This window comes from Zosterops lateralis (assembly GCF_965231275.1).
Source record: "Zosterops lateralis genome assembly, chromosome: 16".
NCBI classification, from domain to species: Eukaryota; Metazoa; Chordata; class Aves; order Passeriformes; family Zosteropidae; genus Zosterops; species Zosterops lateralis.
The window spans coordinates 7,415,459-7,478,288 of record NC_139776.1 but is presented as its reverse complement, the minus strand read 5'-3'; the positions used below and the strand labels follow the sequence as shown (position 1 = coordinate 7,478,288).

General features: G+C 56.3%; 6 protein-coding genes across 9 annotated transcripts in view; 3 read left to right on the top strand and 3 right to left on the bottom strand.

Annotated features, from left to right (window-relative positions):
• Window positions 1–6,576: 6,576 nt before the first annotated feature.
• Window positions 6,577–14,467, bottom strand: NSFL1C (NSFL1 cofactor). The gene is made up of 9 exons (XM_083873520.1): window positions 14,344–14,467; window positions 13,520–13,617; window positions 12,867–12,941; window positions 11,583–11,748; window positions 11,176–11,268; window positions 10,420–10,529; window positions 9,855–9,992; window positions 9,213–9,377; window positions 6,577–8,274 (listed from the first exon to the last, which is right to left on the bottom strand). The coding sequence occupies exons 1-9, from the start codon at window positions 14,443–14,445 to the stop codon at window positions 8,112–8,114; spliced, it is 1,110 nt and encodes a 369-aa protein (XP_083729646.1). The 5' UTR covers window positions 14,446–14,467; the 3' UTR covers window positions 6,577–8,111.
• Window positions 14,468–15,196: 729 nt separating this feature from the next.
• LOC310916171 (signal-regulatory protein beta-1-like) lies at window positions 15,197–17,352 on the bottom strand (the record flags this gene model as incomplete). Of its 3 annotated transcripts, none has more annotated exons than XM_083873512.1 (4): window positions 15,197–15,900; window positions 16,029–16,340; window positions 16,551–16,907; window positions 17,240–17,352. In XM_083873512.1, the coding sequence occupies 4 exons, from the start codon at window positions 17,304–17,306 to the stop codon at window positions 15,197–15,199; spliced, it is 1,440 nt and encodes a 479-aa protein (XP_083729638.1). The 3 variants fall into 3 exon arrangements, with proteins under 3 accessions (XP_083729638.1, XP_083729639.1, XP_083729637.1); XM_083873513.1 differs by lacking the exon at window positions 17,240–17,352 and having other exon boundaries at window positions 15,197–15,399; window positions 15,553–15,900; window positions 16,551–17,100; XM_083873511.1 differs by lacking the exon at window positions 17,240–17,352 and having other exon boundaries at window positions 16,551–17,100.
• A 729-nt stretch (window positions 17,353–18,081) lies between these two features.
• Window positions 18,082–21,058, top strand: LOC310916177 (uncharacterized protein; the record flags this gene model as incomplete). Of its 2 annotated transcripts, none has more annotated exons than XM_083873523.1 (5): window positions 18,082–18,307; window positions 19,119–19,475; window positions 19,601–19,796; window positions 20,179–20,218; window positions 20,553–21,058. In XM_083873523.1, the coding sequence occupies 5 exons, from the start codon at window positions 18,082–18,084 to the stop codon at window positions 20,676–20,678; spliced, it is 945 nt and encodes a 314-aa protein (XP_083729649.1). In that variant the 3' UTR covers window positions 20,679–21,058. The 2 variants fall into 2 exon arrangements, with proteins under 2 accessions (XP_083729649.1, XP_083729648.1); XM_083873522.1 differs by having other exon boundaries at window positions 20,550–21,058.
• A 13,461-nt stretch (window positions 21,059–34,519) lies between these two features.
• On the top strand, window positions 34,520–45,787 carry LOC310916176 (tyrosine-protein phosphatase non-receptor type substrate 1-like). Its single transcript, XM_083873521.1, has 8 exons — window positions 34,520–34,712; window positions 41,026–41,382; window positions 41,593–41,907; window positions 42,036–42,383; window positions 42,642–42,740; window positions 43,139–43,160; window positions 43,548–43,587; window positions 44,255–45,787. The coding sequence occupies exons 1-8, from the start codon at window positions 34,640–34,642 to the stop codon at window positions 44,507–44,509; spliced, it is 1,509 nt and encodes a 502-aa protein (XP_083729647.1). The 5' UTR covers window positions 34,520–34,639; the 3' UTR covers window positions 44,510–45,787.
• A 1,469-nt stretch (window positions 45,788–47,256) lies between these two features.
• PDYN (prodynorphin) lies at window positions 47,257–49,269 on the bottom strand (the record flags this gene model as incomplete). The annotated part of the gene is made up of 3 exons (XM_083873529.1): window positions 48,904–49,269; window positions 48,083–48,230; window positions 47,257–47,814 (listed from the first exon to the last, which is right to left on the bottom strand). The coding sequence occupies exons 1-3, from the start codon at window positions 48,921–48,923 to the stop codon at window positions 47,257–47,259; spliced, it is 726 nt and encodes a 241-aa protein (XP_083729655.1). The 5' UTR covers window positions 48,924–49,269.
• Window positions 49,270–54,903: 5,634 nt separating this feature from the next.
• STK35 (serine/threonine kinase 35) overlaps window positions 54,904–62,830 on the top strand; it is a gene marked incomplete at its 5' end in the record, with an annotated part of 14,967 nt that continues 7,040 nt past the window's right edge. Inside the window, 3 exons of the mRNA XM_083873181.1 lie at window positions 54,904–54,922; window positions 55,774–56,385; window positions 61,761–62,508. Coding sequence (XP_083729307.1) covers window positions 54,904–54,922; window positions 55,774–56,385; window positions 61,761–62,473 — 1,344 coding nt within the window. The 3' untranslated portion in view covers window positions 62,474–62,508. The remainder of the gene's footprint in view (window positions 54,923–55,773; window positions 56,386–61,760; window positions 62,509–62,830) is intronic.

The following is a 62,830-nucleotide window of genomic DNA, read 5'->3' as shown; positions in this document are numbered from 1 at the left end:
CTGGAACACAGCTTGGATTCCTTATTCACAGAATAAGGAATTTGGGTTGAGACCTCATTTTTCCAATCCCCTGCCACAGGCAGGGATACCTTCCACTAGACCAAGTTGCTCCAAGCCCCATCCAGCCTGGCCTTGGACATTTCCAGGGATGGGGCAGCCACAGCTCCTCTGGGCAACCTCTGCCAGAGCCTCAGCACCCTCACAAGGAAGAATTTTTTCCTAATATCCCATCTGACTCTGCCCTCTGTCAGTGTGAAGCCGTTACCCCTTGTCCTGTCACTCCAGGCACTTGTGCAAAGTCCCAGGACAAGGCCAGTGAACATGGGAAGTTTAGATACATCCATGTGGATACATGGATACGTTTTTCCTTTATATTGGAAGATCTGCAATTTGCAGCCTCCTTCAGCCCGTGAGCTCCCAAGAGATCTCCCATAACACTGCAGACATCACAGAGTGTTTTAACCTGGTGACAAGAAAGGTGCATTTCAGTTCTCTTTCACTGTCCTTTTGTAGCCCAGAGCATCCACCAGTCTCAGCATCGCAAACCAAAAATGATTCCTGCATGAAGAGTGGTGGGAGCCCAGTTCCTTGGCGCTGGCTGTGTGGGAGCAGCGGCGTTCCCAAGGCAGCCGTGCTCACAGCTCACAGCCAGCACTGCTGCAAGTGCTGGGCAAAGCAAAGCGGAGGGAGAAATTGGCTTCAGAGGACAGAAGGCACTGGAAAAGGCTGGCAGGGAGGGATGGCACCACCACTCTGCCCGCTAATCGTCTGTTTGGCACATCTAATCCCATCAGGCGGCTCTTTAAAAGCAGATCCTGCCTCAGTCCCTGACACTGGACCTATCTGCAGCAGCCAAGGCAGAAAAACAGAGGCAAAACCCTCTCCCTGTTCCCAGTGGAAGCATTAAATTTGTGTTAATGTCTCTGTACCACATCCTGTATCCAAGGGGAACTGAGCACCCTTTCTGCAAGGTTCATTACAATGTGTCATCTTCAGCTCAGCCTTGCCTTGTCCAGTGGGGGTTAATCTAAACCACCTGAATTTCACAGGCTGAGTCAGAACTTGGTTAATAAGGCACAGTACAAGTGAGTCAGTGGCATCTCTCCTCACTGCTGTTTTACCGACATCCCCAATAACAAATATCACTCAGACTGGACCACAGCCAGTGCAGTGGGATCCAAATCCCCAACTCCCACCAGCATATCTTGGCATACATCTCTGTAAGAAAGCAAAATACATCTCTCCCCATTCAAGAGGAAGGGGGAATCTCAGAAGGAAATATCAAATCCTGATTTATGTTTTTTTTTTTTCCTAGGCCATTTTCTACCCACTCACCACACAATTACATTTGGACAGACACAAGGTACTTTGGAAATTGTACTCAGCACTTAATCCTCTGGCTCTTTGGCACTCATTTACTCCCCAGGTGCACAGAGCTGCATTTGCTGCTCACAGACCAGAAAGCAAAGAGCTGACCAGGAGTTACCTCTCCAAGTAGATGAGTAGCTCTTGCTTCCTGGCTAAGTCAGTGCACAATTATCCCCAAACACAGGGAGGCTTTATTCCTGCCCTGCTCAGCTCCTCCCAAAGCCTCTGTCGTGCCCTCGGTGCCTCACAGGAGGCAGCGGCACCCACTGGAGCTCGACAGGATGTCACGATTGCCAGAGCAGCATGGGGAACTCCCAGCCCGCCTCTGTGTGACAGCAGGGCTCAGCTTGGTGCTGGAAAGGCAGATTTTGGTGAAAAGCACCAGCCCCAGTGTTAATCACTGCTGTACACTAGGTGACTTGCTGCAAGCAGTGAGCTCTCCAGTAATACTCTGTGCCAAGGCCTGAAACCTCACCAAGGGGCTGGAATGAAAGGATGTTGCCTCTTCCATCACTAACTGATCTTTTTCTATCAGTTGCTTAAAAATATGTTTTGAAAGAAAAGGGAAATACTCATCAACATAGCAGCTACACTGCGTGTTCTGTTGCAGATACTCAGCAAAAGGTTCAGAGAAACCAAAGCTCTGCAGCTTGAGAAACAAGGTCCTATTGGAATTACTTACTGCAAAAGAACTTCCCCAGAACCCTCTCCTTCACTGCAGAACCATAAGATGCCTGTCCAGTCAGCCCAGGGCCCAGGAATGTGTGATACCAACAGCTTCCACCCAAGCCACGCTGGCTGAACAGGGCTTTCTCAGGGCACTGTGACCTAGAGATGGGTTGCTCAGGCAAGGAAGCCCCACAAATAAAGTAAAACATAGTCTAAAACCAGCAAATTGAGATATATATATATATATATATATATATATTATTATTATTCTTTTTTTTTTTTTGGCACAGCAGCAAGTTGGCAGCATTTGGATGTATTCCATCAACAAGTCGTCTAAAGGCTTACCTCTCCTTCACTGCTCTAGGCATGGCCAAAGGCTCTTGGGCTCCTCTTAGCACAGCTGCCTTCTCTTGGTGGAACAGGACCCAGGACTCAACAGACACCAAGATGGATGAGGCAGGTGAGAACCTGTTGCCACCGTAGGCCCCATAAGCCGTTAAAGAGTTAATTTAAGGAGGAGTCATGAAATGTACCTAAGTAAATAAGAACATCTGGAATCTATTCAGGAACTCCCAGGACTGGGACCGACAGGCTCAGTACAGACAAGACAGAACAGTAAATAAGATAAGCATTTAGGAATGTTGTAAATAAGTCACAAAATGATAAATTAGTAAATTGAGAGGTGCTTGACACTGGAGCTGTTCAACTGCCAAAGATGAACAGCTTGATGGCCTGTGGCCTCATTAGTATTGTACTACTCTCTGTAGACCTGTGTAATTGGGAAACACGGGACTCATTTGGAAAAACTGCTCACAGGTAACTAGAAAGGATTTCACCTCCCATTTATGTGGAATCCTGCAGGATTCTGGCAGCCCCATCACCTGGCCTGCACCTGCAGTGAGCTGCTCCCTTGGTAGGATGGTGTGTGTTTGTTTGGCTGTCCATCAGTGCTGCCCTAGGAGTGCACTCAGCACTCTGGAACCCATGGAAGTTCCCCAGTGATCCACAGTGACTCCACCAGCTCCCAGGGCCATTGTGGTGGCCATGTGTGGTCACACCATGTGGCACAGCACGTGCACCACTTACCTGAGCGAGGAGACTTGCAGGTGAACTCTCAGAAGACATCAAATAACTTTAGTCTTTTTTCCTTCCTGAGGTAAAACGACACTGCCCAAAGCACACCATAAAGCTGGCAGGGCAGTGGTACCTCATTCACAGGTAGGTGAGGAGACCCTGCTGTGCAGGATTCAGTGACTGTGTGCCACGGCTGATTCTCCTCACACCAGGCAGAGCAGTGATGTGAGCGTTTGTGTACCCTGCCTGCAGGACAGGTACAGAAACACACAGCTCGGAGAAGTCTGGTCTGAGTCTCACAGCATGAGAGGAGCTGTCAGGCTTTTCTTTCGTGGGGATGCAGCTGGGATGCCAGGAAAACATTCCTGGCAGCAGGCACAGCTGAGAAATGTGGGCTCCATCTCTCAGCCCTGACTGGAGTGGCTGTCAGACACCCTGCCTTGGAGGATGCCACATTTACCACGCAAGCACCAATGGAAACTCACAACTTGGTAAGAAAAGCAACTTCATTGCTTAATTAAATCTCTAATTTAAGAGTACCAGACTCCATCTGGTTCACCAACAAGGCCATTCAGAAGCAGTAAGGGGCTGGCTCTCTCTTGCTTTCACAACCCAGCAATCCTTCATGCAGGTACCTTGAACAGCAAACTCCTGCACAGACAGCAGCTTCTGCCCAAGGATTGGCACAGGTATCACAGCTCCTCTCCTCATGGTGCTGGGCTTTGAAGAACACCACAGTATTTTGTTTTACATGACTGTGACATCAATCCCCTGAACACATTTTCTAATCTAACTACAGAATCAGAAAAAACATCAATTCAAGGTTCTTTTCCTTGGTAACAAAGGATCAGTAAAGCAGAGCTGCTTTCAAAAGAAAATTTCCTGACTGAACTTCCAGGTACCATCCCAGGAGCAGACTGACATCCTTTTAATCCTCCTCTAAGTGAGGAGAGAGCTGAAGACCTACCCTTCAGCAGAAAGGTACTTTTTCCTTCTGGAAGGATGTAGGGTTGTTCAGCAACGAGGAGAAAAGCCTAAATTTATTATCACCAATCGTAATTTAAAAAAAAAAAAAAAAAAAAAAAAAAAAAGCGCCTACATTTCCAGTCATCCTCTAGTAGTGCTGCTGTGCTCACTGGGATTTCTTCTCTATATCTTTTATGCTGCTTCCATTTATCTGCCAGCTGAGCTAGTTGAGTCTGGGACCAAAACAAGCCAATCAAAACTTGCTGCTTCATGCTGTTAATTTTGTTTTACCTGAACAGGCAGCTGAAGGTACAGCTACACCTAGAAATGGGTGTTCCTACACCAGGATCACTGAAAAACGACATGACCCTGGGATAGCAGAACCTCCTGAGGTAAGCAGAGCACTGAGCATGTAAGAAACAGAGACCAGGAAACATCCCACAGCAAAAGCAGCATTACAGAGGGGGAGGCAAAGTTCCCAGGAAGTGGTGTGAAATGCTATCAGAAAACACAGGAACTAAACCTTAGCAACAAGGACATGTGAAAGGAAAGAAGAGAAAACAAAGAATTGCATATGAAGGAAAAAATCCCAGGAAGTCCTACAATTACCCAACTGAGGAAAATTTAAAATGCAGCATTTGGAGAAAACAGTTGGATACAGTGAAAGACATCAGTCCCAGACAGAACAGCACGATCCTGAAACTGAGCTGTATCTAACCCAGAAATTGAAAAGAAGTTGAGATTTTATGTGAGATGTGGAGCACTGCCTTAACACTGGGGTGTGAAAGGCCAGGGACACTGGCACAACCTCCTTCTGGGAGAATGATCAATGAAAAAAAAAGGAAAATTTTGCAGGGAAAAGCTTCTCAGGCAAAGAAGAGGAAAAAAAAAATCGTTTTGTGACCATAAATATCAGTTTTAGAAAAGCCCAGTTTGGCCTATGATTTTGTTAGAACGCAGAAATGGAATAACAAAGGCAAGAGATTTTACTAGAGAGGAAGTCAAACTCACTAATAATTAAAAACTACACAAGTGTCAGAAATAAGGATTTGTGTATGGCAGTGGCACACCATCAAATAGAATCATGGAATCAAGGAGTGGTTTGGGTTGGAAGGGATATTAAAGCTCATCTTGTTCCAACCCCTTGCCACAAGCAGGGACACTTTCCACTAGATCAGGTTGCTCCAAGTCCTGTCCTCCCTGACCTTGAACTCTTACAGGGATGTGACTGTGCAAGTAACAAGGTAATTTTCTTGACAAAATCGCAGTGTCTCTTTCCTTCTCTCTTTTTTCCCCTGTTCTAGTGTATCACCCCTTCTTGTTAATTAGCTCATAATTTTTGCTTTATAGCTTATTTTATTTGAGAGCGAAATACTTCACCAGCTCACCCGAGACAGTTTAATATAGAAGATTGCATGTCTGTGACTTCCAGTTTCCACAGGCTCTTTTGTCAGGTTTGGAAGAAGACAGGTCTACCTTGGTCACTGGTCCCACCTCAGCACTCCCTCGGGCAGTGGGGCAGAGCTGACCTGCTCACCAGGAGATAAGCACCGCTCATTATTTACGAAAACCAAGGAGAGAATCAGGGGCAGGAGGAGCTGGCAGCGGTGCCCCAGAGGTGCTCACGGACACACCGGAGCACAAAGTAGCTCCCAGCAGGAGTCGGCAGAGCTCCTCAAAGAAGCCTTCGAGGGAGAGCGGCTTTTCTGCAGCACTGCCACCCTCCGGCTCCAGGGAAAATTCCCTCTTCCTGGCAGAGAAAAATCTCTGAGCCCCTGGGTTTTTCTCCTTTCCCTCCCACCGGCAAGGGGAGAACTGGCAGCAAAGCTGGATGTGAAAGTTCCCATCGGTGAGCAGAGTTTGCACAGCAAAACCTTGGAGGAGTTGCTGTCTGGCTGCCAACACTCACTGAATTTGGGAGTATCATTGTGGCCAGTTCATCTAAAGACCATAGATACCAGCTGGGCACAACCTCAGTGCTCTGTTCCCCCTGGCTAACAAATGCAGAAGCAGGAGACAAGTAACTTGCCCCCTTTGCTGTTGGATAAACTTTCTTTCTGGGTCTAGGGGTGCATCCTGTCCAGCACTCTGGAAGATGCTGTCCCAAGTCCCCAAAATGGCACAAGGGAAGATCAGGATTCAGAACTCCACAAGGCAGTTGAGACTCTGGCTCCAAGGGAAATTCCCTTTCTCAGTTCTCTCTGCACTGGCTCACACAGGTTACGCACTGGTTATAAATACACCAGCAACTTATGCACAGGCAGGGGAACCCCAAGCTTTCCTGTCACAAAATTAATCTTTAAAAACGCTGCTGAGAGGTTGAATTTCATTTAGTAGAAGACAGCTCAGCACAGGAAGTCTGCTGGCAGAGCAACCCAAAAAGGAGACACCCTCAGTGAACATGATCCAAAATCTGAGACCAGATGGCAGCTGTTATTAGAAAGGGTCAAACACTGTTTTCCTGTTTGTGGGCTTTTAATGGCAATTTTCACAATAATTTACAAATTGGTTGTTACGCATACTCTATGTCCATTTAGTAATGAAAAATACGAGTTAATTCAGCTCTCAGTTGAGAAACTGCTGTAAAAATGCCCTTGCTGAGGGCTGCTCTCTGCTCCTGCTGGTTTGTGTTCTACCGGCAGCCAAGCGAGCTCCTCACGCTGAACCTGCCCAACCTGCCGGCCCTCCCCAGGCTGCTCCCGAGCTCCCTCTGCTCGCACCAACGGGAGGACCTGGAAGTTTCCAAGCGCTGAGGGGGGCGGAGTGACGGCGCAGCGGCCGCGGGGCTCAGATGTACCTAAGGCAGGATGGGGAGGGAGCATTCCAGCCTCTCCCAAAGACCCCGCTCCCAGGGAGCCGGTGGCTGCAGCCCAAGACTCAGCACAGCTCTGGGCTCTGCTCGGAAGCCCTGAGCAGGGACAGAAGCAGCTGAGATGCAATGCAGAGTGCCATGGCACAATACTCTGTGGCAGCTGTGCCAGCGCTATCAGTGCCTCGTCTCTGGGCATAAGGAATTAACCCACAGGATTCTGTTCAAAGGAGGGAAAGAGATGGGAGACCTGAGCCCAAAACACACTCAGAACAGATGAACACTGGAGAATTCCAGGAGTTCAGCTATGTTAGTCCTCAGCAGAGGAGAAGAAATACATCAGAGGGTACTACAGCCTTGAGTTTTTCCACCCAAGCTGTTGCAATCATTTCAATAATTCACCTCTCAGGACAGAACTTGCTTTCCAGTAAGACAGACTCTGTTTGCCCTTTACTTCCAATCCCTTCAAGCTGATTCAGCTTTGTGCCTTCTTGGAAAGAAGATGTCATCCAGCAGGATTTCCCAGAGAAATGCAATACAGCAATTTAAACCTGCAGCCAGTCTGGCCTGTTGGAAAAAGCAAAAGCAGAGCAGGTGGGGACTTCAATGAATGCCCCAAGAGTTCTGCTGTGAGAAGGAAAGTCAGGGATTTCTCTCCAGAAAAGCATGGGAAGTGTAAAACTTTGCACCTCACAAGTCAGAGTTTTCCCCACACTGAGCTCTTTCACAAAGACTTCCCCCACAATGCTTTTACAGGAGTGTAACCATTATCCTGACAATAAGATCACCCATTCTCAGATAGTTTATATTTAATGTGTGGAAAAAAAAAGGCAGTACTTTACAGCAGTTCCTGGAGGGAATCGAAAGGACTGTGGTGAGTAGTCCACTAACAGAAACTGCTCCCTGGAGTTCCCTTTCCCCCTTGTCTTCCTCCCCTCTCCCAGTGCAGTAACTCAATCCACAAGGTAACTGAACTCTCCTGGGGGAATCTGTGGCACCAGAGGCTGCAGCTCCTTTCCAAACGAATTGCTTTCGTTTATTTATTTTAAAGTCCACCGATCATCATCATCATCACAAAAAAACCCCATGGGAAATGCAACTAAAGAGAAAAAGTCCAACCAAGACCTAAGAACCCAGAGCTACGAGCAGATGTGGGCCTGCGTGGCACGGCGCCGGCGCACGCGCGGGAGGAGACGACCCCGTGTGCGGCCAGAGCTGGGGTCCTTTATGTCAACCGCTGAACGATGACAGCGTTGAGCAGGTTGGCTTCTTTCAGGGTCTGGTCCTCATCAGTCAGCTCTTTATTGGGGAAGGTGGTCATGAGGACGAAACTGGTGGCAGCCATCGCTGGCCGAGCATCTACTATGAAGAGCCGGATGTCGCGGATCCTGTCCAAAGGGATCAAACACACAGGGTGACGCTGTTACTGCACAGCCTGGACAAGGGACTGCTCTGCCCAGAGTGTGCAGCCCTGCGTTTGTATTCCAGCTCCCACCACGGGCCACACCAGGCTGTTCTCATTCACCCTGCTCCTGTTTAGTGAAACAGCAGCAGCTGCTTTCTGGGCTAGAGACTCAGTCTTCTCTGTCTGTGTTGTCAGGGGGTTATCTGAAACTAAAAGCCTCCAAACTCTTCATGATGAACAATTAACAAACTGACACTTTCTGAGCTCATCACACACAGCAGAACCCAGAGGATTTCAGCTCCTGTGAGCAGCCACACAGTGACACAGGATCCATTTCCTGAACTCAGTCACAGGCAGAGGTTTTTGTAACTTTTTGCCCTGAGCTTGACCCTTACAGAAGCTGGAGGAATCAGTATAAATTATGAGATCAGGAAGGTGAGAAGGATTTCAAGAGATTTTGAAAGAAGCAGTGGTGCATCTACGTCAACTTTGCTTGCTGAAAGGAACAGAACTGTGGTAAGAGCATCCCTTGGTGCTCCATTCAGCACAGGGAACAGACCTATAGAAAAGACTAAATTGAGTCAGAATAACTGAACCAGGTTCCTAATTATCTGCCACTTTCCAAAGCCTTTAGAAGAGATTCAGTTTTTTAGAGGCAACATCAAGTAAAGTTCTGCTAATAACACTTACATTCCCAAGTGTTGGGTCACTGGCTATAATATACCCTAATTTGGAAAGCAAATCCTACCCAACATTTAGCAACTGTCTTAAAACCACAACAATTTTATTCCCTTTCACTTGTATAGAAGGATACCCAGAGTTCCCTTTGGCAGGCTATCCATGATTTTAACACTTGCCCCACCAGTGCCCTGTCCTGCAGGGCCATTTATGCCTTGCCTGTGTCCCCTGCTGTGCTCATACCTGTGACTGTGGTTGAACTTCTGTACCAGGCGGCCGCCGTCAGCGAGCCGGATCTGGATGTTGGTGACGGGCTCCGACTCATCGATCACGATGGCAGAGCTGGCTTTGGCTTCGTTCTCTGCCTGCTGGGCTGGAGAGCTGGTGCCCATCACCTGGGGCGCGTTGCTGCCAACAGGGAGATGCAAGGTGAGCTGTTAGAAACCAAACTCACCTGCCTGCAGGGTACCAGATCAGGCAGGAGCTCACCGCCTGCCAGGCCCAACTACCAGGGCTCCTCCACAAGCAAGCTGGAAGTCAGAATTTTTGAGTCAGCCAGTCAGCAGGAACTGGTCTAGAAGTTAACTCTACCATCCCCTTTAGTGCCATGGGTCCTCACACCCACAAGTTTACAGGGGAAAGTGTGACTTGGAAACACTGCTCCCATACAACACACCTATGGAGTATCTAAACCAAGGATCTGGCTCCTGCCTGGGCCACCTCATAGTATACGTCAGTGAGCCTTGTTTCCATAGAGGAACACCTCCCATCCCACAGGCACCCAGTGTCCTTCTTTCAGAAGGATGAATCAGAAGGCTCCAGCTCACAAGGCTCAAGTGACTCGCTCCCATTACATGCAGTAAACCAGTGTCACCATCTTCTCACCTGCCCAGCTTCTGTCCTTCTCCAGTAAAAGCTTTGAAGACACTTTTAGGTTTCACATACTCCTCATCACGGTGATCTTCCATGTCCAGGTTCACCTGTCCACCCCGTGCTAACCTGCGCAGCTCAGCTGGGACTTCCCTGCAAAGAGAGTGTTCTAAGGCAGCTGCCTGAAGCAGCAAGGCAGGAATGTGTGGACAAAAAGCTCAGGATCTTTGGAATTTCAGGAATCATAGACAGCCTTTGCTTAACTGACACGGCAGATGCACACCTCCCCACTGACAGACACTAATTTAAGGTTACTTCTCCCTGGCCATCACCTCCAGTGACACAATGCATCAGAAATTCTCAACACAAATATCAACGTGTTTGTTTACTTCAAACTCTCAAGGCCCCAAATAAACCAAACCTACTCCCTGTTTACCTGAACCAAATGTTCCGTATTAAGAGCAAATAATTTCTTGCAAGAAAGCTCAGGTGAAACATGCCATGGATTCAGAAGCCTGGATTCCACAAACACTCGTGTTTCAGAAAACAGCTGTCCCTTTTGTCCCCTCTCACTACGTACCCTCTGCGGATATCATCGAGGAACTGGGCATTGGACGGGTCCTGGTAGCTCCTCAGCTCTCCACTATCCAGGCTAAATCCACTCTTCCAGAGCTTCAGTACAACGTGCACCTGCAGCAGCCCCAAAAGAACAATCAGCCTCACTGAGCACCTTGGTGACAACAGAAACTGAAGCAAAGTGAAAAGTTCCAGATTGGCAGAGGCGCTTCAAGGTGCAGAAACACTCCAGCAGGTTTCTCTGAGCTAAGGGAAAAACCCAAAGCTGGCTTTCATGTAGTGGTCAGCTGTCAATTCCTGGAAGGTGGTACCATGGTTCCCTTTTGGGTAAATATGGCTGAAGATCCAGGAATGTGCTGGGCGAGGAGCCTAAACCAGACTCCCACCACAGCCACGACCTTGTATGGTCACAAAGCAGCCACAAGGGAATCTTGAACTGATGCTGTCAGCTCTCATCTATGGATATATATAATAATGGATAAAGAGTTGATTTCCCAATGGTCTTTGCACACTACTTTTCCCAATCTGCACTTCTAAGAAAGGCTCAGAATTTTAATTAAAAGATCACTAGAAAACTGCTTACCCAAGACCTAATCATCTATTATTTTCTACTTGGAAATCCCACAGGAAGTAGGATTTACCATATTTCTGTCCTTGTGAATTTCTATTAAGCTTTGTAACTCTCAAGGCTGGCAAGCTCAGTAGCTGGAACAGAGAAATCCCTGGAGGGACAACTACAAACCCAAGCAGAGATACTCACATCCTGAGAAGAGTTGGGTCTCCTCTCTCCTGCCACATAAGCCGACTCCTCCTCTGGAGTAGCCCCAAGGCGATACCCTCCCCCTGCAAAAGGCTGTGAGAGAGAGGCAGGCACAGGGTTACAGAACCACACAGACTCAAAGAGCTGCTTCCCTGTCCCCACCACCCCTGTGGGTGAAAGGGGCTTCATGGCATCAGCAGCATCTCCTGCCCTGCAGGCAGTGACAGCTTCAGCAAGTTAATAAGCCTGGGACAACACTGCGGCTTTTCTTCCCACTGTGACACACAAAATGGAGCTGCACTAAGAAAGGAGTCCACACTTCATCCAGGATTCCTTAGAACCAAACAGCTGGCACAGTGGAACCTTAACTGAAATGAAGAACAGAAGGAAGAGCTCCTCCTCCTCACCTTTGGCTTGCTGGTCTCTCCACCGCTCTTGGCCGTCCGATCGACCGCCACCGCGCCGTGTTCCTTGGCTCCCTTGAACAGATCCTCCACCAGCTCATTGGGACTCTTCTTCCTCGGAGGACCCACGATCTGCTGCCCACTTCTCTCTGAGCCTCCGGCATAAAACCTGACAGAAAACACCCAACTCCTGGTCAGCCCTGCCCAACGGCTCTGCAGGAGCCAGCGGGTTGGATCAGGGCTCACTTGTTTCTGCTGCTGCAGCTCAGTGAAACCCTCAGATCCACAAACACTGGCTACCACCCCTGTGCCTCCCATTGCAGCCAAGTGCATGTGCTGCAAAGACTTTCTTTTTATATCAATTGCTGTAAATTACCCGTGGATCAATAGCAATCAAGTGGTAACAATGCTCAGACCTGGGAAGAGGAACAGCCCAGAGGGACAAGCCCAGTTTTAAACACCGGTACCAGCTCGATTACCCAGCTGAGCTTCCAGCAAATCCCTGACCCCTCAGAGCAACATCCAGCTGGAATTCTGAGGGAAGGCACACGTCCATGCCACACAAAGGATGGATCTCAACTGGAAGCAATGGATGCACAGTCAGTGAAGTGCAATTAAGCACTTCTGGAAGATTGGGTTTATTAGCTTCCAGATGGTTTGTAATACACAGAGTGAGCTCCCAGCTGCCTGCAGACCACGGCCCATCCAGGCTGAGACACCCCCTCAGATACATCAGTTCCATTCCATTTACCTTGCCTGTCAACCTTAAGGGTATTTAACTACTTAGAGCTGGCATTGCAGGACTGTCCTACTAATACACCACATTCCCCCTGGAAAGGGGCCCTATGTTTTTTATTTCTGACTCCACATTCCATCACTTTACCCTTAAACAACACTTAAAGGGGAAAAAAAAAAAGAACCCAAAACCCCAACCAAAATAAACCCTCAGAACCCCAAGCAGTAAAAAAACCAATCCCTGCATAATTCCCATATTTCCATTCCCTGCAGACCCAAAGGAGGATCTGGGCTGTTTTCTATTCTTAACCCAGGGCTTCCACATCCCACTTTAGGCTTTCTCTCAGTGCTGACAGCTGGTGCTTACACAGCTGAGCTTGTGCACAGGCTTCGCACTGACAAACCTGCCCTGTCAAACCTCAAATGTTTCATTACAGGAACTCAATATCCATGTAAACCTGGTTTTTTGAAAGAAGCTGTACACAAGCAGCAAGTCCTCCCAGAAGGAAAGGGATAAACACCCAGAGTTGGAGCCTTCAGCTGCAAACTCACCGCTGTCCCTCCTCCTCCTCATCCTCCTCCTCCTGTGCATGCACAAGGTCTCGGAACGAGGTCACCCGATGGTCACTGCAAAAATCCAGCAAGAAGGATGTCAGCCTCGGGACACATTTCCAGCTGGAACATTCCACACTGCAACAGGCTCCTCCTGCAAGGTGGGCTCTGTCCAACAGCACCTGACCCCACAGCACTCTTCCTTCATGGCAAAGGCAGCAGCTCCTCTTTGGAACTGGACAGCATTCCCTTACTTCAAAGGGATCTGGTAAGGTACAATTCACTTTTTTGTTTTGTAAAACGCTCGGCTTGATCAGCTCAGGTGTCACATAAAATGAGAAAATATGCTGCCTGCAGAGATATGATCTGCTTAAATGAAAGGTCACCACCAGACTGTTTTTAATATCAAAAGATAAATCAAGCTTTTCCTGAGCAATGAGGTGAGTTGTCCCAACTGATCTCTGGCTTAGTTGTGCAGTAACACCAGTGCTGGTGATGTACAAACATTCAGTTTTTCACCATTTCTAGAGAGCCACCCAAGGTGAAGCAAACCTGAACACAGAGCTACTTCTCCTGAAAATTAACACAATCAGTGCTTTAGAGAGTGTGTGTTTTGTCAGCTCTCCAGTGTGGAGGTGAAGCTCCCTCCTCACCTGGCTCCAGTGCCTCTGGATATGGAGCTGGGTGTGGGCTGGGGAAGGGTCAGGATGTCCTCATCACCCCCGTCCTCATAGAAACTGGCAAGTGCAATCTGGAAAGGAAAACCACCAAAGCTACTCAGGAAAAATATGCACAAACAACCCAGCTGAAGCATCTGTTACGTTGGACCTCCTAAAGACACCTCACACTGAAGACACTTTGTGTCATTTCCCCTGCTGCAGGTCCTGGCACAGACGAGGCCTCACTCAGCACGTTGTGCCATTTGGCTGTGTCATGGCAGGACACTCACTGCTGCAGGGATGTCACCCTCCCTGTCAGGGAACGTCAGGGCCCTTCTTCTGCAGAACTTATACAGGAATTGTGCCAAAATTACTGCTCTGAAGGAGCAGCTTTTGTGCCATCCATGAGCAGACATGAAATTTAACACTAGCTGTGTTTGAGGAGAAGCAGGGACAGGAGCAGGTCAGAATGGTGGCTGACTTCTCCTCGGTTTGTTTGCTGACAGCGCCAACAGCACAGCACTGACAAGCTCACCAGCATTCCAGGAAAACCTACACAACCCCAGCAAACCCCAGACCCACCGCCCTCACCTCGCGCTAGAAAATGAACGACAGAACCAAGAGGAGCCTCAGCCTCAACCAGCCCGCGGCCCCGCCGCAAGGGCTGAACCCGGCGACGGACGGGGGCGAGGCCTGAGCCCGCGGGACACCGACCTCCGGCCCAGCGCTGCCCCCCGCCAGCGCCACGGCCTCCTGAGCCGCGGCCCCGCCGATCCCCGCACCGGGCCGGGGACAGCGGAGGGCAGCGGCAAAAGTACCTGGAGGTCCCAGCCAGCGGACTCGAGGAAGAACCGCGCTCGCTCCTCCTCGGCGCCGGTCACGGCCACGAACTCCCTCAGCGCCTCCTCCCTGTCCGCCATCTTGCCGCGGTGCAGCGCCCAAACCCCGCCGGGCCGCTCCGCACCGCCCCCGCGTGCGCCGCCAAACCCGCCCGGCCGGAAACACCCGGGGAGACGAGCGGCGCCCGGCCCGCGCACAGCGGCCCCTGCCGGCCAGGAGGTGGCACTGCACCGCGCCAGGTCCGGAGTGAGCGCCGGCTACCAGGCACGGGGTACCGAGCACCGAGCGCCGGGCACGGGGTACCGAGCACCGGGCACGGGGTACCGAGCACCGGGCACCGGGCACGGGGTACCGGGCACCGGGCACGGGGTACCGAGCACCGGGCACCGGGCACAGGGTACCGAGCACGGCGTTACGAGCATGGGGTACCGGGCACCGGGCACTGAGCATGGGGTACCGGGCACGGGGCACCGGGCACCGAGCACCGAGCATCGGGCACCGGGTACCAGGCACCAGATACCGGGCACCGAGTACCGAGCTCCGGGCACCGGCTATCAGGCACTGGGCAACGACCACGAGGCACCGAGCACCGGGCACCAAGCACTGGGCACCAAGATGGGCAGCACCGAGTACTGGCCATCGAGCACCGAGAAACAGGCACCAGGATGGGCGGAACCGAGCACCAGGCACCGTGTGTAGCACTGGGTACTGAGCACTGGGACCGGGGATGGGCAGTGAGAAGCCCCAGAGCAGAGCTCACAGGCAGGGCTGGGACTGGTAGTGCGAACAGCCCACGACAGTCTCTGCATCCTGGTTCTTTTATTTCCAGATTCACACATCACTGCTGGCAGTGGCCAAGCCCTGAGACCCGGCTCGAGGAGCCAGGGACTGAGAGGGAGCAGGATTGGGCAACATCTCTGGTGCTTTTATCTTCATGCGATTGAAGAGGAAGAAGAGGAGCCCACCGAGGAGCCCCTTCTCCAGCAGCATACCAACCCACAGGAGGAGGAGGAGGCTGGACCTGGAGGTGGCACCTGCAATGGGGACAGAGGATGTGAGTGAGCAGGGCTCGGGGAGAGACATCCCAATTCCCCACAGGGAGCCTATCCTGGGACTGCAAGCTTCCTCAGGGGGTGACACCACACAGCCACCCTGGCAGGCACCCCAACCCAGCAGCTCTGACGCACCCTTATCCATCTGGAACCCCTTGCTCAATCCTCCCTGGCCCGGGTTGGAGATCCACAGGAAGGCTGAGTAGTTGGCAGGGGGCTGGGCATCGTGCACCACCATGCAGGTGATCTTGGACCCATTTTTCTCCTCTGTCACTTGCACCTCCACTTGGCTTCTCAGCTCAAACAAGCCCCGGGACAGCTCCAATGGCTGGGAGATGTTCTCCACCTTTATCCCAATCCCATTCTCCAGCCAGGAAACAGATACATTTGCTGGGTAAAACTCGGTCAGGAGGCAAGTGAAGGTCACAGTCTTGTTCACCACAACAGGGCCCGGCTCAGTGCGCATTTCAACACTGGGGGGAACTGGAAACAGAGGCAGAGTTTGGTGTTTGGTGTCCCCGGCTCTGCTGCCCACAGGGTGCCCTGTTCCTGCCCCAGGGACCCCAGCCCCACAGGAGCAGGACACCCCAGTAGGAGTCCCCAGCCCTCACCTCGCAGGACTCTGCTGAGCTGGTACATCTCACGCAGCGGGACCTGCAGTGTGGAGTGCCGCACCTCACAGGTGAGCTGGGAGCGGACGTCATCCTTCTGCAGGGTCACCATCACTGTGCTGGACATGTTGTAGGTTTTCGTCTCCCATTCGGTGAACCGGGGCAGCTGAGCTGCCATGGGGTCCTTGTTTTTGAACCATTTCACCTCAATCATTTCGGGAAAGAACCCTCCAGTCGTGCAGGTGAAAGGCACCGACTGCCCCGGCTCCGCTCTCTGCTCAGGCCCAGACACGAGCGGGGGGCTGGGTTTGGCTGTGGGGAGAAGCATGGGGCCATCAGACCAGGCTCTGCCCCCTGCCCAGCCCTGGGCCTGCCAGGAGCAGAGTCTCCTACAAGGGCACAGGGATGGCCCATGGGATCCTCTCCTGGACCAGCCCTGAGCCCCTTCCCCATCCCTGCTCTGCCTGAGCAGAGCCCACTGAGCTGGTTCCCATCAGGAGCTGCTCTGGGAGCCCCACTCACCTAGCACAGACACCTCTGTGCCACGGCCATGCTGAGACACCTCATCCACACCACTGTCTGACTTGGCAAACTTCATGCAGTAGTAGGTGCCCATGTCCTCAGGCTGAGCATTCCTGATGTGGATGGTGAAGTCTGTGTTGGACGGAGGCACTGCTCTCGTCACACGGGGTAAGGAGTTCCCTCTCTGGTCATAGATGGTCTTGTTCCCACTGCCCCAGCCCTTCAGCCACTTCATAGGACCTGGTCCAGGTATTCCTGATGTGGTGCAGTTCAGGGTGATCGTCTCTCCTGCTGCCACCAACACCTTGTTCTGGGGCTGCTGCAGACTGAAGCCTTGACCCATCTGGGCACCCACACCTGGGCAGAGCAGCAGGAAGGTTTGGAATTGACAAGGGGCCCAGGGCTGGGGCACAGCACGAGGCATCAGCAGACCCCAGCCCTGAGACTGGAGCAGGGAACAGAGAGATATTCCTGTCTCTTGTCCTCCAGGTTGCTGGGGACTCCAGGATGAGGAGAGCCCAGACTCCTGCTGGAGTAAACCGAATTTCATCTGGAGACAAAATCAAGCTAGAAGGGAGGCAGCAAGAGGAGATCCCTAGATACCCGTGGACAAAGGGAAGGACTCCCAGGCCAGCAGCGTAGGAAAGCATGCATGGGAAATGTGATAGAGCTGTGCAGGCCCCACTTACCCAGGTCTCTGCAGAGCAGGAGCAGGATCAGGCACATGAGAGGCAGTTGCTGCATCACCACAACCATGGGTATTCCAGGTCTTGCCCCCTGATGGCTGGGCCTTGCTCAGCTGGATTCAGCTCTGTTGGACTCTGTTGGACAGGGCTCAGCTGACTCAGCTGGACTGGGCTTAGCTTAGCAGGGTGCTGGACTCTTACCCAGAAAGCGGAAGGAAAGGGCCCACCACCAACCCACTTCCTCCATACAATCGTGTCCCATTTGCTTCTCAGTGTCCATGTCACCTGTCACAACACTGGTCCATAATAGCAATGTCCACCCCACTTTCCCCTCAGATGTGTGACACAGCCATGGGCACAAGCACCGAGCAGCCAGCAAGAGGGACCCGGGATCCAGCACACTCCCTCACACATGGCCAGCCCCTGGCTCAGCACCCTGGGGTGCCAGCAGGATCGGGTGCGGGATGGTGTCTCCCACGGGTCGGTGGTGCAGAGCAGTGCCCGAGATACACCGAATGTCCCACATCCCGAAGCCCTGGTGCTCCTGCCCCGAACCGAACCGAGGAGGATCAAAGCCACTCCCTGTCCCGAGCCCAGAGCAGCCGCTCGGTGCCGGACCGGGGGGCCCGGGAGTGATGCCCGGAGGGGTCTCGGTAGGGTGATGCCCACCGGGGGTGATGCCTGGGAGAGTCTCGGCAGGGTGATGCCCACCGGGAGTGATGCCCGGAGGGGTCTCGGCAGGGTGATGCCCACCGGGGATGATGCCCGGAGGGGTCTCAGCAGGGCGATGCCCACCGGGAGTGGTGCCCGGAGGGGTCTCGGCAGGGTGATGCCCACCGGGGGTGATGCCCGGCGGGGTCTCGGCAGGGTGGTGCCCACCGGGGGTGATGCCCGGCGGCTCTGTCGGCCCCCGCCCGCTCCGGGCAGACACCAAAGCGTTAATCACCCGCTCGCCTACGTTTCCTGTCCCGCTTCCCCTTTTCCTTCCCAAAGTTAGGGCAGAATCCATGGCCGCAGCAGCAGCACCGCTCCTCTCCGGGCAGCGAAGTCCCGTCCAGCGGCAGCTCTTGGGTGAGTCAGAAGTGATGGGGCCCCTCCAGAACCTCCCGGGACTCCTCTGCCCCGCCTGCCACATAAACGCGAGTGGGCGGCAAAAATAAACACCGGGCGGGGTGGAGGGTGGTCCTTCCCCGACCACCTTTTGGTATCAAACTGTCCCCGGGGGTGCAGAGCGTCCCCAGCCCCGGGGACGGGCAGAGCCGAGCCGAGCCCTGCCGAGGCGCTGCCGTACGTGTGGGGGACTTTGGGCAGGAGAGATTTGGGGACTGGAGGGGTTTTGGGGGGCAGGAGGGATTTTGGGACAAGGAGGGATCGAGGGGCTGTGCTGGGCTACAGGGCTGCACGTCCCTGCCTAGAACACCGGTTCCTGGCTGGCTCCTGGCTGTGAACCCGAATTCCTCGCAGAGCCCCAGTGATCCTGGCTGGTGTGGAACAGAGCCAGGGTGTTAATGATTAGCAGTACTCAGGAGTTTTTCCTGCCAGGAGTTCCCCTTGAATCCCTCTGCACCCCTCTGGCCTCCAGGCAGCTGCAGCACCTCCTGCAAACGACAGAACAGGATGCAGATTTATCAAATCATAGAACCACAGAACTGTTTGGGTTGCAAAAGCCCTCTGAGGTCCTCGTGTCCAACTGTTAACCCAGCACTGCCAAGGCCACCACTAAACCATGTCCCCCAGTGCCACTTCTACATGTCATTTCAATCCCCCCAGAGGTGGTGACTCCATCACTGCCCTGGGCAGCCTGATCATTTTCCAGATTTGCCCCTTGCAGCCCTTGACTCACCCCATGCTCATCCCTGAACCTTCTTGTCTCTCTGCTCAGATGTGGGTACCCAGGTGGGTCAGGGCTTCAGTCTGCAGCAGCCCCAGGACAAGGTGTTGGTGGCACCAGGAGAGACGATCACCCTGAACTGCACCATATCAGGAATACCTGGACCAGGTCCTGTGAGGTGGCTGAAGGGCTGGGGCAGTGGGAACAAGACCGTCTATGACCAGAGAGGGTACTCCTTACCCCGTGTGACAGTAGCAGTGCCTGAATCCAACACAGACTTCACCATCCACATCAGGAATGCTCAGCCTGAGGACATGGGCACCTACTACTGTGTGAAGTTTGCCAAGTCAGACAGTGGTGTGGATGAGGTGTCTCAGCATGGCAGTGGCACAGAGGTGTCTGTGTATGGTGAGTGCAGCCCAGCAGGACACTGCTGCCAGGGATCCCATCCCATAGCCCCCACCCTGTCAACAGTGAGATCCTGCTCTGCCCCACACCCACCACCCTCTCCTGCTCTGCCTCTGTCTCCACAGAGGCAGCCCTGGTTCCTGGAATGGGGGCTGCAGCTGTAGTGCTCTGCTTCCTCCTTGGCGTCTTGGTCGCCCTTTGCATGTACAGGAGGAAGCACCAAGGCGGGGGGGGCAGCCCGTGCCCGGCCAGGACCGTGACCACGGGCAGCTCCTCGTCCATCCCTCTGCGATGCTGTGCAGGGACCCCCAGCACCCCCAGGTTTGTACTCAGCACCTCTTCCTTCTGCACCTTAAATGAGCGAACTGTCTTATCCACCTGCTTTATCTTGGCTTCCTTTCTTGTCTGCAGCTGTAACTTGCCTCAGAAAAGGTCCTTTACTCACACGTGCAATGTTCTGTTGGTTCTCTCTGTGTTTCACGGGAGCTTCATGGTAGGGAGCACACAGTGCCAGGGAGCTCCCTGCAGCCCCTGACTGTGTCTGAGCTCAGCCCAGATGTGCAGACAGCCCTTTGTCTCTGTTCTCTGCCTTCAATGGGGGCATCCTGCTGAAATTCAGGAGTGGAATTGAGGGCTGTGTTGGGTGGGTAAAGGAACCATCTTCCTTTAGTTCTGATGGCCATCCTTATCCTTCCCTCTACAGTGAAGTCCTGGATGCAGAGAACTCCCACTTGCCCAGCCAGGTAAGAGTGAGCTGTGAGCATGGGGAAGCACAACCCATGCTGATGCCCTGGCTCGCAGAAGCCTGCCAGACTCTGGGGCCAGGGGGGACATTGGGGGGCAGCAGCTGCCTGCATGTGTGCCCTGCACACTCTGCACCGTAGCACAGGGCCACCTCTGCAGGTGTGGCATCACCAGCCTGGCTTCAACCTGGTTCTTGAAGTCCTGTGCAGGGCCTTGAGGTGATCTCAGTGATCCTTACGGGTCACTTCCAACTCTCGACATCCTGATCTAGAGTTATTTTTGTGAGATTTTCCTTGCAGCAGCATTCCCCATTTGCGTGCACTTTTGCAGCAGAGCATCAGGGAGGAGAACGACATCCACTACACCGACCTGCAGCCCCTGCCCCTGGCCCCGGGGCGCGGCAGGAGCCTGGGCACAGCCTCCACCGAGTACGCCAGCCTCAGGGTGGCTGCCAAGTGACGCGTGGCACCACTGCCTGCGCGGCCAGCCCGTGTCAGGGTGGAAGAAGGGATGTTTCTGCAGGGCACAATAAAGAAGAAGCGGAGCTGTTTGCATGGCGCAGCCTGATCTCAGCTCAGCGTGCCCCGATCTCAGCTCGGTGCACTGTGCTCATTGTGTTTGCATCTCAGGGGAGCTCTCTCAGGACCTGGAAGCCATCTCAGCCACAGGATCAGACCACGAGGCCAAGCACCTCTGCCTTGTGCAAGCTGTTTGGTGCTAATGACACCAGGAGGACCTCACACATGCCTGTGTCCACCAGCATGGGCCTCCACTGGCCCTTTCCTGGCCCACAGGTTCATAATTTGTGTTATCTTTTCACCACTCTCATTAAAGCCAGCAAACAGCCTTCCGTCTAGTCCTGCTGTACTCAGAGCAAGAGCAATAGTGCCAGTCCCACAGGGTCCTGAGGGGATGTGTGCCCCACACAGCCCCCGCTGTGCTACTGCTGAGCCCACTGGTCAGCTCCCAACTCCCACCTCCCCTAGGCAGGGAACCTGCCCAGTCTCACAAAACCTGCATTTCCTGGCAAGGCAGTAGAAAGCTCTCAGGAACAGCCCCTGGTGCTGCTGCTCCAGGCTGAGGCCCAGCCCTTGCCCACCTTTCCCTGCCCTCCCCAAGGGGCTCATGATGATGTTAAGGCCAGGGCAGATGGTACCAGCTGGCCCTTCTGCCCCTTCTCCTGGTCTGTGCAGATCTTCAGCTCCAGTCCCAGCCAGTCCATGCACATCTGCTTCGTGCATATCATCTGCTTCTGCACATCTGCTCCTGCACGTCCTCCATGCCAACCACTGCTCAGTGCACATCTGCCCTGTGCACATTCCCTGCTTTGTGTCCATGTGTTTGGTGCCCACCTCCAAGGGAAGTGAGCCAGTGGCAAGAAGCCAGAGGGCAGAAGTGGCAATGGCAGGAAGCTCCACACTGGGCACTGCTGCAGCCCCCAGCAACACCCAGTCACCACATACAGCTCCCCAGCCACGATCTCCCCAGCTGTGGCAGCTGAGCTCCCACCACCTGTGGCCCCAGCAGCCGCCTTGTCAGGAGGAACTGAGGTCAAAAAAGACTTTCCAGGCAGAGGAACCTGCCAGCACTGCTGCCCATGACCTTGAAAGCTGATACAGTCACCGGTTTGCAGCTTTACCTACTTTTTTCTGTGAAATGAGAAAAGAGAAGTGAAACAAGACAGTGTGACCCAGGGGAGTGAGGCTGGCAGGGAGATCCTTGAGGGGACAGAATTGTCACAGCAGGGAGAAAAGGCACTACGGAAACTCATTTGCACAACTGAGTAAGAGTCCCCTGCTCTGGGGGTGTGAAGTGGGGATAGTTTGGGGTCAGTCCTTTCTCAGGGAAAGCTTGAGGACACTCAGCACCCCGTAGGCGTGGTGGTGGTGATGAGTTTGCCAGGTCCAGCACTGGGTCTCAGCCTGGCTACCTCAGTGGGGGTTGGGTGGTTGGGGTATTGGGATGAAGCCTCTCTCAGCATCATTTCCCGAGTGGAGCCATGACCGTGCCATGGATCATTTCCCAGCTGAGGCTGCTCTGAGCAGGACTTGGGTTGACCTGGCTCTTTGCAGGGACAACACCGAAACTGGCAGAAATCTCACATCGAGGCTGTGAACACGAGTATGTAAAATACGTGGGTGAGACCGAAACTGGGGATAGACCTAGAGGACCAGAGGAAATGAAATTCAAGGGGATTTAGGGCTTTTTACGCACTGGGCTGAATCAGGAGGGGGGAAACCCAGTTTGATAGGAGCATATGCAAAGCAGGGAGTGAGCAGAGCACCGGCAGAATGCTCTGCACCTAGGAAAGGGCCCAGGTCTGCAGCTTACTGCCCTGGGGAGGGATTTGGTGGTTATTAAAGGAAAATCCTTTAAGCCACCAGCCTGGGGTGTGCCGGCAGTGAAAGCACAAACAAGCGCCTGGGCACGGACACAAGGTAGGAGCGTGCTGGGGAGCAGAACCTCCCTGGGGGGGTAGAGCCTCGCTCGGGGGGCAGCACCAGGCAATGCTGGGGTCATGGATTCACTGCTCATCTGTGCTGTTTTCCTGGTGCTGCTGGCTGTCACATCCTGCTAAGTGACCTGCTTGGTCGGTGGGTGTGTGGGGGAGGGAGGTCGGGAGCTGCCATTGCTGGGGGAGAGCAGAGGGCAGTGCTGGGGTTGAGGCTGGCACCCACCAGGCTCCTCCTGCCACAGCTGAGGACTTCAGTGCAGAGCAGAGGTGGTGCCTGGATGGGTACTGGGAGCGTTGGTGTCCTGGGGGGAGAGGACATGCTGGCTCCGAGGAGGTTTTGGGCTGTGTCCCTGTGGATGGATATTCTGGGGTGGTGCCATGCCAGGTTTATATTGGCTGTACCTCAGCATGGTGTGTGAGCCTGGTGCCAGGACTTCATGTATTGGCAAGGCCAAGGGCTGGAGAGGCTGATCTGGACTGCACTGTGATGGGTTTTGGGGCAACCAGGGGATGCTCAGGGGCTGCTCTGGCTTCTGATCCACTCCTGATGCTGTGAGGTGGGAAACATCTGGAGGTGCCAAAGTCAGAGGGCTGGCAGGGTTTGCCAGGCAGTGGTGTGTGCCATGGTGTGAGCCAGGGTGTGTGCTGTGGTGTGTGTCATGGTGAATGCTGTGGTGTGTGCCATGGTGTGAGGAATGGTTGTAATGCCATAGTGTGTGCCATGTTGTGTGCTGTTCCACGCTGTGCCGGAGAGCCAGAGTGGGAAGCGTGGGCTGTGCCAGCAGTCAAGAGGGAGCATCAGCCTCCAACAGAAAGCACAGAGTAACAGAGAGCAATTAGCCTGGAGAGAGGCTGATGGAAGGGGCTGGTCCCGGTAGCGATGGGAGAGGAGCAGTGATTTAATTAACACCAAGGAAAAGTGTGGTCTCAGTGCGTGGGCTGGCTGAAATGGGGGGATGCAGGTGTCTCCATTGTGTCCTGGGGGATGGGAGAGAGCTGGCTACACTCGTGGGGAATGGGACAATGCTGAGCTGTGCTGATGCCAGGGCTGGGCAAGGAGAAAAGGGGAGAGACAGGGATAAATGCCTTGTGCCCTGTCCTGGGGTGATCCGGCTCAGCGATGAGGAACAGAGGCACTCCACACTGTCAGTGTCTGTCACAGGGGTGGGTGCCCAGGGGACATTGTGTTTCCAGGAGCAGTCATCGCTCCAGTTGGTCTCCTCCACTGTCTGACAGGGCAGCAGCTCCAGCCAAGGGCCTGGTTTGTGGCTGTCTCTGTCCAAGACACCCTTGTGCCCCTGCTCTGTCCCCATCCCTGCCCCCATCCCTGTCCTAGCTACCGTGAGACCATGGTGGCCACAAGTCCATCCCCAGGGACAGACTGGCCAATCCCTTTGCACCTCAGCATCACCCAAATAACCACAGGTCTAAGAGCATCTGATGCCATAGGGACTCCACAGGCCCCTGTGATGCCACAGGCATCCTGTGGTGGTTTGGGGACCCCATGATGCCATAGGGACCCCAAGATACCAAGGGGACCAGGCAATGCCATGGGGACATCATGCCAGCAGGAAGCAGCAGGAGAAGCTGGAGGATCAGCTGGGTGCTTTGAGGGGGTTGGAAGGAGTGAGAGGGTCTCAGAGATACTTTGATTGTCCCCCAGAAATGCCTCAGGGTCTTGTTTGTGCCTGCTGGCTGCTCTGGGCCGGGTTCCTGCCAGAAGAGACAAGAGGAGGGAGAAGTCCTGGGATGCTGCACAGTTGGAACCTGCTCCCTCCAATTCCAAATCTGTTAGCTCACCCCTTTACAGCTCTCTGTTTCTCAGGCTTTTCCTTGGAAAGGAATGAAGGCAGAGTAAAACGGTGACATGCTTTACACTGGTTCTGATTTATTTCACGTCTTACTATTGAAGCTTATTCCCTGTTTTCACGGTTGTTGTGGATTTTCACCAAAGGGGATAAACAGGTCTGGGATTTGGGGTTGTCATAGGAACTGTTTCTGTGCCACAGCCTCATGGCCAGCCTTGTCCCCTCCTGATAGAGTGAGGGCTCTGGCCAGGGCAGTGGGGGTATCTCCAGCCCCCCAGGCACAGCCCCAGTGACAGCTGGGGTACGGGGAAGCCACCCCATGGCACCCAGACACTCGGGATGTTCAGGGAGGAGATGGACTCCCAGGCACTGCCCAGCCATGCCAGGGAAACAAATTGGGACCCCCAGGCTGCAGACCAGGGCTTTAAGTTGAGAAGAGCTGAAGGGGTTTGGAGGATGCTGCTATTCCCTGTGGACACTCTGGTGTCTAGTAGGAGGTTGTGCTATTGCAGTTATTGCTACTGGGAACCTCTCTGGACAACCTGGGGTAATTTTCATTAAATCCCTGGAGCTGAAGGGGTGTAGAGTGGATGGGGGGTTGCCCTGTGACCATTCCTCATCTCTTCAGTCACTAGGAGAGGGGATAGGCAGTGAAATTGAAAAGTGTCATGTACATCCTTTGTGCCCAACGCTCCTTTGGCCCATGCAGTCCTTCACTGCAGGACGCCGTGAGGCCAAGACTCTGGCAGTGTTTAAAGGGGGGTTTCCCGGGCCATGGGACAAGCAGGAACATCCAGTGCTTAAGAAAGACTCACATTGTGCTTTCAGTGTTGGACGGGCCATTGCTCAAGGACAATCACCCTCTGGGAGCCAGCACAGGGAGGGCAGATCAAACTGGGTCCTGCCAGTGCCCCAATGAGGGTCCCAGGGTGGGTGGGAGAGGGGTCCTGCCTGCACTGGCCTTCCCGGGGCTCTTCATGCTGGATCAGCTGTTGGTGTCCTCTGGAGTGGTCCTGGTTCCTCCCAACATCGAGTACATTGTACCTGAAGTGAACCGTGCACACTCCTGGGGATGCTCCAGGTGGTTTTGTCCAGTGAGAAGAGCTCAGGGGAGGGGAACCCTTTGGGGAGCTCCCTGTCCTGAGGGCAGGACGTTGTGGGGTCCCTGGTGCTCCCTGCTCCTCCCAGCACCGAGCGACCTTAAAGAGCGGCTGTGCTTGGCCGTGGCCCCGGCGCTGGCTGCCCCGAGCCCGGCACAAGTGTCCCTCTGCAGAGAAGTGCAGGGAAAGGGAAAAATATTGAGAGAAGCAGGAGAAGGGGGAAAGCAGGCGCTGCGGGAGGGAGCACAGCACGGCCTGAAAGCTCCCTCTCAGCGGGCTTTTGTTCGCCGTGGACGTGCCCAGCGATGCTGCCAGCCCAGAGGGGCTGTGCTGGCGCCGGTGGCTCCAGGCGATCCCAAAAGCTCCGCAGCCTGCCCGGCGCCTCGTCCCAGCGACGTGCCCGTGGGCAGGATGCAGCTGGGGATCCCCATCACCCCGCTGGGCTCGGCCCCGGGGCGGGCAGTGCCCGGACCCACAGCGCGCTCCCGAAAATAACTCCTCCTGACAGATCCATTTCTTCCACATGGCTCAGGCTTAATTTTATAATGGTATCAGTAGCTATGGCAACGTGTAAAAATAACGGATCCCCGAGCCCGGCAAATTCTCCGTAAACAGCTCCCGTCTCCCGGAGCCCGGCTGGGTGGGCATCAGCCCTTGCCCACGGCCACCGCGGCCGCTGCGGTTTGTGCCTGGGCCGGGATTCACGCGATGACTAATTAGCAGCGTTAACTGCTTACGCCTTGGGATGATGATTCCATCCGCTGATCCTTGGGGCTAGGCTGGGCTAATTGGGTGGATATCATTAACGCTGGCGGTCAGGAGCCGCCCTTGCAGGGTTGCAGCACAGCGAAGGCTGCAGCACCCCCCTGGCACCCCAGAGCCAGCACGGGGCTGGCAGCCACGGGGGGCTGGACATGGATCAGCCCCCGCGGTGTCAGGGGCCACCAGCCCCATTGGCACCCCCAGCCCGCCCCAGAGCCGGGCTGCTGCACATCCACGCGTGTGCACACGGGGGAACGCGCACACCAATGCAAACAGGACACGCAGATCAGGTTTCCCGCACGCAGGACCCCCCTCAGCAAACATCAGCCGGTGCCGACGTCTGCCACGGCTCAGAGGTCTCCGGTCACCGCCGCGAGTGGATAATCCCAGGCAATATTTTTTAAACCTGTTAGACATCACACAGACCCTCTAAATCCCTGATCCCCCTCCAAGGCTCTAGCGGGATGGCAGCACTTGGCAGGTCGGATTTGCAGCTCCTTATCAGAGCCAGCCCCTTGGAGCAATGCAGTCACTGGGACCATGGTGGATCCAGCCGACCCAGAATTAATCCTCCAGATTTTTGCTGCCTTTTAACTTGGAAAAAAAAAAAAAAAAAAAAAAAAAAAAAAGAGAGAGAGAGAGGACAGATCAACACAAACCCCTTGGAGAAGCATTTTTCTCCATCCAGCCTCCTACAGCCAGGTCGGAATAACCCCAGCCCCACAGACCTGAGAGCACTGAGCACCAAGAGCACTGAGTCAGGCAGTGTGGATGTGTTTGGTCTCAACAGGGCCAAAATAAAGAGCCAACAGAATGTGTTGAATGTGTCATCCAGAATGTGGCTCTTGAGCCTTGGGACTGCTATGGGGACAACATGGGGACAGTGACCACAGGGACAGACTGGCAGGAGGTCTGGGGATGGCCCTGAGGGTTGGTCAGCATCCTCTTCCAAAGGCTTGGTCTGGCTGTTTCAGGATACAGCTCCCTACATCCCAGCAGTTGTGCCCTTCCCACCATGAGGCATCAGATCCAGCACTTTCACAAATGACCCCATGAAGCCCCACTGCCAGACACACCACCTTCCTTTGCAGTAAAGAGTGACATGGGGTTATACCAGGTCTCCCACACCTCGTGTGCCGAGTCTCAGCCCTCCACAGGGCACCACTCCGGCGATGCCCACACACCGGGTTCCACAGCACAAATCCCACCTCTGAGCCTGGATTTCAGCACTTCACAGCAAGGGCTCTGCCAAGCAGGAAGCAATGGGCTGAGCTGGCTGAACATGATCAATCCCCCACGTTAGCAGTTTTATTTCCATCCGCAGCTGCCGCAGGACTCTCAGGCAGTGCAGCCTCGCTGAGCTCCAGCCGCTGGCCCGGCAGCACAGCCTTATCTGCTGCTGCAGCCTCGGATGCGCTTTCATGATAACGATTTGCAATCAACAAAGAACTTGGAGAGGATGCAGAGAAAAAAAGAAAAAAAAACAACTGGCGTTAGAAACCGAGATGATATCACTCTTCCCTCGGCCGAGCTCTGAGCTCCACCACAGCCCTGGTGGTACCACCAAGGGGAGATCAAGGTCTTCTCCAACATCGCCTCCATGGGGCTGGCTGTGTGCTGGGGGATCGGGGTATTGGCACTGCCACCACATCCCCATGAGCCAGTGCAGCCAGTGCAGTGCAGAACCTCCCCCTCCACAGGGGGGAGGGAGGCTTTAGTTCAAACAGCTCCCAGGAACCCATCAATGATTAACATCCAGCTCTGAAATGTCCCTGCATGGCTGGAGCTCTCTGCCTACCCTCCCCCCTGTCCCTGCCACTTCCTCCTCCACAGCACTTCTGCTCCTGGGGTTTGGGCAGGGTCCCAGGGTGGGCACCAAGGCTCCCTGTGGCTCTGGAGCCCATCAGAGCCAGGGTGAGCCCAGTTGTGCCCCATACAGACAGCACAGATGTCTCCCAGTTTTGCAGACACTGGCACAAAGGGTACAGGATTGGGGCCACCCTGTGTCCCTGCTGAGCTGCTCTGAGTGGGGCCTCCCTTGTGCCCCCATCCCTGTCACCAGTTAAGATTGGAACAGCCCCCGAAGATGCAATCCAACCATTCTCCCAGCACTGCCAAGTCCACCACTAACCCATGCCCCCAAGTGCCACATCCACATGTTTTTTGAGCATTTACAGGGATGGTCACTGCACCACTTCCTGTCTAGCTTAGTCCCGGGGCTGTGCACGTGTTGCAGAGCCACAGCAGAGAGCAAACCTTTCTCTGGGGCAAGGGGCAGGATCCTGTCTGCCAGCAAAGGTCAGCACAGCTCTGCCAGCGCTCTCCACACCTCAGCGGGCACAGGCGCCAGCACTGCCAGCCCTGTCCTTCCCAGCTGACACTGCTGCTGGGCTTTCCCAGCCTGTCAGCAGTTTTACCCTAAAACCCCTCACCTCAGGTCAGCCAGGGCCGTTTCCAGGCCAGGCACAGGATATAAACCACCTTTCCTGCTCTGACACAGACGTGAGGAATTCCCCCAGAGTGTGAGTGTGCTGGGCTGCATTAAGGAAGCCTGGCCAATTTACCCACTTTGCAGCATCCCACAGGGCACCACTGCTGGGTGGGAGCAGCCTGGGAGAACAGAACAGCACAGCCCAGCCCTGGGATGGTTGAGCTGCCCTGTGGATACAGTCCCTGCTGCAGCCTGTGGGTTTTTCTTCTTGCTTGGTAGACAGTGATGGACATTCTGATGGTGGTGGGTGGTCTGACACTGGGCTCTGCTGCCACTGCTGAAGTCGGGGGTGACAGTGTGTGAGTGCCATGAGGCCACTCAGAGCATCACTCCAACCCAGCAAAGCCCAGCGTGGGCAGGCAGTGCTGTATCCCTCCCTCATCCTCCCTGAAAGTCATTTCAGGGGCTTGGAGGGAACCAGCTGATCCTGGCACTGCTGGGGATTAATTCAACGGCAGAGGTACACTAAAATTAAGTGGGCTGTGATTTGAAGTCCTGCTCCCTAAGGAGGGGGCAGAAACAGACCCAGGGGGCCTGGCCATTGTGCACAGAGGGGCCTCCTCAGAAAATGCCCTTTGTCAGGGAGCACCTCACCTCCACCCCACTCATCCTCCCCACACTATCTGCACCAACTGGGCCCCAGAGCCCTGAAAAAGACCTGAGAGAGCTGAAATAACTCAGCTGTAACTCCTAAATCACCCAATAAAAGCTTGGCTAAAACAATTCCAGGTAGTTCCTACGAGCCCCCTCAAAAACAGAGGGGCAAAGCCCAGGCACAGAGCCTCCTCCACAGCCTACCCCCATCTCCTGGCAATCACAGCCTTAACAAGGCCCTGCAGCTCATCACCCTCTCCAGGGTCTTTCCCATTAAAAAGGGTGATTTGGTGCACCCCTTCCTTAGCTGCAGGTGTTTATGGTGCTGGATGCTATTGCAGGCATACAAGGAGACAGGTAGGATACATACCCCTGCTTCTTAAATCTATGTTTAGAGGGCTGTGGGTGCCCCTTCCCTGGGTCACAGTCCATGAAAACTATGCCCACATTAGCATATTGCTTGTTATAAGTTAACATGAGATAAACTAATTTAAGCTTCCCCTGTACTGCGTGTCTTGGACTAAATTGGCAAGGTACCTAATGAAGCTGCAGCTCCATTTGTTGTGCTGGAAGCCCTAAATATCAGCAGTGTAATTGGTGCTCCCCGCTTCAAGAGACATTTGAGTTTCTCTTCCAGCTGAAGGCCCTCTTTGGGTGCTGACTGAAGCCTGAGAGGTGGGGGTGGGGGCTGGAGGATATGTCCACCTGGGTCTTAAGCTGGAGGGGTCTTGAAATTTGTTTTTGAAGTTGGAGGATGGATGAGGGGAACATGTTGCTCTCAGGCTGTATGGAGGCTGCACTGTCTTGTGGGTACTAGAACAGACCTTGTGTGGGCCTGGTGCTCTGATGTGGTCCCACAGGGTGTTTGGTTGTGGTGAGCTGTGAAAGTAGCACCTCTTGGGGGGTTGAGAGGTGTCTGTGGCTGGGACTGGGCCAGGATGGTGCTGAGTTTCCCCAGGGTGGTGAGTCCCTGCAGCTCCATGTGCTTGGCGCTGTGTTTTTCAGTTTATCAAGGAATCTTTGAGATTGGAAAAGACCTCTAAGGTCACTGAGTCATTATTGTGGAGAGCTCCAACAAGTTCTGGCTGCTTGCTGGTGCTTGGGCATGGCTCTGTGCCCACAGCACCTCTGGGTGCTGTATTTGAAGCATTTTCCAGGCTGATATCCAAAGTATTTGTAGTTTTTTTCTGTATCCCTAAACTGGTTTGAGTTTTGAAGGGTGGACTGAGCATTTTGGGACAACTGCTGTGTTCTGGTGTGATGTGGCCACTCAGGCTATTGGTACTTCTCCCACTGCACCATCCCATTGCTGGAGTGGGGATCATGGAGAGACAAAGTCCCAGGCAGGGAAAGACTGCAGTCACCTCCATCAGTGAAATGTGATTCATTAACAGGCCCAGGTTTGGCCCTGCAGGGCAGAGACTGGGACCTCTCCCATCTCCATCCCCTGGGAATCCCCTCCAGCCAAGTGAGCCACTGTTATTCCTGGGGGCCGTTGGGCTGGGAGAGGATCAGAGAAGCAGCTGATTATGGCATGAAAAAACAGTCTGGGCAAAACCAGTGCTGCAAGACTTTCCACTGGGATTGCTCTGGCAGGGCTGCAATTGCTCCCTTTGGATGCTGCCACAAGAGATGGGGTGCTGTTGCCCTGGCTGGGGGTCTCTGTGTGTGGATGGATCCCCGCCTTCTCTGGGGAGGGAGCAGATCCTGCAGAGCTGCCCAGCTGGGAACAAGGGAATGCAAAAAGGACATTGTGCCTGTGGACCTTGTTGGGAATAGGGAAGGGAAGCAAACCCCTGCCTGTCCAGGACCCAAACCTATGGGGGTGACTGAGCCTGGCCCAGCCCTGGCACACAGAGCATGTGCATTCCCCAAACAGGTGCTAGCAGCGTGATGCAAGTTCCTCACTGTGCCTCAGAGCTGTGAAAATCAACTTATTCTTGTAAAGCTCTCCTGAAACACTGCCCTGTCCCCATGTTGGCTGCTGCCCAGCTCCTGGGGCCAGGGAGAGCCCAGCTCTGGAATCCTCCAGGGTCTCCGGAATCCTCCCCGCTGGAGCAGGGGTTTTGAGCTGAAGCACGGAGATGCTGCAGAGCAAGCTCAGCCTGGGTGCCCGTTGGCAGCACAGAGAGCCTGGCAGAGCTGCCTGCCCTGCCAAGCAGTGCTGCAGCCTCCTGCTCACTGTGGGTGTTCTGTGCAGAAGGAGGGTGATGATGATGGCAGAGTTGCGCTCCCAAAATTTTGTGTTGTCCCTCTGTCTCAGGCACACAGGGAGCCGAAGGCTCCTCTCCCCCTGGTTCCCTGCCCAGTGCAGGGCAGGGGCTGCCCTGCCAGGCTGTATCCTCCAAAGCTCTCATGTTGGAGCAGGGCCCCTGTGATGCCGAGTGGAAGGGCCATGGGTAGGAGGGGAGGCAGCTGAGCCTGCCCATATGCTTCCTAATGGGGAGCAATAGCAGCTCTTCCCGGGAAGCTCGCGCCGCGCCATCTGCTCTGCGCGGTACCTTCTCTTACAGAGCTTTTTTAAGCTCTAACTTCCCTTCCCGAGCACTCTGCGGTGGTTGCTGCTTGTGTGCAGGCTGGCTCTGCTCTGTGATCGCCTCTGAACAGGTTGTCTGAACCTTCAACACCGGGCAGAACATCCCAGACAGGCTGAAGCCAACCAGGCCTCCAGGATCTGCGCTTCCATGTAAAAATAACCAGGAAAGGTGGCTGTGAACGGCTGCAGTGTGTCCCTGGCATTTGCCCTTCTGCTGGGCACCCACTTGCCCTGAGAGTCCCTGTTTCTGGACTTGGGCTGGGTGGGATGCACTGCCCGTGGTGGTGTAGCTGCACTGTTAATCCCATGGAATATCCAGAGCTGAAAGTGACCCACAAGGATTATCAAGTCCAACTCCTGTCCTGGCACAGGACACCCCAAGGATCCCACCCTGTGTCCAAGAGCATTGTCCAAACACTTTTTGAGCTCTGACAGGCTTGAGGCTGTGACCAGTGCCCTGGGGAGCCTATTCAAGTACTCAAACACCCTCTGGAAAAAGAACCTTTTCCTAATACCCAACCTCAAACCTCCCTGACAGAGCTTCGTACAGTTCTCTCAGGTCTTATCACTGGTCATCAGTGACCAGAGCTCAGCACCGGCCTCTTTGCTTCTTCTTGTGGGGTTCCTGTGGACCACAGTAACGTGTTTCATGTCCCATTCCTGTGCAAAGAAATTATTGCTATGAGCAAAAGGCCAAATCCAAGAGCTCCTCTGGATCCCTGCTCCTCGTTGGCCACTCTGGCCAGCTCCGTGAAGGGAAATGATGGCTGCACTGGGCTTTCCAGGACCAGTGCTGCTGGCCACAAAAGTTTTTCCAGTGGATGCAGTACTGGCCACAACCCTTGAGTGCATCCTCCAGCTGCCGGGGGATTGCAGAGGGAGGCGAGTGCAGGAGCCTGGGGAGCTGGTCCCGGCTCCCAGCAGTGCTAAATTAAGGCTGGATGTGGCCCATGGGCGTAGCTGGGGCTGAGGGGGAGGCTGGCGGGGCCGGGGATGCGCGGGCGGACGCCGTGCGCAGATTGATGGTGCCAAGTCACTTCAGATATCTCGGCTGTGTTTGTGCGAGGCTCTAAATAAAACCGACAGCCCTGGCGGCTGCCTGGGGAGGGACGGGAGGAGGGGTGAGCCGGCAGCGGGTCCTCCAGTGTGGCACCCAGTGCTGTCCTCAGGGACCCGGCCCAGTGTGGGAGAGCAGCCGGTGGGATCTGTGCCGCTGGGGATGCTGCAGGTGATGGTGGGTGGGCTGGGAGCTCCCGCTCTGCAGTGTCTACCCCATCCTGGGAGGGCAGGGGGGACAGTGGGGTGGTGCTGGGAGCTGCCAGCATTGTACCAGGCATCCCAGGTACCAGGTCTGGCCTGGCTGAAGTGCCCCTGGGCGGTGTGAGGAGCTGTGACAGGTGCAGGCAGTGGAGAATGTGTCCTTGCGACTCCCCTGGGAAGGACTTTGTGTCAGGGAGAAGCAGGGCAGTGCAGGGACATGAATCCCACGCATGCTGACACCCTGGTACCCTCCTCCTCTTCGTCAGCCCTGCCTACCATTACAGATGCCTTGTCCTCAGGCTCTCGCTTCTCCCTCATGCAGGCTCTCGCTCAGGGGACATCGTGGGGATGTCCCCATTTTCCCGGCTTGCTGTGGAGGAATCTCCTCTCCCTCCCCATCCACCCTCTGCCTGTCTGTGCTGCCCCAGTGTCCCCTCCCAGCCCTGACCCCTGTGGGCCAAGCTGACCTGTCCCTGTGGCACCGGCAAAACGCCACCAAAAACCGTGTCTCTGCCACGGGTTCACAGCTCAGCCCTGCGTGGTCCCTTGGGAGGTCCCTGGGCATTTGGGACCCCCAGGGCTATTTGTGCCTCTGCCACGGGCTGTCCTGGCTGATGTGCAGTGGTCTGTGGTGTTCAGGACCCCGAAGGCTGTGTGCCCCTGGACCCAAATCCCCCCAGGGATGCCGGGCTGTGTGTTGTGGCTGTGCCCAAGCGGCGGCTGCACCGGCAGCCTGTGGCGAGCGAGAGGAGCCCCATCCCCGCAGCCCCGGGGCCGTGGAGCTGCCTCCCCCTGCCCCGGCCCACAGGGACCGGGCACCGGGGGCTCCCGGGGCTCCCCTCCCAGCCCACCTTAAGGCAGGCGCACACCGGGCTGACCGGAGGACTCTGCCCCGGGCGGGCGGGGCTGGCTGCGCCCCCGCCACGGTGGGAGCGGCGCTGAACCGGGGCTGCCGGGAGCCGGGGGGGTCTCCAAGCCGGGCCCGGCTCGGTCCCCCCGCGGTACCACGGCAACGGAGGCGGCGGCGGCGGGGGGGGGCGGGGGGGAGGCGGCTCCGCGCGGCTCCGGGGCACGCGCCCGCCCGGGCCCCGCCGCGGCCCCGAGAGCGGCCCCGAGCCCGGTGCGGAGCGGAGCCCACGGGCGGCCGCGGGGCCGTGTCGGTGCGTGCGTGTGCGCTGCCCGCCCGCCGCGGGGGGAGAAGGGGGGAAGCCCGGCCTCCTCCTTCCTCATTTTGGGGCTGAGAACAGCGATTTCCTTCGCCAGCTGCAGTTCTGCGCTTATTTTGCCTTTTTAATTTTTTTTTAATTTTTTTTTTATTTTTTTTATTTATTTGATTTGTCTTATTTATCAAACGCAGCCGCCGAGCCGGGCGCGGGGCTGCGCTGTGAAGCCGCGGGCTCCGCTCCCCGCACCGATGGAGCCGCATCCCCGGGATCCCGGCCGCACCGCCTGGGTACTGCCCTGCCTGCTGCTGCTCGTCCTGCCCGGTAAGCCATGGATTCTGCCTTCTGCCTGCCTCCCTGCTCCTTTCCTTGCCCTATTCCCCCCTTTCCCTCCCACCCTGCTGCCCTGCTCTGCCCTGTTCTCCTCCTTCTCGCGCTACTCCTGCTTTGCCCTGTTTTCCCCCTTTTTTCCATCCCGCTCCTGCCTCCTCTGTCCTGTTTTCCGCCTTTTCCTCCCACCCAGCTCCTCTCCGTGCTCTTCCCTGTTTCCCTCCTCTTCCCGCCCTGCTCCTCTCCTCTGCCCTGCTCCCCCCTTGTCTCCCTGCCCTGTCCTCCGTTCCCCTCGGTGCTGGGCTCTCCGGGCTCCCGCACACTCCGGTACCGGGTACCGACATGACGCCGCCTCTCCGCGCTCGGCTGCTTTGACCTTTCCTGCGGTGACCTCGAGAGCGGCGGTGGCCGAGGGGCTCCCGCGGGGCCCTTGCCCGGCGGTTCTTTCTCAAACCAAACTTCAAGGCAGGCAGACATTCCCCTTCCCAGCGAGGCAGGGAATTCGGCAGGGGCATGAAGAGGCATGTTGTTCCCACCCATCTGCGAGCACCCCCTGCCAGCTATGGGTGAGGCAGATCTCAGCAAGCAGTCCCAATTCCCACTTGGAGATGGTAGCGGAGAGGGCATGGGGAGGCTCTGGTGAGGGCTGCCTGTCTTCTCTGCCGAGAACTTGTTTTTCTTGCTACCCTCCTGCTTCACCCCACTGTGGGCTCTTTCTCGACTCAACTGTTGGGCACTGAAGCGGTGGAATTGCAACACCTCCGGGCACCCTGTGCTGTGTGTTGCCTCAGGCTCAGGGTGCCCCAGGCCTCCCAGGGGCTCACGGCTCCACCAGTCCCTTCTAAAAGCTGGGGAGCACAGCAAAGGACCAGTCTAAGTGTGCCACTCTTGGCTGTTTCCCTTACCGGCAGCGGGAAGTCTCTCATCCCACCAGGAACGAAGCCCTGTGGTGACTGCTGCTTTCAAGGATGTTTCCTTTCTAGGGAGTTTCGTTTTGGGTGATTTTGAAGGAATCGCTCTCTCTGCCAAGGGAGGGACGGGGTTTTTGAGGCAAACCTGCGGCAGTAGTGATTCATCTCCAGGAGCATCCCGCTGCTGAGCTTTTTGCTCTCTTCCAATCCCATCCCTTCCAGCCAGATCACACTACAAACAGCCCAGCCCGGGTTCCGCGGGGGAAACCCACATTCTCTCAAGCCCATTGAAATATTTACCATCAAAGCTTTACTTGGGCAAAGAGTTGGATGCAAACTTGGGTAGAAAGCAAATGCTTTCAGCACAACACTCCTTGCTTTGAGTCGCCTGATCACAACTGAGAAGTGTTGGCCCCAAACTGAAAACTCCGGCTGCTGAGAGCCAAGAAGGCTTTGGCGGTGAGCGCGGCTTCCCAGTGAGCCTCCGCGATTTCCTGCGTGAAAGAATAGCTCCAGCAAAGCTCCTGAACTTAATTAAATGTGGTCTTGGAGTAAGAGCCCCATTTCTTTGAGCTGGCCATGGGAAAAAAACCACCTCGGGGTTGTGAAGTGATTTGCATCCCTGATTTTAGGTGCAAACGTGCACGTCTTTTTTTTCCATATGGCGGAATCCTTCCTGGGCCATGGCTCAAACTAAGCTGAACTCCAGCAGAGTTGGCCCAGGCTCCCACTGCCGGCTGCTCTGACAGCTTCTGCAGAAGTGAAGGGGAAAAGGAAAGGTCCTGGAGGAGACCTTCCTGTGGGGCAAAGGCAGTGAGATGTGGGAAACCAAACAGCAAAGCCCCATTGAGAGACTGTGTCCTGCAGAGCCCTTCCATGCTGGTCTGTCTCCACAGAGGATTTCAGCTGTGCTTCACAGAGCCTCTTCCAAAGGGGAATTCAGTTTCCTGCTGGGGCTCTGGCTCTTGGGATGAATTTCTGCTGATGCTGGAGGAAGGGAGCTTGGAAATGGTGGCTGCGTGTGAGCTGAGGCTTCCTCTGATGTCACAGATGTAAAACACAGCCTTTGCTACAACCCTCCCTGAGCGCCCTGGGGTCTGCCCAGGGCTCGGCAGTTATCCCCAGGGCTCTTCTTGCCTTCCCTAAACAGCAGATTCCAGGCCTTTTATAGGCGGCACCTGTTAGTTTCCGCCCCTGGCAGCCCTGCTGCAGGTGAAATTCCAGCAGGATTATTTTGGGGTTCACTTGCCCATTGGCCTGTTCCTTCAGTGAGTGACTGTGGGGCTTCAGATGCCGGTGACCAGCTGCACATCCTTTCTGGATCACACAGCCATCCCAGAGCCTCCTTACCCAGCTCCTTCAGAGGAAAAAAATCTATTTTTACCAGGAAGCATCCAAGCAGCCTCTCCTGAATTAAACCCCAGCCTCTTGCAATCTGTTCAATATCAAATGCTTCAAAAGGTGGAATATAGAAAAAAATGTGTCACCGACATGGAAAACTTGCACTGCAGCGAGAGCTGGGATTATTTTACTCCCAAATTAAACTGAATAACGGGAAGGAGGCAGGTTCTGCCAGATCATGCTCCTGCCTCTGCTCCGGGCTGGAAATGCTCTGGGTCTGCACCGCAAGGGTGCTCCCACCTACGTAGGAACTGTCAGGTGATGCTTTTCAGGGCTCTAAAACCCTTGGCTAATTCTGGAGTGTAGGATAGAACAGATTACAGGGTCAGAGCACCTAAATTCCCCATGATCTTGGGGGCAAGAGGATCGTGTTCCAATTCCAAGTGGTTTGAAATCCAAGTCTAAGAAAAAAAAGTGTCACCAGGCGACAGGGGAGAAGCAGGGAAGCAGTGAGAAATTGTGGTGTCTCGTGTTTGTGGCCTGAAGCCCCCCAACATCCCACTCCTGGTGCACAAGCATGTCGTGAGCTACTGGGAGGGAGCTTGGCTGGGCACTTTCCCACTGGGTGGGCACCTCAAAAGAGGAAGGAGAAGGGGAGGCATTGGCTGCGTGTGAGGAGAAGCTGTGTTCAGGGGGAAAGAGGAAAGAAGCTTTGCTGGAAACTTTGCATTTTCTGACTTGTGTATTCTGGGGTTTTCTGCCAACTTCCCCTTTGTGTTTTCCCTTGGGGGTGGGGGGGGGGCATTGCTGTGAGCTGCTGCAGGGGGTTGGGGTCATTCTGAGCAGGAGGGGGTCAGATTGGCCCTGGTGTGGGGTGTTGGATGCAGGCAGGAAGCAGAGAAGCCAGGTCTGACTGAGACTCCTGTTTCCCAGCCAGGAGATACGAGCTGGTCTTTGTTGAGGTGTTCCTGTCGTGGATCATGGCTAGAGGCTGTGTGTCATACATCAGAAATCCCTGAACAGGGTGATCTCAGCAGAGCTGGGTGAGGGTCTCTGAGGTAGCAGAGCAGAACATGTGGGAAAACGCCCCAAAGCCCCACTGCCTGGAGCCTCAGTGTTTTCTGTGGTGACCAAGAGCTGCCAGTGATGCCTCTGGGCAGGCAGTGCTGCCGGCAGTGTGAAGCCCTTTTTCCCCCTCAATCCTCTGGGAGCAGTAGCAGTCAGGAAAGCACCTTGCATCCTATCCTTGGACAACAGCATGCTCTGTGCATGCTAATCCCTGGGCACGGGAGGCAGGCACGCTGCTGCCCCAGTGAGGAGGGAATGTGGGCTCGGTGCTGTGGAATGCATACACACCATCCACATTTGGCTGCAAATCTGGATCCTGGGAGAGATCCCTGCTGCTTGCAGGGATAAATCCCTGCAGTTCCAGGAAGGCAGGATCCTTGTGCCAAGGTAAAGGAGAGCCCTTGCTGCACACCAGGCATGGCAGCCAACCACAGGCAGGGCACCCAGCCACACTCAGCTCTATGTCCCTGTGCTTCTGTGGCTGTTTCTCTGAGATCCATCACTGCAACCAAGAAATGAACTTTGGGGTTGAGCAGTGCCCACCCTGACACCCCTTGGTGTCGGGGTCAGCTCTGGGGCCCCAAGCAGGCACTTCCCCAGCTCTCCCTCTCAGCACACCACGTGCCTCTTGGGGAGATGGGCAGATGGAGAGAGGGAGGATGAAGAGGAGGTGCTGGGCTCGCTCAGGTTGGGCTGTGTGGGGCGGTGCAGGCAGTTCTACCCAGTGCAGGGGACCCTCAAGGAAACATGGGGGTAACCACTCCATAGAAATTGCTTTTGCAGAGGGGAGCAGTGAGTAGCACACCCATCACAGAACACAGTGTGCATTGGGGGGTGGCCCTGGCCTCCTGCTCCTGTGGCCACACATGAGACATGTCCCTTGCTGTACTGAGTGCTGCCTGCTAATTAGCTTTGTTTGCCCAATTTGGTGGAGCCATTACTCAGTGTTGTGGCCCCCATGGGTACATGGAAGGGCTGAGGGTCTGTGTGGTTGCTGGTCTCTCTGCCTGTAGCAGCCTGGTCCCTGCCTGTGTCACATGCATGTGCAGTGGTTTGGTGACCGATGGATGATGCAAAGATGCTTCTGTGCTTGTGAACTTCCTCTGTGCGTTTCTCAACTATTTCTTGCAAAAGGTCTCTCGACAGCAGGAGATGGAGAAGTTCAGGAGATGACACAGAAGCAGATTCAGTGGTGTTTGCCCTGTGTCAGTGCTGTGTTCAGCACACGGAGTGCACGAGGCCTCTGCTCCAGGGCTGCTCCCCGCAATTTGGGTGTCAGCTGAAAAGCATGGGGTTGCCTTGCAGGTGCCCAGGGCACCACTGCTCAGGTGCAGGACCAAGGCTCAGAGTGAATGACTCATCTGGACGTGACACAAACCAACTCTGTCCCTCTGTGCTTGTTTTGTGGGAAAAACCTGTTCTGGTGTCAAATGCTGCTGCCGTGTGAACCCTGACATGCCTTCAAAGGGAAACACCAAGGCCTGAAGGTTTTGGCTGAGAATGCTGTGGACTGATGTCCTGGGCAAAAAGCCTTTAACTGGGGCGGTCTGGAGAAACTGCTCCTGGTAATTCTGGCCATAGAGATTGAGTAATTCCACACACAGTGGAACAGTGAGAACATCTGTGGGTACGGCACATACCACTGTGAGTCAGGGGGGATTAACAGCTGCCAAAAATCAGCTCTGGTCTCTGTGAGAGCCAGCTGTGGCCAGAGGGGTCAGAGCAGCTTGTCCTACAGCAGGTCCTCCTGGGAGCATCCAGACAGAGATTATTCTGCTGTGTCCCAAGGGAAGCCTTGGCACGAGTTGCTGTCCCGGATTTCCCTGAAAGAGGGCTGTGGCCAGGTGGAGGTCATTTTCCTCTCCCAAATAACAAGCAACAGGACATGGGCGAATGGCTTCAAGGTGCGCAGGGGAGGTTTAGGTTGGATATTGGGGAAAAGTTCTCTGAAAAAGTAAGACAGCTGTCAAGGGCAGTGGTGGGGTCACCATCCCTGGAGGGATTTAAAAGATGTGTGGATGTGGCACTTGGGGTCATGGTTTGATTGGGGGCTTGGCAGTGCTGGCTTAATGGTTGGACTCAGCAATCTTAGAGCTTTTCCAGCCTAAAAGATTCTGTGATTCCATGACTCTGGTGTGAGAGATGTGGGGTGCTGGTCCATGTGTTCCCCATGCTGCTCAGCATTATCTGCTCAAACACAGTGATTTCTGTGTGACCAGGACACCAGTTCTGGGTGCCACAGCCACCTGTTACCAGCAGGTGGATCTAAGTGGTTCCTCCACTTCTCTCCCCATGCAGCCTAAAAAAATGTTCCTTCAAGCAGTGACCAGGATTGAAATCTTTCATGAATTTGGTTGCAATAACTATATTGTCATGGGAAACACTGGCAAAATTAATCCCTGAGTATCCCATGGATGTGTAGTAGGGGTTATCTGGGATGTCACTGTCTGTCTGTGCAGGGAGGTGTGGCACAGGTGGCTGGATTAGAGACCAGTGGTGTGGAGATGCTCCAAAGGCAATGTCTCCCTGTGGTTGTTGCTGAGCAGGAACAGTGCCTGCTTGGCTGGCATTGGTGGGAGGATTGACTGTGCTCTGCTAGGATCACTGGGACTGGGATTCCATGCAGAGATGGGACAGATTCAGGACAGAAAACGCAGTGTCACATTGGTGATGGGAGCTGGCTCTTTGGAGCACCTCTTTTTGTGCACTTCTTTCTCTTGGCTGACAAAGCCAGGTGGCTGTGGGAGGCAGCTCAGCATGTTGGAGACATGGGCAGCTGGGATGTGCTCCATGATTTATCCATACTGAGCACAGCACAGTCACCAAGGAAAGCTCTGTCCAGCTCTGCTGCTGAGACCTGTGGGCTGAGCACTGTGCCCGTGGCCACAGCCTGTCACCTGGGGGGCTCAGCCTGTCCCTGGGCTGGGAGAACAGTCAGGAGTCTGGATGTGCAATACCAAGTGAGAATTGGTCTCTTTTTCCTCTAGGTGTGGGTGCCCAGACAGGTCAAGGCTACAGTCTGCAGCAGCCCCAGGACAAGGTGCTGGTGGCAGCGGGAGAGACGATCATCCTGAACTGCACCATGTCACAAATACCTGGACCAGGTCCTGTGAAGTGGCTGAAGGGCTGGGGCAGTGAGAACAAGACCGTCTATGACCAGAAAGGGAACTCCTTACCCCGTGTGACAGTAGCAGTGCCTGAGTCCAACACAGACTTCACCATCCACATCAGGAATGCTCAGCCTGAGGACATGGGCACCTACTACTGCGTGAAGTTTGCCAAGTCAGAGAGTGGTGTGGATGAGGTGGTTCAGCGTGGCAGTGGCACAGAGGTGTCTGTGCTAGGTGAGTGGGGCTCCCAGAGCAGCTCCTGATGGGAACCAGCTCAGTGGGCTCTGCTCAGGTAGAGCAGGGATGGGGAAGGGGCTCAGGGCTGGTCCAGGAGAGGATCCCATGGGCCATCCCTGTGCCCTTGTAGGAGACTCTGCTCCTGGCATGCCCAGGGCTGGGCAGGGGGCAGAGCCTGGTCTGATGGCCCCGTGCTTCTCCCCACAGCCAAACCCAGCCCCCCGCTCGTGTCTGGGCCTGAGCAGAGAGCGGAGCCGGGGCAGTCGGTGCCTTTCACCTGCACGACTGGAGGGTTCTTTCCCAATAAAACAATTGAGGTGAAATGGTTCAAGAACAAGGACCCCATGGCAGCTCAGCCACCCCAGATCACCAAATCAGAGGCAAAAACCTACAACATGTCCAGCACAGTGATGGTGACCCTGCAGAAGGATGACGTCCGCTCCCAGCTCACCTGTGAGGTGCGGCACTCCACGCTGCAGGTCCCGCTGCGTGAGATGTACCAGCTCAGCAGAGTCCTGCGAGGTGAGGGCTGGGGTCTCCTGCTGGGGTGTCCTGCTCCTGTGGGGCTGGGGTCCCTGGGGCAGGAACAGGGCACCCTGTGGGCAGCAGAGCCGGGGACACCAAACACCAAGCTCTGCTTCTCTTTCCAGTTCCCCCCAGTGGTGAAATGCGCACTGAGCCGGGCCCTGTTGAGGTGAACAAGACTGTGACCTTCACCTGCCTCCTGACCGAGTTTTACCCAGCAAATGTATCTGTTTCCTGGCTGGAGAATGGGATTGGGATAAAGGTGGAGAACATCTCCCGGCCATCAGAGCTGTCCCGGGGCTTGTTTGAGCTGAGAAGCCAAGTGGAGGTGCAAGCAACAGAGGAGAAAAATGGGTCCAAGATCACCTGCATGGTGGTGCACGATGCCCAGCCCCCTGCCAACTACTCAGCCTTCCTGTGGATCTCCAACCCGGGCCAGGGAGGATTGAGCAAGGGGTTCCAGATGGATAAGGGTGCGTCAGAGCTGCTGGGTTGGGGTGCCTGCCAGGGTGGCTGTGTGGTGTCACCCCCTGAGGAAGCTCAAAGCCCCATCCAAATCTGGTTGAAGGACAAATCTCTGTGTCAGGGGGCTGGGGGATGTGATGATGACAGTCACCAAGCTGTACTTCTTGATGGTTTGTGTATCACTGGGCCAATCCCAGTTGTGAAGTTGCAGGGATTGGGAGGTACCAGGTTCTTGGGCCATGGTGACCTTTTCATTGATGTTTCAGATGATATGCTCATCTACATCGTGGTGGGTGTGGTCTGCACTGTGCTGGCCCTGCTGGTGGCTGCTATTCTATACCTCATCCGGACAAAGCAGATCAAGGGTAAGGGACCCGAGTGTGTGGCAGGGAGGCACCTGCTCCCGACCCCATTTTTCTTCTCTTTCCCATGGGTTTCTCATTGCCCCATTGGACAATAACTCCTGGCAGTGCAGCTGCAGGTGCTACCCAGTGGGGTGATGGATAGAGCTGCCCAGATTGTTTGCAGGCTGCAGGGAAAGCTCTGGCTGGTCTAAATCTTGCATGCACCTCCTGTTCTCCCCTAGGAACAGTCCTAAATGAAATTGATTGAAACTCCAGGGAATTGCAGTCAGTTGCCTCTGGGAAAAGATGTGTCCTTGTCCTTGAAGCAGTCTCTGCATGTGTTCTCTGTGCCCAGGGAAATGGGGCGTTTATCTTGTTTTCTGAATTACTTTTTTCCTAAACTACTTCTCTTTCGGCAGGTAAAAGCTCCCCGTCTGCCAGGTGAGTGCAGATCTCTTCTATTCACTGGGTAACCTGTGGGAACTCTGAGCCGGATACCTCAGGCCCACAGAGTCCCTCAGGACTGGGACAGAGCTGTATCCCCCAAAACTTGTGAAAGGGAAGGCAGGAGCACAGTCTCTGCCCATCTCTTAAGCTGGGCTTCTGTGCCCATGGGGATTTTTTGCTTGTGGTGGGGCTGAGCAGGCTGGTGGGAGCTGGTCTCTGGCCAGCAGAGAGGCAGCTGGACCAGCATGAGCCAATGCTCAGGACCTGTTTTGCTGGGTGCAGCTGCCTTGGCTTGCATCTGACCTCCCCAGCTGTTCCATCATGAGGGAAAGGGGCAATGGGACGCTCCATCCATCTGACTGGTTTTGTCCCACCTTTCAGGTTACATGAGCCAGAGAAGAGCAGCGAGGCCACAACCCAGGTGGGTCATCCTAGGACTGGGGAGGGAGAGTGGCCAGGAGCCACTGGAGATGGGAGTGTAAGGGTGGTGGTTCTCCAGTGAAAAATCTCAGTGTCTCCAGTGGAGGGTGGTGGTTCTCCAGTGAAACATTGCAGTGTCTCCACTCTGTGGCTGGAGGTGGAAGAGAGGCTCCCCCAGGAAGAGGGTAGCCACTTCCCAGAATCTTTTCTGCCTTCCTTCTCCTCCCAGTAAAGTCTGGGTTGGTGCTGCTTGGAGAACCAGCTGTGCGATAGCCAGCCAGGCTATTTGTGGAGTTACTTTGCATTTGGTGACGCAGCTACAAGCAAAGTCGTGATCAGCAGCAATCTGTCCATCCCACCCAGGCTCTGCCAGCTCCCACGTGGGCATCACTGGGCAGTCTGGCCCTGTTGGGATGGAGTGGCTTCAGTGACAGCTCTGGAATTGTGGCAGTGGTTTTGAGGCCAGGGCAGGGTGACAGGGTGGTTCACGATTTGAAACTGTAGCACGGAGTAGAGCATGGCTGCAGGGTGGTGGCTGCTGGCATTATTCCCCCATACAAGCAGGGTTGAGGTACCCCAGGCTGAACTGCAGTGGGATTGACTCCAAAACTGGGCTGTGGGGTACAGGGGCATTGTCCCAGAGGAGGAACTTTTGGTGCCTCACACAGGAATCCGACCCCAACAACCTGACCTACGCAGACCTGAACTTCGACAAGGAGAGGAAGACCATCCGGCGGATGGTGGAGATGAGCCAGCAGTCGGAGTACGCCTGCATCCAGACCAACCAGGCGCCCAACGGCGATGACAACCTCACCTACGCCGACCTGGACATGGTGCACCTCAGCAAGGCGCCCAAGCGGCCAGCCCCACGCCCCGAGGAGGCCAGCTCTGAGTATGCCAGTGTCCAGATCTCCAGGAAGTGAGCAGTGGCTGCTGGGACCCCCTGTCCTGGGGGGAGCAGACTGTTCTCTTGGACGCACTGGGAGCGATGTGAAGGTGCGCTGCGGTACCTGTGTTTTTAGGATGGAAATGGAGCCCACAATACTTGTGGGGGGTCTTCTCCCATCCAGAGAGACATAATTTTGGGGGGAAATTTGGTCCTGGAGCTGCCAGCTCCATCCCTTCAGGACCCCCATCAAGGGTTGCTCAACCTCAGTGTGCCGGGTTTGCCCGCAAGCAGATTCAGCCAGCGGAGCAGCAGCTCCTTGGGAAGCTCCAGCTGGGCTGAGGGGACAGGTACAGTGCCTCCACACCAGCTCTCATGGGGATGCTACTGCCTGGCCCACGGCTCCCCAGGACCAGCAGGGCCCCCACACTGCCTTCTCGGGCTCTGCCTGCCACCACGCCTGGACACCAAACTCTGGCTTTAAAGGAAGGACCAAAGTGTCCGCCTCTCTTCCCAAGTGTCCCTTCTGCGGGACCTCCGTCTCGCCCCAAGGCCAAGAGGCTGGAAGGCCATTGAGCTGAGGCCCCCACCCTGCTGTCCAGGGGAGCTCCAGGTCTGGCCCCCAGCACCAAGCATCTTCCTCATCATCATCATCTTCCTGTGCACAGCCTTGCCCTGCACTGGGACCCACCAGCGCTGCCCCAGGCTTGTACAAAGCGTGCGAGGGCCCCCCCCCCAGCCTGGCTCCCCCCGGGAGCTCCCCGCAGGTACCGTGTAACATGTTTTGACTGTTTGACATGTAACTGTTAATTTTTAGAGCTGAAACCCCCAATGTTTTGTGTTGTACGTGGGTGTACTGCTGTGTACTTAACACTAGAATAAGATGTGCAAAATTAAGACTGAGGCCTCAGTAAAGAATCCCCCAAACCCTACAGAGTTTATAAGAGACTTATATGCTCCCCCCACCCCCCATCCCAGCTCTGTCTTGGGGGGCCAGGCAGGCTCCCCCCAGCCCACCCATGGGGACAAATGTCTTCCATGTGCCTCCTACGTGGGCCACCATGTGGAGTCTCACCCTCTGTTGGCTCCTGCAGCAGTAGAAATGCAGGAGGCTTGAGGGCCTGGGCTCCTTGGGGGTGCTTTGGGAGCAATGTGACTGCTTGTACAGACTTTTTTTCTTTTGGATTTTTTTTTTCTTTTTGCTTGCAAGATATTTTTATAATAAAAGTGAAAAGTCCTGTGCTGCTCCCGCACATCAACGTGTCCCTGTGCTCTGAGGGGTCACCTTGTCACTGGCACTGGGGCTGCAGGGTGGGGTTGGGGGTCTGTGTGTCCTGCCGGAGGAGACAAGGGTTCGTCCTGCACAGCCCTCTAGTGTGCACTGGAGGGAGGGAAGAGGAAGGCAGGAGGTCGAGGCTGGGATGAGGGCTATGGTGCTGGTTCCCTAGGGCACCATAAGGGAGGGGAGCAGTGCACCCTATGGCCAAGGATTGACCAGGGGCTGGCCCTGCTACATCTTTAGGTGCAGGGAGCTGAGCTGGAGCACCCAGACTGGTGTGCAGGCAGGCTGGATGCTGGCTCCAGCTTGTGCTGTGGGTGAGCCGAGTGTTCTAGTGTTCTGCAGTGAGCTCACTCCTTTCTCCAACCTGGAGCTGGTGCCTGGGGCATGAACTGTGTCTCACCAGAGCCAGGAACTACCATGTGGGGCTACACAGACACTCAAGATGGAAGTTGCTGCCCAGGCTGGGCTTCCTCAGTACTGAGCTGCTGCTGGTGGGGTCACACATGAACAGAAAAGGGACAGTTTGCCCCCTGCCCTCAGGACAACTGCCCATTCCCAGCTGAGGCAGCAGCTGGGAATTCCAAAGGGAGTCTCCCCTGCCTGCTGCTGCAGGGGCTACCTTGCCAGCACCCTATATGCCTCTGCAGCAGGCTGAGCATCCCTGCCCTGCACTTGCTCAGCTGAGCTGGCCCTGTCACCCTCAGGATATGGCTCCAGAGGTGTGTGGGGTCCTACGTTCCTTTTGACACACATGGCACAGGAAGGATACCACCATGTGCTGCCTGCAGGTCACACAGCCAGCACCCCTGGCCCATTTGGACACCCCAGTTTGGGGTGCTTGCTCTGCCCTGCAGAGGAGGCTCAGCAGCCAGCATGGCTTCAGCTTAGTTGGCATCTGCCTTTTATTGACTGCAGGGGGGAGTTGGGTGTTGGGGGCATGAGGCTGACCCTGCCTCTAGAGTCGTTCTTGGAGGGGGAGCCCAGGGGCACCGGGTGGGTGCTGGGATTAGTGGGACACTGTGAGAGGCTCGGGGAGGGGAGTGGAGGCTGGGCTCAGCACCGCTTGAGCACCTGGTGATGGTGCTGTGGTTCCACCAGCCACCTCTGTCCATGGCCATGGCAGCCACCTCCCTGATCCTGCCCTGGCTCATCCTTCCCAGTGCTCGGAGCCCACTGCCCCGATGGTTTCCAGACCCTGCTGTGCTCCGGCAGCCACGGGAGGATGGAGGATACGTGACCCCAGCAATACGCCCCCGGGAACCCTGGGCTGGGCCACAGCCACACCGCCTGCAGCCGGAGGAGTGGCACTGTCCCCTCCGTGCACAGGATGGGCAGGCGAACCAGAGAGGGATAACAGGGGGTGGAACTCATGGTCCCCTGGGGGAATGAGGCAAGGGTGACACCAGCCACGCCGGGCCGGGCAGGGGACAGGGCTGGGGGCGATGGCACAGTCGGGGTGGCAGTGTGGGGACCGTGGTGCTGCCATCCCACGCCTGGTGGCTCTATAGGTCTGAGACCTCCCCTGAGTAGGCGCTGGGGTCCTCGTCCGACCGCGTGATCACCTTGAACTGCCTCCGCAGGAAGCCCCCGTAGCGCTTCTGATTGTCCCACTTGAGCTTGGGCCGGATGCGGCGCATGAAGCCCCCGTAGCGCTTGTGCAGCTCCTGCCCCTCGGCCCCGGCGCCCGTGGGCTCCTCGTCCCCGTCCCCTGCCGGCCCCGGGTAGTCCTCGGGGGCCGCTCGCTCCCCCGGCTTGCGGCTGAAGCCCCCCAGCTTCTTGCTGAGGCCGCCCTTGCTGTGAGCGTTCTCGCGGAGCAGGGACAGCAGCTTCCCCTTGGACATCATCTTCATGAAGCCTCCGTAGCGCTTGGCCGGCGGCAGCGGCAGCTCTGCAGGGCCCAGACCCTGCTCCGGCTCCGCCTCAGCCTCCTCCGCCTCCTGTGGCGACGGGTCTGTCCCTTCGGCCAGGGCCACCAGCGGGGCCAGGAGCGCCAGCGCCTTCCTGCACATCTCCCACTCGGGGCCGGGTGACAAGGAGCCCTGGCATTCCCACAGGCACATCTGCAAGACAGCGGCCACAGCGGCCCCAGGTGCTCGGGGTGAGCCCCTGCCTTCCTCCCACCCCACCCTGGGCGTGTCCCCACCCCAAGCCCGGGGGTCCGTGCCCACCGTGCTGCTCAGCTCAGTGAGAAGCCCATGTTTGCACAACCCAGCACCCTGGGGTGCCCATAACCACCACACCAGGTGCCACCCAGCTCTGCCCCCCAGCACCTGTGACATTCCACTGCTGTGGCCCCCTGGCTCACACCCGTGTGTGGGCAGCACTCACCAGGGGCTGGATGCTGCTCTCGGCTCCGCGGGGCTGGGCTGCGCAGAGGGAGCACTGGGTGACACAGTCGGCAGATGCCACCGCAGACAGGGACAGGCAGAGTGCCAGTGCCAGTGCCCACCGTGCCATCTCTCCCTGCAGATGCTGCCTGGAGAGGGGAAGACAGCACAGAACCTGTCACTGTCCCTGTGCCAGGTGACACAGGGGGGGCCCATCTTGGGGGGCCATCATCTCTCCACAAGCACTGGGCACCCACCACCTCCATCTGTGAGGTGCTCCTGGGGACATACACAGGGACCTGTGCCTGTGCCCATTCCCATATGACTCACCTCCAGATGCTGCTCCCAGCAAGGACATGACAAGATGTCACCCCCTTACCCTGGCTGCAGCCTGGTCCTTGGCACAAGCCCAGAACCATAGCCAGTCCCTGGTGGCCGCTGTAGGCAGGAGCCCTGTTGCATCTCATCATCTCATCTCATCTCAGTTCCATCCCATCTATCCTTTCCATCTCTCTTACTATACCATCAGAAAGAAAAGTCCCTTTTTACCCCAGCGTTGGGTTTCTCTGCGATCGCCACGTCTCCATGGCGCAGGTGTATGAATCACCAGCTGTTCCCCTTGGCCTTGGGGAAAAGAGCCACAGCAAATGGAGCTGCAGTGGCAAGTGGATGGAGTGATGCCACGGCCCAGTGTGGACTCACCCCAGGCTGCTGTGCCCCACACCAGTGGGGGTAGCCCACTCCCCTCCCTCCCACCCACCAAGTCTGCCTGGCTGGTGCATCAGAAGAAAGAGGCACAAAGGACTTTGGGTTCAAACCTACCTGCAGACCACGATCGCCATCCTCCAGATGTTTGAGAGCCGTGGTGGAGCCTCTGGCCTCTGTGGATGAGGACTCTGTGCCCAGCTGGGAGAGAGGGTCTGCAGGTGACAGTGCTAAACCTGACCCTGGGTGAGGCTGGAGGGGTCACTGCCAACCCTGGCTGCAGTGCCACAGGATCACAATGCCACTGGGATCATGATAGCCCCAGAGTAAGAGCCAGCCCCAAAGGGGTGCACTGGCTGCAAGCCCCTGCCTGCCTCTGTTGCTGCTTTTATCTAGGGTGGGTAAGGCATGACCCAGAGGGATCTGTTACACATTAATGACGCATATTAGAGACTATTGTGTTCTCCAGCAGTAGCTGCTAATGTACTGTAATTGGTACTGATGAAGAAATGTTAATGCCACAGTATTAATTCATGCTAGATTAAAATTTAATTTGAATTATCTGCACCATCGTGTGTCGAGCTGTCTGCATTCCTTGGCTGCACTGCCACCAGCTCTGTGCATCCTCCCAGTGCCTTGGCAGCACGGCAGGGAACAGGGTGGCAGCTGCCCAGGATGGCAGGGGCACAGTGGGACCTCAGCCAGCCCTCACCACTGAGACACGAGGACAGTCCCTTATTGCACCAGCACCGAGGAGCAAGGACACGCCAGCCACACAGGTAGGTGCCAGCTGCAGCACTAGGGGGAATGAAGCTCCCTAAAAGAGCTGATAACTGATTCCCAGGAGCCCCACTGGGAACCTTTTCCCTCCCCTTCTCCACCCGCTCCCCCTCCCTTGCTCCTCTGCTGCCGGTATCCCCATGGGTGCCACCAGAGCAGCGCGCAGGGATGGCACCAGGAACGTTCCCATGCTGGGAACAAGCTGCTGGTTTGTCTGACACTGCACAGTTCAGACCTCTGGCATTCTGGACACAGTGTGTCCCATCCCTGTCACTCTACTGCAGATGGAGGATTTCATGGCACTCAGGGGAGCTGCAGTTCTCCGAGCACAGCATGGCCAAGGACACCCTGTGACACCCCACTGCAAAGTTACCATGTCCAGGTGGTGCCACAAATGTCCGAGCAGTGCTCTGCCTGCTCCTGAAGCTGGAATTATGGACCGGCAAAACGGGAGCAGAAAAAGGGGAAGAAAACAAAGGGCTTTGGACAAAAGAGGAAAGAAGCAGCAGTGAGGAGAAAGCGAAAAGAACACAAAGGGAGGAAGAAAAAAGCAGAGTTCGAGCTCAATCCTGTGTTACCTGGAGGAGCCCAAGACTCCGGAGCCATCCCTTCTGCAGGAATACCTTGGAAGGATTGTGGCAGGGTCTGGCAATGCCAGCACTGAGTCCCCAGCCTCTGTGGCCACTCTCACACATTCTACCTGTGCCACGTGCCTGCCGGTGTCCCCTCCTCCCCTGTCCCATTTCCACTTGAGTCTTCAAAGACCAGCAATTTGCATTGGAAAACCCTCAAGCTGCATCCATGACCCCAGGGGCCAATTACAGACCTGGTGACCCAAGGAGGGATGAGGAATCAGGACTGTGTGTGCTGAGACTGACCCCATCTTGACTAACCTGTGATTACACCTAATGAAGGATGTAAACAGCTCCCCCAGACTGAGCAGATCCCTCCTCCCACACAGGTCCAACTCCACAGGTTTGGATCCTGCACATATTTCTGGTGGAGAAGAACAATCAACATTCCAGCAGCTCCTTTCCTCACCTCTAAAAATTTCCTGGAAATTTCCTGCCAGGACAAGGCTTCTCAAAAAAGCTGTTAACTTTTGGAATATAATCACTCAAAACTCAGCACTGCAGCCACACTGCTGCTTGAGCCAAGAAGGGGGAGAGAGAACCCCTCCATCCTCTCTGCCCACTCCTTTTGCCCCTCCAAGCCCTGGCTAATTCTGCTGCCAGGATGGCAGGCATGGCAGCAGCACAGGAATACCCCAGCAGAGCTCTGGACAGCTGTTCATGGGCTCTGGAACCACTCAAGGACCTGCAGCCATGTGGAAGCTCCCCCAAAAAACACCACAAGTCCAACCACAAGCCACTCTCAGCACTGTGGCTCAGGGGATGTTCTTAAACTGTTGCTTTTTGGGGAGCAAGAGCGATCCCCTGATTGTGCCCCCGCAATGGAAGGAGGATGACAACCCCGGCTGCCCTACCTGCCGCTGCTCCCCGTCCCGCCGAGCACCCGCTTCGCCAGCTCAGGGCGGGTCGTGGCTGGTGGGTGTCCCTCCACTGACGGGTGTCCCTCCACGGGCGTCAGGCTGCGCCAGTCATCGGTGGCAAGGCCACACTGGCAAGTGGCCCCTCGGTGCTGCCCGGGTTGTCCACCGGACTCGCCGCCGGCTGCCTCTCACCCCGCTTTTATGGCCACGGAGTCTCCTCCTGCGGCGGGGCCCGGCTGTGCGCGGCGGCAGAGCCAATCGGGGCGAGGGAGGCTGTGAATAATCAGCCCCGCAGCATCCCCGCCACCTCCCGAGCAGGCTCGCCCGCACCACCGAGGCCTCCCTGCAGCCCCCGGCCGCCCCGGGAACCGGGGTGCACATCCCGCCACTGCGGCTGAATCACCCGGAGCCTTCCGTCGTGCCCAGCCTCAGTGCTCAGGGCCGAAATGCTCGGCCCAAACAAGGAAAGTGGCAGAGGACTGGGATGGGGTCTGTCCGTCTTCTCACACAGCTGCGTCCCAGAGGAGTTTGGCTGCTGCTGGTGTGAATCCCCTGAACACCAAATTCAAGTGCTGTCCAAGAAGGGTGGAGGGGGAAAGGTGAAGCCCTGACCTCCTCTCACCCTGCTGCCCAGGCTGGGGAGAGGCACCGTCCTCGTGGAGATGCTGGGGAGAGAAGTGAGCCCATCCAAATCTGCTGGGAAGGGAGAAAGGCTCTTCATGCCTGACCCAGCCAGCCTAGCTGCTGTCAGGTGAAAAAGCCTTTGCATAGAAACCCCCCAACCTCTGCAATGCCGGAGCTCAGAGCCACAGGGCTTTCCCCAGCTCCACATCTCCCTGAACCCTCTCCTCATGAGAGCAAACAGAAATGAGCCAAAAAGGCAGGGGGAGCTGGGTGGGGGAAAAGACACCCCCACTTTCCCCACTCAGCCCTGATTCCTGTTCTCACACATTTCCAATTCTGATTTGGGGATAAAGGAGAACAGAACTGGGGCAGTGACAGGCAATCCCTGAGCCCCTGCACCACTGTCCCGCTGCACCCTGTCACGATGTGTGGGATGGGGGCCCAAGGCACAGACCCTATAGGACATCCCGCACCGGCCCCACACCCCGGTGGGTGCAGACACACCCCCAGCACCGCTGGCAGTGCAGCCAGTCCTCTTGCCTTGAAGATGGAGCTATTTTTATCGGAGCTCAAGAGGGATGTTTCCCAGCAACCTGCTATTCTCCCAGCTCGAACACCAGCTGCTGGACCTGGTGCCCCCTTGCTCAGCCCTCCCAGCACTGGTGAGGGAAGTGAGGGCCATCGACAGGGCTGGGACCCTCTGCTGGGCACCCAGCAGCCACGGCACCCTGTGCCTGTGGTCCTCTGTCAGGGCTGGTGATCAGCTCCGTCGGCATCCCCCTGCTCCTTGAAAAGCAGGCGGGACCCCAAAGGTTCTGTTTGGAGGTGGATTTTAACTCATCCAGGCTGGGGCTGTGCCAACACGGAGGAACCAAGGGAGCAGGGCATGGGGTGGGGGGCGAGGGCAGAACCCATCCCTCCATCCTTGGGGCTGCAGCGAGGGCGGATGGAGCTCAGGCCCCGCAGGGGCAGAGGGCGGCCACGGCCCCGCCTCAGTGTGTCGGGTGTGCTGGGCTGTGCAGGCACAGAACAAAGCTGAGAAGAACAAAACGCATCCGCAAACGACCACGACCACAACACTCTGGGCGAGGGGCTGTGGGCAGTTTAACCCTTGCTGCTGGGACTGATGACCATGCAGACACCACAGACACAGTGAGGTGGAGCATTTCTACACCAAAGCAATTATTTTTATATGAATATGTATATATGCACCCAGCGGCCTGGGGTGCAGTCACCTCCCCGCACAGGGTAATTGCACACGAGGGAGATGTGTTAGAGATCGAGCAAATCCCAACGACGCAGAGGGAAACGTCGTTTGAAATAAGGTTCCTTCCCTTTGCTCCGGGTGCGGGGTCGAGTTACTCCTTCCCCAGAGCAAAGTGCCACAGATCTACTGAGCTGGGAAAGAGGGTCCTCCATGGGTCCAGGGTGTGGAGGGTGACAGGGTCCCCTGGGAGAGGAGCTGGGATCCAGCCCACCCACCAGCAACTCAACTTAATATTCATCTGTCTCTTCCTAATGGGAAAGTGTCTCTGAGTCACACTGACATTTCCCTGGGACAATGGTAATTAAGTATCTGGATAAGTGAAATGCGCGGTAATAGAAAAGTTAACTTTTCCCAACTACATGAGTGAAAGGTGCGTTCGGCGAGGAGGGGGCCGAGCGTGCCAGGCACCCGCGGAAGCGGGTGGGAGTTAATGTCAGCTCACGTCACTCGGCGCTGCCGCTCTGCCTTGAGCCCCCAGCCCCCCCGGAGGACTCTCCGCCAGACCAGACAGGGCTCTCCATCTCGGGATGGGGCCAATCGCCCCTGCAGCTCTGGTACAAGCTCTGCCAGCCGCCGGGGCTGTCCCCAAGCAGAGGGACCGCAGCCCAAAGCTGCCGGCAGGAGCTTCCCCAGGAGGGCAGTCGCTGTGCTGTGGATCCTCCAGCACGGTCAGCTTTATCCCATTCAGGGACACGGCTTTTCCAGAAACTCCCAAAACGTTTGCTCTCATGCCTGGCCTTGCCGGAAGCAGGAGAGGGAGGTGTTCAGACGCGTTTTGTGCGGGAAAAACGCCGGGTGGGCGATGCCCGGGGCTCTGCCCCAAACCGCCCGCGGCAGCTCCGGTAGAGAGTGACCGCCCCGGGGCGAACCCGCGGCACAGGGAGCGCCGGAGCAGGGGGCGGGCGGCGCTGCCAGGCGGGCACACGGTGACCTCCCTGCGTGGGCAGGAGGCACAAGTGCCACTCGAGGGCGGTACGAGGAGCGGCGCTCTCGTACACGGGGCGAGTCACGCCGCTGCCGCCGTCCCCGGGCTGCGGCACGACCCCCGCAGCTTCCCCCGGAGGCGAAGTGGCTTCATTTAAACACAAATCGAGGTCAAACCACTTGCAGGAGCTGCAGCCGGCGCGGTGACACCGCGGGGCAACCCTGCATTAGAGTCGCCGGTGGCTCCGGGGGTCGCCGTCCCTTCCCCGAGGGGAGCAGCGTGAACGCAGCCGGGAGCTGCTGGGGCTGGCTGATGGCAGCGGCGCAAGGCTCAGCACTGGGTCCAGAAATCAGGGAATTCTGAGAGTTCCTCCGTGAACCCGCTGTGCAGACGCTCTCTTTGCCCGGCCGCAGTGCCCGCTGCCAACGGCACCGCGCGAGGGGCAGGGAAAGGCGGGAGAGGCGGCTGGAAAAGTACATTTTGCGGGGCTGGATCGCCATTCCCTCCCCAAATACAAGGGGAGCAAGACGGCGGCGTGCAAAGCCCCGAGCCCGGGGGCTGCCAGCCACCAGCAGCGCCAGGAACAGGATGAGACCCCCGGGCAGCCCGGAACGGACGGATGTTCCTGATGCCCACGGCCCGGGGGGAGAAAAGAAATTTGGGCACTGTGCGTGGGACGGGGATCTCTGTGGTCCACCCCACCTGCTCACAGGAGAAATGTCACCAAACCAGCCCCAAGCGGAGCCAATACTCAACCCTGCGGGGCACGGCTATCCCGGGGGGACACAGGGCATCCCCACGGTCTCCCCACGGCCCTGGGGGTCCCGGCGTAGGGCGGTCATCGCGTCCCTCTCTTGGGAGCAGTGCCCGTCTCACCGCACGGACACTCGGTTTGTGCCGCCCGCTCCACGGCACCCTGGGGTGCCTCCAAAACCCCGGTGCCGGCCCGCAGGGCAGCGGGATCCTCTCGGGATCGCAGCAACTTTCCCGGGGAACTTCCAGTCGGAAAGTCCCCGGTGATCCCCGGCAATGGGGTCGAACCGCCGGGGTGAGCTCCGGGGCCGTGAAACCGCCCCCGAGCCGCGCGCCCGCCCTGCCCGGTGCGGCTGCAAGCGCCGGTTCACCGGACATCCAGCACCGCGCGGCTGCCGCTGACACAACGGCCCCCGGGGATGTACCGGGTCCCGAGGATTTATTGGGTCCCGGGGCACCACCCCCTCCCCGGGGAATCACCTCCCTGACGGCATCACCTCCCCGCCGGGTCATCACCTCCGGCGTGCGCACCGGGCCCCGTGTCCCGGAGCATCACTGCCCCGGCGGCATCACACACAGCCCCCGCCGGTGCACCGGGCCCCTCGTACCGCACGGCAACCCCCGGTGCGCCGCTCCTCCCAACCCTCCCCGGGCATCCCGCCCTCCCGGTTCACCGCCCGTCCCGGGGCGTTGTGGGGGGGCCGGTGGGGGCGGGTCACCCCCCGCCGTTACATAAGGGGTTACGTCAGGGCGCGCGGCCACGCTCTTATCCCCCCGCCGCCGCCGCCGCTGCCGCTCCCCCACCCCGCCCATTCACACGCCGCCGCGCAGCGCCCGGCCCGGAGCCGCCGCCGCCGCTCCCCAGGTGAGCCCCGCGGGCCAGGCCCGAGCCCGCACCGCCTCCCCGGGCCGCACCCGGAGGGAAGGAGGGAGAGACAGTGGGGGACCCGCGGAGAGCGCCAGGGCCCCCATGACCGGCCTGTTTACACCGGCGCGGCGCGTACCACCGTGGCGGGGGAGCGGGAGGGGCCTGCCGCCGCGCTGAGCCCCGGCCGCACTAAGCCGCGCTGGCGGCGCCGCGACCCGGTTACCGCGCCCGGGGCGGAAAACCCGGACCTCCTTTTCCGAGTACGGGGCCGGCACCAGGAAGAGGCCGAGCCCCGTCGCGGCGGCCGCCGGCCCCCCCCGGCGCCGCGGTGGTTCGCCCCGCGCGGCCGCGATTGGCCGAACGCTTAAAGGGGCCGGCAGCGCGCGCTTTTCCGCCCCGCGGCGCGGCGGCGGCATCGGCGCGTGCCCCCTCGCCCGCGCGGCGCTGCCCGGCACGCGGGGCGGGGGGGGCCATGGACGGCGGCCGCCGCGGGACACAAAGGACGGCGCGGCGGCGGCGGGCGACGCGGCGCGGGGCCATGGCGGCGGCGACGGCGGTGGTGGCGGGGCCGGGCATCGGCGGCGGCGGCGGCGGCCCGCGGTACAGCCTGCTGGCCGAGATCGGCCGCGGCGCCTACGGCGTAGTGTACGAGGCGGTGTCGGGCCGCAGCGGCGCCCGGCTGGCGGTGAAGCGGATCCGCTGCGATGCTCCCGAGAACGTGGAGCTGGCGCTGGCCGAGTTCTGGGCCCTGACGAGCCTCCGGCGGCAGCACCCCAACGTGGTGCGGTTCGAGGAGTGCGTCCTGCAGCGGCACGGCCTGGGGCAGCGCATGAGCCACGGCAACAAGCGCAGCCAGCTCTACCTGCGCCTCGTCGAGACATCCCTCAAAGGTACCGGCGTCCCCGGCACGGCCCCAGTGCCCTCCTGGGGCACCTCCCGGGCTGCCCTCCCACGCCCGGGGCCTCCAGCGTCCCTGTCCCTGACACCTGTGTCACCCATCCCCACCCCTGAGCACCTGGGTCTGCCACCTCCCTGCTGCCGTCAGTGGCCTCCACACCCTGATCTTCCTGTCCGCTCCCAGGTGACACCTCCAGAGCAGGTGGCTGCTGAGATCCCCGTGCAGGACATCCTGATTTTGTCTCCCTTCTCCATGGATACCCTTCTACAGTACCCGCACCTCAGGCACTGCTGCTGCCCTCGCTTGCTCCCCATCACCCTATTGCTCGAGTCCATCCTGGGCACTGCCTGTGCTTTAGAGCACTCAAAGCTCCCCCCAGCTCTGGCAATGGCCTTCTTCCCACCTCAACTCACTGCTTTTCCAGTGTAACCACCCCTGGGCTGTCCCTGCTGTGCCCCTGAGCACCCATCACCCCTGCAGTCTTGGGGTCCTCTCTGGGCTATCTGCTCTGGGCTTGCTTCCATCACCCATCTCTGTCCTGTCCCTGCAGGGCTCCCCCACAGGTTCTCTTTGCTGCCACTCACCCTAAACACACCTGAGAGACCCTTCTTCTGGACCTTGTTCCCCCATGCTGTGCCATTGCCTCTATTCTCCCTTTCCTGGGAGTGTGATGCTCCCAGGAAACCCTTCCCTAAACCCCACCCATGTCTTGCAGCATTACCAGTGGGGTCCCTCCATGTGCCCTGCAGTCCTGCCCCTAGTCCTGAGGGGCCCTGTTGTCACCTCCAGGCTCATACCTAATCCTTGGGGGACATTCCTGTGTGCTGGACCCCTGGTCATTCCTTACACCCCAAATCCTGAGACTCCATCTGCTCGCCTGACTTGTGCCACAGCCCACACACATCCCTTGGGAACCTTCACAGCCTGTGCCCCAGTCACACCAAGGGGACATGTCCCCCTCTCTGCCCAATGTACTGTCCCATCTCTGAGCACCCCAAGGCTGCAGCCTGTTACAGCTCAAGATCTCACAGCTTTGGGGCTGTCCCCATGTCCCTCCCATCACTGGCTCTATGGAACAGCCGTGGAACCACTAATTCCTGTAGCCTTGGGCTAATACCCCAGTTTTCCTCTGGGGTGCCTCAGGAGCATCATGAGGCTGTCAGGGGTCACCTTCTCCTGTTACAGCCAATGGTTGTGATTGTGGCATCTCCAAAATGCTCCCTCCCTCCCTTTCCTCCCCTGGCTGCTTGTCAGACCCAGCTTTGCCAATGTGCTGTGAGATGTGGAAAAATACTGGACCCTGTGCCCCCCCAGCCTGCTGTGAGCAGAACAAATCACCCCAGTCCTTCCTTCCCCAAACTTGTGTGCCAGGATTCCTGTCAGCTCCTTGGGGTGCTCAGTCTCCCTGAGCCCCCAGTGTAGGCAGACCCTGTGCCAGGCACAGAGTTCATACAAGGCTCCTGAGATCCATCCTCTGAGCAAACCTGTGGTTCTGACTGTCCCTGCCCTGCCTGTCCCCTCTGTATCCCTGGTGGGTGGACATGTCCAGACCTGCCTGGCTCTCCACATCCATCCCAGATTCTGCTCTTCCCTCACACAACCACCCAAGGGAGGCTCCCTGAGAAGGGCAGTGTCCAAATTCCTGTACAGCCAGGGTACACAGCTCCCTGGGAGAGGAGCCAACTCTTCCCTTCAGGTGTGTGTCCAGCTGTAGCAGGAATGAGGTGTCCTGTCCCCATCTGTCATGTTTGCACATCCTGAGGACAGGTGCCTTGGCTTGGGGAAAGCTCTTGGGTAGCTGGAGGTGCCCCATCTCCAGGTGGGGAAGGAGACCCATAGATGCCCCATCTCTAGGTGGGGGTTGAGCCTCCTGAATTCCCAGCAGTGGGGAGGGCTTTGCCTGCTCTGGTCCTACGGCAGCCCCTCAGAGGGGAACAGAGCTGGGCTCTGCATCCCCAGCCTGGACAGGAGTAGTTTAACTCCTAAAACCAAGCTGGAGCACATTCTCCTTTCCGTCTGCTTGGCTGCCCTCGGGGCCGTGTTGTGCCAGGCAGCCTGTGCTCGCTGCCTTCCCGAGCCTTGGGTCTGATAGATGTGAATAAATATTTTCAAAACACAGGCTGGAGCTGGGTGAGCCCTGCAGGTCTCCCACTCTCCTTCCCTGCCAGCAGCAGCAGGGCTGGAGCCGTGGCCATGGAGCTGAGCTGCCGTGCCATTCTGCACGACCGCAGCTGGGCTATTTACGGGCCGGCGCAGATGCTGTGCCAACGTGCCGGGGCTCAGGGCATGGCGAGGATTAATCCCAGACTTTCTCAATTGGAAGCACAACTGTCGGGTTATCATGCAGGGTTTGGGCTCAGCTACGGTGCTGAGAGAGCCTGAACCTTTATAATTTTAACGAGATGTGGAGTAATTAAATTTAAGGGCAGAGTGTGAAAAGGAAGGTGAAAGCTCAGTGCTGAGCTGGAGGAGAGGCACGTACCCGAGCAATGTGCTCAGAGCCCTGACACTGGAGCACCACCAGTGTTTGTGAACATCACATGCCCCTCTTGTTCCTAACCTAGAGCAGTGACAGCTGCCTTAAGTGAACAGGTATAAGGTGTTGCTTCCTGTTCCTCCCATGTCACCTGTGGGGCCATCTACCTTTCACCAGCACTCAGCCTCACTCGTGGGCTGCCCTGGAATCACCTACATGTATTGCCATCATTCCAACTACCTGGAATTCCATGCTGCCAGCTCCCATCCCTCTGGTGCAGCCTCCCTGCACAGAGAGAGTCACAGGTTACATATGTGGTGGGCACTGGGATGCTGCTTCTGCTCTCACTGGATTTTTATTTCCCCCGTGAAGCTAAGCAAATTAACTCGCTGCTAATGAGTTCCCAGGATGGGGTGGGGGAGGTTTGTGTGTATACTGCTGGAAAGATGGAGTGTGAGTGTGTGCCATCACGTGTTTGGGCAGGGAGCACATGGGGATGCTGGCTTGGTGATAGAGAACAGGTCCAGCCTGTCATTGGCATCTCCTCAGCTCTTGACTGCTTGTCTTCAGTTTGCTAACATCTCATCTTTAGGGAGCGTCTTGCCAGCTCTTTATGTTTAAAGCTGTTTGTTTTGAAGGCAGGAAGATGATTTAACAACTAAAACACTTTCAGATTACAGAAAGAAAATGAGGAAATATTACTTTTGGCTTAAGCCTCTACTCACAACGCTCCACCCAAAGTGAAGTGCCTGGTGCTCACAGCTACTGCTGGAGCCCTGTCATCTTCCCTGTGCTTGCTGAGGTCCAGGGGCCAAGTTTTAAATCAGAGCCTTCCTTATGCTAAAAACAAACCTTGGCTTGTCAGAACTAACAGGTCCTGGCTGCTGCTGAGCCAGTGTTTGAGCCACTTCCTGTGGGAAGGGGCTGCCAGCAGTGCTGTGTGGATGCTCCCACCTGGCTGTGTGTGAGGAATGTGGGGTTGTGCCATGCTCCCTGTCATGGTTTGATTCCTAGAGAAGAGACAGACATTCCTGCTCCCCGTGTTGGGGCCATATGGCTGCAGAGGGGAGCAGGAAAGCCAAACCCTGTGTCCTGCTGTGATGTCCTTAGGGTTTAACAAGTCAAGGTTGTGGCAGCTGTGTGAGTGGACCTGTGCTGGGGTCTCTGCTCCCAGGACAAGCAGCCTCTCCTTTAGTTTCCATGCCGTCGTGCCAAAGGTGGCTTGCACCAGAGAAGCTGCTTTTCCTGATCAGTATTTTAGTCTCCAGAGTCAAACCGTCCTGTGCTGCTCTCAGCTGGCCCTTGGGCTTTCATGGTGAGCCTCCTTCCAGGCGATGAGACACCCAAAGTGCACCCAGTACCCTGTGTAACCCCACCCTGTTCTTACATCCCCCAGATCTAACCTTCAGACCTAATCTCAGCAAAAGATTGCTGATTATAGGGAGGTGCAGCCAAATCCTTCTGTTGTGCAGATTTCCATTTCCACAGCAGTAGCCATGGATACAGACTGTTTGTGCAAATAACCAATATTCCCACCCACACCAACTGCTGACCAGTGCAGCCTAGGGCTGGGTGTCCCTGGTAGTCCTTGGCTTTACCTGCTGCTGGAAGTTTTTTGCTTTCCCAGATGCCCTCTAGGGCTTTGCTCAAACAAAACCCAGCTTTGTCATATAGGTGGAGTTATTCAACTGCTTTCAAAAACACTTGAGTTCAGCTGTGGGACTTTTTAACTGTGGCAGAGGTGAGTGGTATCCTCCAGCTTCTCTCTTATGGTGCTTGAGGATAAAAAAAAGAAAATCAATTTCTAGAGCAAAATGATGCTCTGGTGGTGTGTGTAGGCTCTGCCAATCACCTGGGTGCTCTCTGGAGGGGCTTTGAGGTCTGACCATGGGGTTTGCATTCCTGGCATCAGCTAACAGGGATGGGTCTGTTGCCAATGCTCCCTGGGGCATCCTGGCATCCCTGGGGAGCACCGGTGGCAGACCTGGCCCCATTAGCTGATATGATGCTGTTGTGTTCTTCACATGTCTAATTGATGTGCAAGAGAGTCCTTCCTTAGGCAGGAGTTTTGTGGAGTAAAGCTTGAGATGCACTGAGCCTGAGGAGCTCAGTTTGATGTCTGGTGAAGGAAGAAGCTGTTTGGGATGTAATACTGAGTAGCAGGAGTACCTACAGTCACAAGTGTGGCAGAGATTACACTCAGCAAACATTGTTTGCAGCTTGGACCTCCAGTTTCCTCTCATTAAAGACTTGTTGGCACTTAATGAAAGCTGGATGAAGTGGCAGAGTTTCCCCAGCACAAATGCCATCTTTAAATGCGCAGATTTGGTCTCAGAAGACTCAGTGGGCCACAGGACTTGGACTCTGGTGTGACCACTCTTGGCAAGACTGTGCTGGCACAGTCTTAAGGGCTGTGATTTACTCCCTGTGTGCAGTTCCAGTAAAGTGTATGGAATGAGCCAGCTTTTGCCTCCTGCAGCAGAGCTCAGGTGGGAGAGGAGGCATTCACAGAAGTGATTTTTTTTTTCCTGTAGACTCACTACTAATGTGCTTTTAGCCTCTGCTGCTTTGGCTGGCAGAGCCTGGGGAGAATGGCCTGATGGTTGGACTGAAGATGTGCTCTCTGCACTTTGCTGAGAGGAGGTCCCTGAGCTGGTTCCCAGCAGTGGGTTTGGATAAACCAAGTGCTGGTGTGTCGTGCTGAACAGGATCCCAAAGCACTTGAAGCCACAGCAGTGCCAGCATCACTGCTGATGCCTTCAGTGCTATATGTCCCATCACATTCCCAAAATTTTTTGCTATCCACATAAACCAGACCTGTTCCTCAGCCATCCTGGGTTAGTATGGACTTTGAAATGTATCTGAAAATCTCTTTTATCCCTTTTGGTCAGGTGAGAGGATCCTGGGCTATGCAGAGGAGCCTTGCTACCTGTGGTTTGTCATGGAGTTCTGTGAAGGAGGAGACCTCAACCAGTACGTGCTGTCCCGAAGGCCCGACCCAGCCACCAACAAGAGTTTCATGCTGCAGCTGACCAGTGCCATCGCCTTCCTGCACAAGAACCACATTGTCCACCGGGACCTGAAACCAGACAACATCCTGATAACCGAGAAATCTGGCACCCCTGTGCTCAAGGTGGCTGACTTTGGGCTGAGCAAGGTCTGTGCTGGCCTGACTGCTCGGGGCAAGGAGGGTGGGCATGAGAACAAAAATGTGAATGTGAACAAGTACTGGCTGTCCTCGGCCTGTGGCTCTGATTTCTACATGGCACCCGAGGTGTGGGAGGGACACTACACTGCCAAGGCTGACATCTTTGCCCTCGGCATCATCATCTGGGCCATGATTGAGAGGATCACTTTCATTGACGCCGAGACCAAGAAGGAGCTGCTGGGCACTTACATCAAGCAGGGGACTGAGATTGTGCCCGTTGGGGAAGCACTGCTAGAAAACCCAAAGATGGAGCTGCACATCCCTCAGAAACGCAGGACTTCCATGTCTGAGGGCATCAAGCAGCTCTTGAAAGACATGTTGGCTGCTAACCCGCAGGATCGACCTGATGCCTTTGAGCTTGAAACCAGAATGGACCAGGTTACATGTGCTGCTTAAATTCAGGGCAGGGCACCACTGTGCTTTGCAGCTGGGTAAGTGATTTGCACTTTTTTCTTATTTCTGTCGGTTTTACTGGCCCAATAGTGCACTTTGTAGTGACACAAAGGAGTCTTTTATGTTCCTAGAGCCATTTCTATAGTGACTCATCAGAGCACGGCTTTTGAGGTTGTTTTCACCTATTCTACTGCAAAAATAAAATAGAGGTGAGAAATAGAATTAGCAGCTGCACATCCTGTCACTGCCCAAGGGCCCAGCTGGAAGGGCTGGGCAGGTGCCTTGCTCCTCAGAGGCCCTGGCCGGTGGCTGAGGCAGGCTGGGGCACAGCAGAGACACCTGCAAGCACTTGGTATAAGC

What these genes read in the sequence shown, in the direction of transcription:
- NSFL1C (XM_083873520.1), bottom strand. Translation starts at nt 14,445, where the DNA reads ATGGCGGACAGGGAGGAGGCGCTGAGGGAGTTCGTGGCCGTGACCGGC. An exon ending in TCCAGAGGCACTGGAGCCAG is followed by an intron (nt 12,942 to 13,519) that starts GTGAGGAGGGAG and finishes GGATTTTTGCAG; the next exon opens with TGACCATCGGGTGACCTCGT. An exon ending in GAAGGACAGAAGCTGGGCAG is followed by an intron (nt 9,378 to 9,854) that starts GTGAGAAGATGG and finishes CCCTGTTGGCAG; the next exon opens with CAACGCGCCCCAGGTGATGG.
- LOC310916176 (XM_083873521.1), top strand. Translation starts at nt 34,640, where the DNA reads ATGGAGCCGCATCCCCGGGATCCCGGCCGCACCGCCTGGGTACTGCCC. An exon ending in CACAGAGGTGTCTGTGCTAG is followed by an intron (nt 41,383 to 41,592) that starts GTGAGTGGGGCT and finishes TTCTCCCCACAG; the next exon opens with CCAAACCCAGCCCCCCGCTC. An exon ending in CCGGACAAAGCAGATCAAGG is followed by an intron (nt 42,741 to 43,138) that starts GTAAGGGACCCG and finishes CTCTTTCGGCAG; the next exon opens with GTAAAAGCTCCCCGTCTGCC.